Genomic DNA, 71846 nt, shown 5'->3' with positions numbered 1-71846 from the left:
GTGGACTCATCTCTGTGCTTGTCCTGCTAGACCTCAGTGCAGCGTTCGATACTGTCGACCATAATATTCTATTACAGCGATTAGAGCACGCTGTAGGTATTACACGTACTATGCTGCAGTGGTTTGTATCATATATTTCTAATAGACTCCAATTTGTTCATGTAAATGAAGAGTCCTCTTCACACACTAAGGTTAATTATGGAGTTCCACAGGGTTTCATGCTAAGATTAATTCCTTTTACATTATACATGCTTCCTTTAGGCAGTATCATCAGAAGGCATAGCGTACATTTTCTCTGCAATCCAGATTACACCCAACATGACATAGAATCTATGCTAAATAATATTTACACAGTATGGAACATGCACAAGCAAGTTAGCAATTGAACAACAGTACATCAATATAGGGTTTGACAAAGGCAGTCTTACCTTTACCTTTACCGGGTATCCTAGTTTCATAAGGATTGGAGTTATCTGGAGGCCTGGGACGAGATGGTCGGTGCTGTTATCATCAGAGGAGACAGTGTTAAAGAACATTCATTATGAGAATGCATGAAGTATAGCTAAATAGCACTTACTGCTGAAAGTAACCTGCAATAAGTGAACACATGATTTCAAAGAAGGGGTTTAAGACAAGTTTACAGTCAGGGGGTATTTTGACTCTCAAACATCTCAAGCATAAAATCTCAGAAAAAATTAGGAAGAAGACTGTACAAGATAAAACTGCAGGATTCAAAAAGGGAAGAAAAAAAGACATCTGATCCAAAACTTAACTGTAACAAAGCCAGGCAAAAACAAGAATAAAAAAGAAAACAAAACAAAAGAAAAAATGGCAGAGGGATTTTAAAGGATGGAACATGTGGACAATATTATCACAAGCACATATAGAAAGCTACCAAATGGCTGCTTGTGGTTCTATAATGTAATTGCACTGGGTAACCTCTGGATGGTGTTAAAACATAATTACAAATACACCAACTAAGATGTCACACCAATTCAATAAGCTTGTGTGCACTGACATCCATTATTTACTTGGATGTGAGATCTATCAGAGGGATTAGAAAGGACATAATTCAAAGGACTAATATTGCAAGAAAGAGTTAGTAAATAGAAATCCACATTCCATTAGTGAAGAAGTGCAGAGGTAGAAGGAAGGTGGAGGTTACACACTGCTGTGAGCAACTATGACTGAGGAAACAGGATGTGTGTAATGCACCTTTTTTATGCCGGGAACTTTACTGATGATGGTGAAAAATCCATCTGTCGCACTTTGCTAAAAATCAAAATGTCAGAGAGGTTATCATTAATGGTAATATTAAAATCATGCATGAAATTATTACAATAGGAAAAAGATTAATGGGAAAAATAGCTCCAAACGAGGATGTGTGAAGTCGTCTGACACACACATTCATCTACACATTACAAGAAACATTTCTATGTTTGTTTTACCATACAGGGCTTCCTGAAGAAGCCATATCATTCTAATAATAAAAAACAACCCTTGTCGTAATGGTTAATGGTAACCCATACAGGCTGACTGCTGAGGCCAATTTAACCAGCATTTCTGTTTCAGTTGAATGTATTAATGCACATAGATGGAACTTACAATGGCAGAACCAAGTCTAGGATGGCCCGGTGGAAGAAAAGGCCGTCCTATCAGCCCTGTGAACATGGAATAAGACAAATGTTAATCAGCTGTGTATACAGTGTTATAATTTAGATTATTAGATATTAGTTAACATGCAGTGAAATTTGCTTTCAATGAAAGTCTTCCTGTAAACACATTTCGATTAGTTGTGTTTGTGTTTCTCACCAATATCTCCATCAGGCCTTGGACAGGGCTCTGTTAGTACTCGCAAAAGACCATCTGGTTTGTATGAGTAGTGCTCCACCAGCTGTGTTTAAACAGAGGTGTAGGCAGAGTACACACATAAGTTTTACCACCTCACCTTGTAATACATTATACAATTTCAAACAGATTAAGATTGTTGAAATGTTCTAAGTAGCCCATAAATATAAAGCACACTGGGATTACCTGCCACAAGGTGTCAAATTTCTTGCCCTCTGGAATGGAGAGCTTGCCAGCCGAGTCCTTGTCAATACGATAATGCATGACTTGTCCTTCATGCAGTAAACACAGAGCATAAGATCCATTCGCATCTCTCTGCCGAATCCTTCACATAGAAAAAAAAGGGAGAATCGTTTGAAACAGTTTTTGTTTCTGTAGTTCATTATAAGTGGCGGAGGGCTTTCACTTTGGTGGCCTCAGAATCTCATCTCTGATTTTTGCAGATGATGTGGTTCTGTTGGCTTCATCGGGTGAGGGCCTCCAGCTCGCACTGGAACGGTTCTCAGCCGAGTGTGAAGCAGCGGGAATGAGGATCAGCACCTCCAAATCTGAGGCCATGGTTCTCAGCCGGAAAAGGGTGGAGTGCCCACTCCGGGTCGGGGATGAGTTCCTGCCCCAAGTGGAGGAGTTCAAGTATCTCGGGGTCTTGTTCGCGAGTGATGGGAGAAGGGAGCCGGAGATCGACAGACGGATTGGGGCTGCAGCTGCAGTAATGCGGACGCTGCACCGGTCCGTCGTGGTGAAGAGGGAGCTGAGTGTAAAAGCGAAGCTCTCAATTTACCGGTCGATCTACGTCCCTACCCTCACCTATGGCCACGAGCTGTGGGTAGTGACCGAAAGAACGAGATCGCGGATACAAGCGGCAGAAATGAGCTTCCTCCGAAGGGTGGCTGGCCTCTCCCTTAGAGATAGGGTGAGAAGTTCGGCCATCCGGGAGGGGCTCAGAGTAGAGCAGCTGCTGCTCCACATCGAAAGGAGCCAGCTGAGGTGGTTCGGGCATCTGACAAGGATGCCCCCTGGGCGCCTCCTGGGTGAGGTGTTCCAGGCATGTCCCACCGGGAGGAGGCCCCGGGGCAGACCCAGGACACGCTGGAGAGATTATATCTCTCAGCTGGCCTGGGAACGCCTTGGTATTCCCCCGGATAAGCTGGAGGAGGTGGCTGGGGAGAGGGAGGTCTGGGCCTCTTTGCTTAGGCTGCTGCCCCCGCGACCCGGCCCCGGACAAAGCGGATGAAGATGGATGGATGGATGGATGGATAGTTCATTATATACATATATACCATTAAATAACTACAAAAATGTTCACATCTGACTGCAAACTGTGAATCAGTGATTAGGTGGTTTTTCAACTCATCTGATAGCTATTATGGAACGCAAAAGCAATGAATATCTTTTTTTACAGTTTCAAGATGTATTAACATTATTCATGCACAATACTTCAAGGTCACAAGAAAAAATGTCTATAAATGTAAAAAAAAATCCTACTTATTGTAGAGTCTTTACCTTATGCACCTTGAGGCAACTGTTGCGATTTGAAGCTATACCAATAATACTAAACTGAATTGGCCTAAAATCCTAGTGCTCATGAATGAACTCATGAATTTGTACATTTTTCTGTTTGTTTTCATTTATTTATTTTGCAAATTTACAACTTTAATTCAGAAAATTATGAATATTTTCCACTGCTGCGTCTGTATTGCTTTTTATTTATCTACGATGGCTCACTAAGCACAATGAAACCAAATATTAGTCTGAATTTTCAATTGAGAAATCATGTTACCCCGCCTATTACCACATACTGTGTCAGATGTGATAAGTTGTGGCTAAGTGCAACTTTTTTCATAGACTTGCATTTTAAAAAAAACCTCATCACATGGAGACATTACAGTAAATAAGAAGTAAGGAGAACTAAACAGAAAGTAAAACTAATAGCCTGTGTGCTATTATCAATAACTGTGCTCCAGAATGCTATGTGTGCAGTATGTGATTCACTCTTAACAAAATTTCAATAAAATTTAGAGACATAAGCATAACATGATGATGTGTTTCAGTGGAAAGTAAGTTTCCTGCTAGATGTTACATGAGAGAAGGGACAGAACAGTTACATTTTGCCCTGCTGTTAGTCTCCCTCTTGTTTGGCTACTTCAGGAAGTCCTTTGCAAACTGCCAGAGCGGAAACCACAGTGTGTTTGTGTGTTTGTGTCTCTCTGTGTCTGTATGTGTGTGTATGTGTGTGTGCATGTGTATGTTCCTCTCTTTCTTCAAGCGAGACCACAGCCGCTCAACTGAAGCTTGAGGTTCTATAAATACTTTACAAACTTTATTCAGTGGTTTCAAAGCAAAAAGACATTTTATGCATTTGACAAATGAAATGTAATAAGATGGAATGGAAGCAATACAGTGCTAACATAGCTGTGTTTGTTTAGACTGCTTGCATTTGTAGAATTTGATGTATTTCACTTACATTACAAAACCATATTAGAAAATCATATTTAAAAAATACTTTAACAACGAACAAATTGACATAATATGTATCTTTCAGTCTTCATCTATTCTCCACCTTTTTGAGAATAAAAGTTACATAAGAGAACTACTCAATAGGAAATACTCAAGAGTTCTGCCCCAGAGGAAAGGAAATTTCTAAATATTTTCATTGCCCAACCTATTTCTCAGACACATAACTGAACTGAGTTTCGTGTCATTGTGAGAGTTTAGTCATTTGCTATCTCTGAAAGGCAGAAGCTCCTGGAGGGAAAAAAGCTACCCTCAACTTTAATAATTTCTTTGCTTTTTCTTTTCTCACTTCACTGATCTTGAGTTCACAGCTCTTGAGATAACACTCAGAAAATGCAACAAAAAAGGATGACACTGCACAATCTTAGGAGTTCTAGTTTCAGTCCTGTACTTGCCCTGCTTGTTATTGTGTTTCTTCAGTATTTGGATGTTGTAAGTTGTCTGAGACTGTATTCTTTTGCTCACTAATTTTGTAAAGCTGCAGATAATATTACTATTTTACTTTACTTTTGCTGCTCACCATAGTCTTTCATTTGTCTCCTCTGAAATAAACATATAGTTAAGTTAGGTAAAGTAAAGGCAAACCAAATGGAAACCTCATGAGGTTATTAAAATGTCAAGTTCTGAGAGGATTTGGGTTACAGAATATTGTATGGCTTTCTTGAAAATAAATGAAAAGACTCTGTTGATGTTGTCTTTAAAACAGTGAAATAAATAACTGACTCAGTCCAATTCCAGGTGATGTTGCAGTGTTGTGTGTATAATGAATTAATTTACTGTTTTGGCCAGACCTCAGCAATATGAAGTAAGACAATGAATCTGAATAAGACTTCTACTGTCATTGAAACAGCTGAACGTTTGAGTCTGATTTCACTGTTTTACAGGGTTAAAACAAACAAACAAACAAACAAACAAACAAACAAACAAACAAACAAAAAACCCAAAAGCATCCTTTTCTGAGTGAATTAATACATTAATATTAAATAACAAAACAATTTACTGTGCATGAACCACTTGTAGGTTTTGTCACATTTCTACCAATGTGGTAATGTTTTTTTACTCTAGTTTATCCTATTTAGCAGTTAGGAATGCTATGAACACAATGAACATAGTGAACGTTAAACTAAAATATTTTTAAAATGCAAATGTAGTTGAATAATATTTTTTTACCAGCTAACTTCTTACAAAGTGAAGCTAAGAGGAACTGAAATATTAAAACCACATTAAACCAATGTCATTTGTTTGTAAAACAACACCTCGTTACATTTTTCAAGGTCTTTTCTAGTGCCATGAGGGCCATTTTGTCACGGGCAAGAATGTAGAAGTTCAGCACGAGAATCACTGTATGAAAAATACAAAAAAAAGCCATTTTAAAAGCAATTAGTCCAGAGTCAGACAGATGTTTTAATATTTTGTCTTCCATCATGGGGGCTGTGGTTAAGGTCTCTTCAGCTGTGTCAATTCAATGCACACTATTTGCACACACTATCAGTGGCAGGTTTCCCAGCTAAACTTGTACAAGTGATTCATTTTATTGAATAGAAAAATTATGAATATAAATATGGAATCGTAAAGTCCATAAAGAGGTTTTCTTCCAAGCCATAACTCTAAATGCTCTTCAGTTAGATTTTTCTACCCTGTCAGATAGAACTCAAATTCAATCCATGTAGTAACCGCAAGCAGTTCTTTAAAACTATGTTTTAACTGGTTTTCTAAAATTTATTGATCAGGACTAACAAAACATGAACATGAAACATGAAAAGACAATTATTTTTCAGACCAGAACCAAAAGACGCAGTGTAAAATTTTACCATGAGAGGAATGATATTATTCTTCTGGCTTTTTATAGGATTTTCTACTACTGCCTGCAAACACAGCAAATAATTTAATAAAAAGAGAATTAATATAATACTTACAGAAACTTTCCATTTGCACGCGGGCCACATTGAAGCCTGGGCTCAGAGTCTTCTCGTGTTATTGTTCCATGAAACCAGGGCATTCTTTCATGAGCAGTGGTAGCGATGAGCTTCTCCAGCTGAGGTCGCTGGCTGATGATGGCCTGCTCCAAAGCTGCACCCTGCAAACAGGCAACACACTTAGCTGCACTTGTAATATAAAGCTAGATTAATGCTGCCTACGTCCACCCAGAGCACACTCATAAAACTCACTTTAACTCTAGATTTATCCAGGTATAATGGCTGACTTACATATTGCGCCTGTCTAAGAAGTGGTTTTGTACATACATCCATGTGCAATTGAGAACAAGAGGTGACGCACAAGCAGCAGAGTCTGAGGAATAGTTGAGATAACCATTTATCTGGGCGACCATGGCTCAGGGGGTTGGGAAGCGTATCTGTAACCGGAAGGTCGCCGGTTTGATTCCTGGGCTCTCTGTCCTGGTCGTTGTGTCCTTGGGCAAGACACTTTACCTACCGCCTACTGGTGTTGGCCAGAGGGGCCGATGGCGCGATATGGCAGCCTTGCTTCTGTCAGTCTGCCCCAGGGCAGCTGTGGCTACAACCGTAGCTTGCCTCCACCAGTGTGTGAATGCGAGAGTGAATGAATAGTGGCATTGTAAAGCGCTTTGGGTGCCTTGAAAAGCGCTATATAAATCCAATCCATCATTATTGAATTTTCAGTATGGAAGAGACAGATTGGATACCACTATTGTTGTGGTGGAGATACTAGAACATCAACACAACCTGAGCTATCAGTTGCTATTTGGGCCTCCTGAAGTGAGCAATGGAAATTTTGTTGATTCCCTTCAACATTACTGGGAGTCCATGATGGTCTTATCTGGTCTGGTCTACTAATGAGGACAATTTTTAAAGGTAGCCTTTTGATCAAGATATGGTAACACAGTAGCATTATTTAAAAGAAGTCAAAGTAACATTATTACCAAAATTGGAGACAGACCAAAGTGACTTACCTCTGACTTTCTTTACTTCCTGCAATTATATGCTTTTTCTAGGCCTAGGGTTTATTAACAAAATTTAATGTGTGTAAAATGTAAAATACACTTTTAACATCTCAACAATTATGTTGGTGACTTTTATCATGAATGTAAATAAAGCCCAAACTGCAAAAAACCATCATTTAGTTTGCTATGGTATTCCATAAAGTTCTGACTTCTCATTTCAAATATGGTTTTCTTATATTATATAATAGAGCTGAAACTTACCTGCAGGTTCCAGGTCTGCTTTACATACTCCCGTATGAGTTTTTCCTTCAGGTCCTCAAACGGCCCAACTTTCGGCTGCATGTTCTTGGGCCTGTTACAAGGCTTCTTCAGCAGACACACAAGACCGTCTGGTTCTTGGGAATGGTAGTCGATCACATCAACGGGACTTCTGTAGCTCTTACCACCAGCAATAGCATACATGTCATTGGGCTGTCTTTCAATTGTGTAGTGGTAACAACGGCCTGCATTTGACACGGACAGTGCAAAGCCTCCAAGATAGTTTCGGCTTTGGCGTAGGAGGTACAGGCCATTGCTTAGGCCTGTCTGCCGCAGGTAGTCCTCTGCCTCTTCCCTGGTAATATTGCCATAAAAGAATGGCAATGAATTTACATTGTCAGCCATACTGGCTTTTGGTGAGTGGCTCCCTTTAAGGAAGTCCCTTCACAAACTTCTTCCACTAGGATGAAATTCACCTAAAAACAAAAATTGGAAACAAATAGGAAATGAGACAGATTTCAAGTAGAATTGCATGACATGATAAATCATTTAGCACTGAATCCCACAATCGAATCACAAACAATAAACAATCCCAGCATATGGTGACTGAAAAGTCAACATGTGTGATGATTTTCTTAGTTTGCAAATGTGTATTCCATTTTGTGTTTTGAGTCTTTCATAATGCAAAAATGGTTTCTGCCTGTTTAAACACAGCAGTATTTTTGTTTCCGGGGAATTTTTTGTTTTGTGTTATTTTTAACTCTGTCTAAATTTGCACAGCACAGCTGCTCTTTTGCATGAAAACTAAAATCTGAAAAAACAATAACTTTAACCATTTGAAGCACAATATTTAAATGGCTCAAGCTCACTTTAAGTTCCCAGAAGACATGACGTGATAGTGTTTATAAAATTTGGATACTTTTTTTTTTCGTGTAGAGCTGCCTACCTGCTTTGCAATGTAAACTAAAGCACATAAAGCAAGTTATCATTGGGTTTCAGCAGCATTGCTTTTTGAACTCACAAAGGTCAGAAATAAGTCTGAGCTGTCAAAGGTTTTGGCCATGTTTTAGCCATAAAGACACCACATAGACAGGTTCCTGACTTTTTCACCTATTATTGTCTTTACTGTGTTTTTAGGTTCTTATGTGGAACTAACCTGACCAAGTCACCAAAATATAAGGATTCATTTGCCTTTACTAACATTTTAAAGATACCAAAGTATATCCTGGACACCAACAAGTGATAGATCAACTTTGGGAAGAAAATAACTTTGACAAACCACTTCCTTCTTTGAGAGAAATATGAATCTATTTTAATGCTGAATGCAGACTGCAACTGAAAGTATGACATTTTTTTGCTGGTTAGACAGAACCATTTCAAATTCAACAACCATTAATGTACACATAATGAAAACTAAAACTCAGCTGAAAAGTTGCAAGGATGGTGACCTTAAAAACCTGACCATCATTGGTAGGCCTTTTTTTCAGATCACTGTGCGCATGATTAGTTTCAGCAAGACAATTCTAGCTTTTCTTAAAGTAAAGTGACCACAGTGATTATAAAATGAAACCTTAGATTAACCGATTAAATAAAAGAATAAATAAATAAATACAAGGTTTAGACATTTTTTTAACTGTTGCAGATATTAAGACAGTGCACTGACCTTGTTTTTATGACCCCATTGTTCCATTTAACAGTTAACAAAATCTTTCCTGTTTGTAATGCACAACAGTCTAACATTGAAAATAAAAATTTAAAAGGGAATAAGCTGCACATTTGTGACCTAAAATAAGCAGCTTCTGGTATTTCCTGACAATGTCATCACACTACAGACCTCTTGAACTCTGCTCTCCTTGAGAATCTACCTTCCTTTCAGACTGTTTGATGTTATTTTTGATTGAGTTGTACTTTGTATTTTTTGTTTTCAATGAAATGCTAGTCACTAGCAGTTAATCCTTTTTAATCATTTTACTTGCTAAGCAGGAATGTACAAATAGCTTTCAATGTGCAGAAAAAACAATTAAATCTAGCATCCATAACTTCACACGTAGAGATAGATATATGGTAGAACAGCTACTAAATGGAGTAGGGTTTTCCTTTTCTTTAACGAAACACGAGGACTACAAATAAATTTCCCTCAAAAATAGAATTAATGTTAGAGTACTTTTGTATAAAAGCTGTCCCGGATCTCATGTCATAAATATGTCACACTAAAATGCTGTCACTGTCTCTGAAGACAGTTCAGATAGTTAACTGTAACACTTTTGTTTACAGATAAATTTGATGATATTTTTTTTTAAATCCAAATTTCAGTACTGGGCATCCTTTAATGTGTCACACCCAAACTCTGTGGTGTCATTCAATGGCTTATGCAGTTGGAAAGAACCCAAAGACACGTGCCAGAAAAAAAAATGCTATGCTAGACACAATTATTTTTATTTCTTGATCAGTTTTTAGCTGAGGCAGTTGTTTCAGTGAAATCATGCTGAGTATTTGAAATGTCTGGTGTTTTTTTTAGGCTCAGAAGTGGAATTAAGCACTTTGGTCAAATGTATTTTATTATTTTCCACAGCTGAAAAAAGATGCTAAAAGTGCCTCCTGATAATCTGACACTGTAGATAACACGAGATCCAGAACATTCTTTTCTCTTTTCTTTAAAAACCCTATTAGAATGGTAAAATAAGAAAACAATGGCCAAATCACTTAAATGATTTTAAATGTGTTATTCATTGAACATAATTATTACTTCCCAAAACAAGCACAGCAGCAAGTGACAAATGAACAAATGAAAATGATCTCACACTGTAGGGCAGATTTTTTTTTCTGATCAAAAACAGGTCAGCAGTTAGTGAGAAATGGTAAGCCTCGATAAGACAGTAAAAAAAAGAGGAAGTATAATTATTGTCGTTAACGAGACAGTCAAATGTAGCTTACTGGTAAATTTTAAATAGTCGTTTTTGAAAGAAGACACAAAGACTACACTTACTGTAGATATTGTTGTGAACTAGTTCCACTGTTCAACTTCAGAGCCCAGTTGAGTTTTTCAGCCCTTCAGTATATCAACTTCCAACAGTCTGAGCAATACATGAACAGGTCATCTTAAATTCAGTCAGCTCCTGACAAAAAAAAAAAAAAAGTGCTGTCAATATCTCATAAAACCAGGGAGCTTACACTCACGGGTATCCTGGTTGTGTTTTCCAGCTGAAGCAGGTTAACCTTTACTTTAAGTACTGACACACAGTAAAGCGGTGGAGCTCTGAAGCTTCCTCATTTCAACGACTTCCTTGACAATTTAACTCTTATACTTCCCTTTTTTAATCTGCACACTGACCAACAAGACAACAGGAAATGATGTGGCAACACCAAAAACGCAAATAAAATGTGTAATTCAAATTCATCGTTAACTCGGGTGGAACATTATTTTTTGGGGGAAATTACTGTTTGATATTTTCTTTCTGGCCTGTAAAAAATGTGAGATTATCTAAGAGAATGTACTTGTTAAATATAGTTCTTTTTCATCTATTTCTTGTATTTAAAAAAATGTTAACATTTGGCTTTTTTTGGTATGTGCTATGATGTATTTCACATGTTTTATCATATCTCGAAAATTCTAATCTTATAATGAATTTTAGAGCTGTTTTTTCCGAGCTTGGTGGGTCTTCAACATGTTTATGTCAGTCATGTTGTTCCATGTTATCTTCAATCTCATCATCTTTAGTTTTAAAAATTATTCTGGATAATATTATATAAATATTTCTTCATAAGTGAGCTTGGCTGTTACCTGCATGTATTTACTGTTACCTGTGTTCCCAATTGAGAGTTTTATGTATTTTTTAAAAACAGGTAATAAACGTGATACTTCGAGTTTTCTGACATCAACACTTTGAAACTCTCGATGTGTGTGTGTCAGTATAAAATAGCACAGGGTGGTGGAAAGCAGACAGGGACAGTCAGTCACTCGTGTTTACCACTCAGGAAGCGCCAGCTAGCTTTGGTGTGTGTAAAACTCGTCACATACTAAAACAAAGACACACATGCATGCATATGTACATCCTCGATCGTCCTTGAAGCTGCAAGCTCTGGCTGATGTGGTCATGGCCAAAATGTTTCCAATCAGTTGCAAGTAAGCTGAAAATTGCACAAAAATGTAAAATGCATGAACTACAACTGTAAGGAGGTGGTGTGTTTCTGTAACTTTGTCAAGACCGTTTAAAACATTTCCTTTCAGAAGTATAGTGTGATCATACCAAGTTTCTCACCTACTACTTATACTTACGTTTCTCTTCATCTCTAAAATGGGCTGGTTTAACTATCCTGTTTGACCTGTGGATTTTAATTGGAACAGAATGAAATATCCGTCTATAGTTTAAAACATTATTAAACAAGGATGTAAATTTATGAGGTTATGTGGTTATAAAACTCTTTGGTGTGTAGAGTTATATCTCAGACTCTTAGTGGGTTATGGTTTACACACATAATGAAAACTTTACAGTACATTACAGTAAATCGTTTGCAAACATGACTAAATTCTGAATACATTTAATGCTCTACTAGACTGTAACTGGGTGGTTACCAAAATAATTTGAAAACACAGTTATGCATGAAAATCAAAACACAGAGCTAACTACTGTTTTAGTACTTAGTACCTTTATTTATCATAATGATCTTTATCTCTGCTTTTTTTTTTCTTTCTTTACAATTTGATAGCACATATCAGAATGTATCTAAGTGAGTACAAAGGAAATTCAAGAGTGTTTTTGAAGTTATTGAAAAAATACCAGTCATGATTAAAATGAACAGACATTATTTTTTTCATCAAGAAAAGGCTCGTTTTTGTTTTGGGTTGCTTTTACAATTTCAGATAGTTATAGCCAAATAAAGAAGGATTTTATTTAAAAATAAAACTGTGATGTTACAAGTATAGAAAAAAACTCTGAATCACTTGATCCTACTGCAGTAATCTCTGTGACTGGGTCTGAGTAAAAGTAAAAGAGAGAAGGGCATGAAAGAGATTGTGTAACACTGACATTTCAAGCTAAAGTTGTTTTATGCAGATTTAACTTTAACTTCAGGGCTAAGGAGGCTAAGGTTTCTTTGGAGTTGATGCTCAGGGGAATGGAAAAAATCTCAACCTATGATGTCAATTGTACATTTAGTGGTCTTTGTACTGTAACCTTATTGCAACTATGTCAAACTTATGTGTCTTACCACTGTGGAGGAAGTGAACTGACTTCACTTTCTCAGCTGTTTTTACACAACTTTTAATTGTTACCTTCTGGGTGTAAATTAAATATTAAGAGTAACATTTAAGTGCTTGCATGTATCCAAAACGGTCAGGTAATACAAACGTGACTTCACCGGTACCTTCTGAAATGCAGTGACATACACATACACAGCTTTAGTATGCATTCTGACCACTTTTAATTTTAGTGACAGTTGGGAGAATTTTTTTAAAGGTTTTATTTTGAAAGTTTGATTATCAAAATTCTGTTAACATAAGCATCACTACTGGAAGATTTCATTTACCTACCGGTATATACCATATGGCTCCACCTTGTGGAGAGCCATACCATCTCAACATTGCACAAACCTCATATATGCTACAATAATGATGTATACTCTTTAGATTAAAAACCATCATACACGTTAGCACTACACTGAAAAAATAATAGTGCACACTCGGTTAGCTTAACATGCTATGGTTATATGATCTATAAATACCACAAACAAAGCTCAGATTAAACCTTTAAATGTTTAATATCTGTCTAAAATACTAATGTTTTAACCAGTACATCTGAACAGTGACATACTCATATTCTTCAGGTTGGTCAGATAAAAATAAAAAGAAATTTAAAATGAACTGGCAGCAGGTCTCTACTTTAAATATAAATAGTGTCTACCACTTGCTTCTTCTGATGGTTTCCTAGTGTACTATCAAGTATCTTGTGTACTTTTCTGTACATTATTTTAAACTGTACTTTCATGGACGAGTGCTAGTGTGGGTGTGCTTAACTTGTATATGGCATAAATGCTTATTGAGTTCTTCTGCCTATGTTCACACTGCAGTAGAGCTGCCGTATTCATGTTGTAATTATGTTCTCCTTTTTGTTTCCATCAAGTTCGTGTTTTCTATAATTAAACATTCTCAAATGGTGTGTTGCACCATGTCTTAAATACATTTCTTTCCTTTTCTGTTCAGGCATCTGTATGCTGCATATTTAAATGATCATTATTCACCATATTATTTTTTTCTTATAGTCATTTTACTTTCAGAAACAGATCAAAGAACAGTGTTTCTTAAGAGCAGTGTTGATCATTTATTCCCAACCTTTTTTTTACTGTCTCACAACTTGATTTTAAATGTTTAAAAAAAATTATAGGTGTTTACTGATTTACCTAATCTAACTCCACCTCATCCAAAACTGATCCACACCTTCCTTTCCATAGAATAAAAATAAATTGCAAAGACCAGAACACGCAATCGTAAAAGTGAAAGAAAGAATCTTAATTTGTTACATCTGTAAGACAAAAACAACTTGTAACTAAGGCAAAAACAGGAGAAACATGACCAAATAAAATGGAGAATGTGTAAATTGACCCACAATATGATCAATATCAACATCAATATGATTACCATACCGTGTTCTTACTATGACTCTTGTTAGTATTCTCCACAAAATTTCCCTTAATTTTGTTACTTCTGTATCTGTAACACACACACACACACACACACACACACACACACACACACACACACACACACACACACACACACACACACACACACACACACACACACCAGAACAAAAAAAAACCCAAGTGGGCCATTAAGACACAACTGTGTCATACTGTGGTATAAACGGATTATACGGAGAAGCAGCAAATCATGCGCAGTGGAGGAGCCCACAGTTCACTTCTGTGTTACTGCTGAACACAAGCTCCATTTTTGCATTTGTAACGTGTGTTCTGCTAAAGCTAAACTGTGATCCGTGCCTTTTAATCATAAAAATATCCTTACATGTGCGACAGAGCATAGCGAATAATATGCTTGCCCCTGCAACAGAAGGGTTCACGCCAGTGATCTTTTGGGACACGCCTCTGTGTCACATTTTATCCGCATCATTTGCAAGGTTTAATTCCTGTCCTGGAACATTATCATCGGATCAACTCATGTTTTTTCTGTCATATAAATTCTATCTAAATGAAGCTGTTACAAAGATGCGGCGAAATGAATCGATATTTGCGGTCATATACTCACCCTCTGGAGCACAGTCCGTTTATCTTATCCATCAGTCACCCCATTGCTTTTATTCTGTTTGGTCGCCTATAACTTTAACATCACTATGCTGGATAAATTTGATGGCGATCTGTGGACACAAATGTGGTATCCTCGGAGCTCATCAGTAGCATCCTTACTGCTTTGAAATATTTACAGATGCAGAATATGAGCTTCCGGAGCTTCGCCATCCCTGGATCACCTCCTATTGGTCCATACCCACAAACACATGCAGTGATTCTGCCGACCTAATGCCCCCTTATTCCCTGAAGCAGATCATCTTGTTGTCAGAGTTAACAGGCATATCTGTCATATTTCTATCAGTGTATGCACTATCGACCAATTCATATCTGTTTAATGTCAAATTTGTTACAGAAGTAAAATGAGGTCCATTCAGCATGCAGTAGACAATGTCGCCAGCAGGTGGTGATGTTGCTACATAAGGGTTTAATTTTCTGCTGCTTGCGGATAGTTTTTCAGATAGCGCGCGTGCGGCTGTCACTGCCTCTAAAACAGGCATGCTTATTTAAAATAATCTCTATTCTAAATAGCTATTTTGTTTCTGAAAGCCCAGGTGACTGTACGTGTGAGTTTGTATTGGATTCACGTACTTGTTTTTCAAAATGCATTTTTTTATATATAAGGAACACTCGCCAAGAGCAGAGAAAGCACGTTAAGTGGATCAAACACACACACGGTCTGGAGAAGGGTTGTACGTTTCAAACTACAAAAACTATGGTTGACGGCTATCGTAATTCCTTAAACAAGACGGACTTTTATGTACGACCTTGTATATGTATAACCTTGTTGTTGTGATGACCTAAATTATCAGACTAGCTTTATTTCCATTTGTTCCAATAAAGATAAAGACGACTTATGAGAAACCGACGTTTCCTGCTGCTACAGTGGAGGAGTAAGGAGCAGAGTCGTTACGTCACTGTCCGGGGTTTCCTGGAGAAGTGAACCCTACGGCGTCATGGCGGAGGCCGGTTGTGGAAAGACACTGGATTGAAATGCTAGCTTTCTACAGTCGCTGCTTATCAACGGGCACTGTATTTTGTAACTTCTAAAACGGCAAACGGGACTTTGGTTAAGAAGAGGAAAACCAACATTCTACCAGTTCTATCGACCGGAGTCTTTCGGGCTGCGCTCCCTAACCGGGAGATAGCTAGCAAGTTTACGGTAGCATTAGCTACCAGCAGCTGCTAGCTCGCCAGTTAAATAAAAGAAGAAAGGACCCCTGGACTGGAAAGGCTGGTTTAGACAAATATTTTATCGGAGTTTCACGAGTAACCTAAACTAAAGACAGGTAACACACATCATTTAGTTACTTAGTCCTTACGCTAGCGAAAAGTAAGCTAACGTTGCATGTTGATGTTGTAAAAGCCGCGAGAAGTGAACAGCGAATGAAAACAAGATGGGAGAGGGTGAAGTTGGTTAGCTAATTTGGTTTTGTGGGTTTAATGATGAATACTAAATTTGTTTAACTGTTCATCCCAATCCACTGATTGCGCATATATTTACATAGTTAAATATTATTGATGATTAACTTTGAGTATCATCTGTAACTCTAAAGTTATCATTCTATTGGTTTCCTATTAGAGCAAAGTTTTCTCATTTTGTTAGCTTCTGTGCTAGCCTCGTGCTTCATAGCGTTAGCTAATGCTGTTTGCCTTGACAGCCCTTGTGATGGCCTGTGAGCCAGTTCTCCTCATGTTTATTTCACCCACATTGACACAAAATGAAACAAAGTACCAAAGGTACGTACAGTTTGAGCTACTTGGTTGCGGTGCATACCGTAAAGGTATAAAGTTCACAGTTGTCACGTGTAGGATTTTAAATCCAGAAAACAATAGCACAGCATAAAGCGGCTAGCAAACTGTAGCTAGATAAACATAGCAAAGTGGTTACAGGTAATCAGGTGGTTGCAGGTTTTGTGCTGAATCTTATTTTGTATATTTGTTCTTTATAGCTGGCTATGTCTGCATACGCTACTACTACCCGCCAATCGCTAATACTGCCATCGTTAGCCGGTAATAGCTAGTTAGCTTGAGCTACTTGCTAAACTGTAACCATAGTGATAGTGTACCCAAGTGATGACTTGAGGGTGTCCTGAAACTATTTATTCTGATTTTATTTTTATTTTTTTATTTAGTTTTTCATCTTCTTCGGGTACACACGGAGCTTCATGTGTACATGAAAACACGCTGGTATAGTGCAGGCCTGATAGGCCTCTGCGGTGTGGGATAAATGACGTTCAGCTAAGTAGCATGTAGTGACAGCCATCCACACAGATCACACTTTTCTAGTTTTAACTTGAAATAGTCATATCTCAACACGTTTATCTGTGTTTCAGACGCGGTTCACTTCTCTCAGGATGAAACCACAGACCTGATAGATGTCTTGAAATGGTTTCAATTGAAACTAATTTAGCGAAAGTATATTTGCGTCCCTGCTTGCATGGTTCACAGGACAAGCTTTGATGCATTGGTTGTAGTCAGTCACGGGTGGTACACTAAGCTTGTACTTTGCCATATGGATCTGAGTTTTATCAAGCTCCACCTAATCAGATATTTTAATGCATGTTGTTGTGAAATTCTATTCCTGATATTATTCTTGTTTCAACGAGTAATAATATAACCCCAAGTATTTGTAGCATTTGTAGCATACAGTTCTTTTTAAACTTGTGTGTATTTTTGCTCACAGGTTAAACACGTGGACCGTACTACTACAGGTTGCCAGGTTGAAGTCTATATATTTTTGACTTCAGCATGGCTGGACGCAGTGAGGATGAAAGTGTAAGCAACAGCAGTGGAGAATCCAGGTATTGATTATTTATTTTTTTATCACAAATAGAAATAACAGTTTGTTGTTTACTTATTTAGAACATCATCTCATACCTTACATACTAGATTGTCACCATACACCTGACCGATAGTAACAACCGTCAAAAGGTGTCTGTGATGGAGAGATCTAATTTTGGTTGTTCCCTTGTGACAAGGGGTTGCCACAGAAGGTGGCAGCACATGCTTGATTTGGCACAGTTTTTTCTGGATGCAACCCCAATCAAATCAAAAGCAATTTTTTGCTTGCCAGGCAAATGTGTCAAATGTTACACCATCGGAGGCCCTTTGTCAGTAGCCAATACAAATGTTTATGTCATTTGTTATGCATTTTATATTTTTTACTTAACTGAAAAATATGTACACAATTACACATTTATTATAATTCAGTTTTATAAAATCCTGTATATGTGAGTGTAGAAAGTAGTAGAGAAATGAATACCTGAAACCTAGCTAGCTTTAGCTGCAGTGAAGCACTTAAAGCTACATAGAGACAGTATAGCATTTCCCTAATACTAATCTATAACTGTTGGTTATAAATTGTTGTTAAAGGTACCACACGTTATAGTCATCCCTCAGCATCCAAATTCAGAAACCTTGGTGTTATTTTTATTTTTTTTATTTAGCCATGTCTTTGGAGAGCCATTCTCGTGGATCAATTTGAAACTGTTTTGTTTTTTCAAATGAGAAATATTTCTAAGCTTTGAATTCTTCTGTCAAAAGCTGAATTAAGGATGATTACCCATGCCTTTATTTCAGCTCGTCTTGGTTAGTGTGACAGTCTGTTTACGTGTTTACGTGACCGTCCCCAGTCGGTACAGAATGCTGCTGCTAGGCTTTAAACCAACACATGAAAGAGACTGCACATTACTCTAGTTTTAATCTCTTTACATTGGCTACTGGTTCGTTTTAGAATTAATTTAAACATTTTAGTCCTTACTCTTCTTGCAGTCTGAGATCTTCCAGTCAAAGATTGTTAATGAGCCCACAAACTCACTTTAAGAACAGAGGGGATAAATCCTCTAGAGCTGTGGCCCCTGGATTGTGGAATGCCTTACCTCTGTGTTTGCACTGTTTTGTTGATTCTTTTAAGAAGCAGCTGAAGACTGATTTAATTAGACTGGCTTTTAACTAGTTTCAGGTTGTATACTGTTTTATGTTTTAATCTTCTGTGTTTTTGTTCATGCCTGTTTTTATTGTAAAGCATTTTGTGGTTTTTCACCTGTGAAAGGTGCTGTATAAAAAAGGTTTTCTTACTTGCATTGGGACTAATAAAGGTATATCAAATCAAATTACAAATTCCCCACAGCTCTCGTCTATGGGTATAGGATTGACTGAGTTCCAGTTCCTAACGGTAAAAAAAAACAAAAACAACTTGTGTCAATTTATATTGTTTATTCTGAACAAAAAAAAAAGTTTTTGTCTAAGTCTGTTGGTTTTGACAAGTCCATGAGAATCCATCAGGGCTGTCTCATAGCAGTTCATTTTTGTGTTCTTGGTCATTGTCCTGTCCCCATTCACATCATTACATTCAGTGTCCATGTTAGCAGCATGCTATGATACTTTTGCCCTGGAAATGGAATCGTGTGCTTTCCTGGGTATTGGTATCAAACTTTAAATTCTAATAATGTGACAACCCTGATAAATAGAATTGATAATGATAAAATCCCGATGCCCATCCCTGTCACAGGCAGGATTTCTTGTACTGCTCCACTATTGTCACTAATGGCTCTCTAAAGCTGGAGATATGAGTGATGCAGGTGGTTTCATATTGTGACATGATATATTTACTGGAGAAACAGTTGATTATTGCTGTTTATGACAAAATAGTCTTATTTATATTTGCATAGAAAATCATTCATGGTATAGCAAGAATTTTTAAATATAGAATTCTTTGGAAGGCATTGCTGCACCTCTTTTTGATTCCATACACCTATGTGTCATGTGTCAATCTCCACCTTCAGGCTGAACAGGAGAGGGGTTGGAGAGTGAGCAGTTGAGACTCCAAGGGGTTAAATGATTTCTGTTTCTGATATGGGAAACCCAACTTTTGTTATGTTATTTCTGCTCAAGTATGTAAAACCTGTTGTAATGTTTTGCTTTGAGAACTTGATTCATCTAGTAATTACTAATGTCTTTATATGTAACAGTAATTCTGATGATGAATCCGGTTCTGGATCGGGTTCAGCTTCAGGATCCGGCTCAGGCTCGAGTTCCAGCTCTTCCAGCAGCAGCAGCCAATCAGGGAGCAGTGACTCAGGAAGTGGCTCAGACTCTGGCAGCCAATCCGATTCTGACATAGAAAAGTCAAAGGAGAAGATCGAACCACCAAATAAGTCAAACATTGATGGAGCTGAGGTAAAAATAAAGTTTTAAATTCCCAAAAGGTGGGCTGCTATTTTCTATTGCATATGTACAAACATGATATTATTTAGAAAAGCACTTGTAAAAATGTTGCCTAAGCTTTTTGGTTCCCACTGTCAAGTTTACTTAAAAGTGAAGTTGATCGCTATTTATTGAGTTTTAAGAATTATCAGTTTAATAGATGGTTGCAATTAAAGCATTGATTGAAAAGACAAATCATCCAGCTGTCTTTGTTAATTAAAAATCATTTTAATAGCACATAAACAGTACTAGTGAAGGTCTTACTGCCATACTATCATACAGTGCTAGTATGATCTTTTTATGACCGTTGACAGTGGACTTGTCTCTGTGCTTGTCCTACTAGAGGTTAGTACAGCATTGGGCTAGGCGATAAAATGATAAAGATAATTATCACTAAATAACTTTTCCTTCATATAAATCTGAGACATGATCAATATAATCTGGACAGAACTCAATCTATTCATGTTTTGACAGACGACATGACAGGCCAATAAAATAGTGATGAAAATAGTGCTGCAGGCACTTGATGACATGTAATTTTCTACTTTTAAAATTTGAAAAAAAACTGAGGTTGTTATATTTGGCCCTAGCATTACCTTGGCCTGTACTACTACAGGGAGGAACCTTGAAGTCATTTTTGGCTAAGATATCTCCTTTAACCCGCACATAAAACAGACTAGCACTGTCTTCTTATTGTTAAAAGCATCCGGTCTCAAAACTATTTAAAAATGGTGTGTTAATAACAAAGTTACTAACACACTGTTCTAAAAACTCCCTGAAAAGCATTCAGTGGGTTTAAAAGGCCTGTGCTAGGGTGCTATCAGTTTTTTTCCATATTCTTTTCATTTTCTCCATGTTAAACCCAAAATCAATATCACAAACAAAGTCTTGTTAATAAGGTTTTATCATATCTTAAGGATCTCATACAACTTGCCTTGTTGATGTGGTTTATAGATGTACTCTTTTCCATTACCGTAGTACCTATTCGGCTCGACTCCATTAGGTGATGGTATCTGGTACCAGTTTTGTCGTCTTTTTTTGTTTGTTTGTTTTTTGTTTTGTTTTGTTTGTTTGCTTGTTTGTTTGTTTTTAAACACCTACCCGGTCGGGGTTCTGAAGAGTCTGAGGAAATCTGAAAATTTGACATCAACAGACACTTTGCTATAGATTGGCCAGTCAATGGCGTAACTTGATGCGTCATTAAAGTGACTCCTTCACTAAAATTAAACCTGCAATTCTTAAAACCCAACAATGAGGACAAAACACACCCCTGTGGTCCTTGGGTCTGACAATAAGCCGTACGCCAAGTAGTGTATACTATTGCTTTGACATGCATGTGTTTGTGTACCGTATAAATGATACCCTGAGACTTTTGGCCACATTGCTATATTGACCGTGCTCACATTAGCTGATAATGAAAAACGAGTCGCGTTGAGTCAATCCGAGTAGGTACTCATGGAAAAGGGCTATGGCTGTATATCACCACACTCTGACCCTTGCATTACACATTAGCTTAGAACAGCAGGGTTGGGCAAAACCCTGGACCATTCAATAAAACGTAGATTTTATTTAACCGGTCTGGCACATTTGCAGTGTACTGTTCCTGTTTTTGCTAATCTTTGAGTGCATTCATTGGTTGCAGTTCTGGAAGTCGAACCCAAGTATCCTAGCAGTGCAAAGATCTGCTATGCTCAGGAGACAGCAGCTTCAGCAGCAGCAGCAACAACAGAGACAAAGCTCATCAAATAGTGGATCGGATGAGGTTTGTTTTATACTCTTATAGACCCTAACCCTTCCCCAAAAACATTTTTCTTGCTATTTGAATGGAAGCTAGTCAACAATTAGATATTGCATAAGTGTACCTAAGTCAAATGATTATAATCTGACTTTTCATGCATTTTGTTTTGTTTTTTTAATATTTTGTGGTATGTTTTTCCAGGACTCTTCAAGTAGTGATGAATCGGACTCCTCCAGTGGATCCAAAATGAGAAGAAAATCTGGTTCTTCTGACTCTGGATCAGGTTCAGAATCTGGTAGTGGTTCTGGGTCAGACTCATCAGCAGAAGAGTCTGAAACAGCATCAGACTATGAGCCAAGTCACAAAATCAAAAGCAGGAAGCCTCCAACCAAGTGAGTTGATAGATGGTCTTTAATTATTGCTTAGATACGCTATTTTATACTATTCTTTTAACTATTTCGTCACAGTAACTCACTTCAGCTGTTTAGCTCTGGATCTGATGTTTTGTGAAGGAATGTAAAGAGTTAAACTTCACTGCCTCTTTATCTATTATTCATGTCTCAGGATGAACTTTCGAAATGGAAAAAAAAGCAACACCCAGAGAAAAAAAGCCCAGAAAAGTTCATCATCTGACGATGAGGATGATAACTTTAAGAAAATTACATCTGGAGGGCCACGGCGGCAAGCCACGGTCAACATTAGCTATAAGGAGGACGAGGAGCTGAAGACTGACTCAGATGATCTGGTTGAAGTTATGGGTGAAGATGTTCCACAGCCTGAAGAAGATGAGTTTGAAACACTGGAAAGAGTAATGGACAGCAGGATAGGGAGGAAAAAAGGTAAGAAACACAGTCAAGATCAAATATGTCATACATTCTGGTTAAATTGACGCTGAAATAGGAATCGCCCAGAATTATCACAGTGGTTTTAGGTGCAAAGTCAATGAGGTAAATTTTATTATTTTGATCTTTGTGTGACACAAACAGCTCAACATTCCTTATGGTCTATTCAAGTCTTTAAGTAAATACATTTTAAGCACTGTTTCTTTATTTTTCCTAACAGCAACGGGCAGTTCAACAACTGTATACGCTATCGAGGCAGATGGAGATCCAAATGCAAATTTTGATCCCAACAAAGAAGCTGGTGATATCCAGTATTTGATAAAGTGGAAGAACTGGGCCCATATCCATAACACCTGGGAGACTGAGGAGACACTCAAGTTACAGAATGTCAAGGGCATGAAGAAATTGGACAATTTTAAGAAGAAGGACCAGGAGAAGAAAAAATGGTAAGCGTTTTAACTTGGCACTGCTGATTTAAGAAAGCTTTTAAAGAGCTCTTTGCATGCTAAAGTGTTTTAAACATTGAGCAGCAGGAAATGTCATAATCATATTATTGAATAAAAGACAATAATGTAAGTGAAAGAAACTGTTATTGGACTGAAAATTCAAAATAAACCTGTCAGAAAGATGGCAAAAACCCCCAAAAGAAAGGAATACAAACACTTTAGCACTAACTAGGATGAGAAGAAAAAGAAAATTAGTTGCTGTCTTGTTCTGGAAACTATTAGAAATAACAGTAATCCACCAGCTCTGCAGATTGTGGGGGTTGCCACAGCACTATATCAACTTTCTAAAGTTTCTTATTTTTTCTATGGGGATTAACACTGCTCGCAGAAATTTGCGGTCTTTTATTTTGCTTTATGCTTTATATTGTAAGGTAGACCCTACAATAATACATAAAACAATACATACATTGTTAAATTTCAATTTTATTTTTTTCCATGTCACCAGGTTGAAGGCAGCATCTCCAGAGGATATTGAATATTTCAATTGTCAGGAAGAATTAATGGATGACCTGCGTTCTCAGTACCAGCTTGTAGAGCGAATAATAGGTATTTTTGCATATATAAAGCACTCTGCTCTCAATATAATCTGCAACACTGGATGTGTATAGCTTAATAAGTCTGATTTTTTTTTTTTTTGACCAGGACATTCAAACCAGAAGTCAGCAGCTGGTTATCCAGACTACCTGTGCAAATGGCAGGGCTTACCATACTCTGAGTGTAGTTGGGAAGATGGTTGTCTGATTGCTAAAAAATTCCAGAAATGCATCGATGATTACATGAGCAGAAACCAATCTAAGACCATTCCATTCAGAGACTGCAAGGTAACTTACTCCAAACTTTATTCTCTTACATTTTCTGATTTGAAATATACTGAGCTTTGAGTTTTGGTTCAGAAAGGAATTCTCCAACTTCTGTTCTGTCACTTAGGTGCTGAAACAGAGACCTAGATTTGTGCCCATGAAGAAGCAACCAGCTTACATAGGAGGTGATGGTTTGGAGCTCAGAGACTACCAGTTAGACAGCTTGAACTGGATGGCCCACTCCTGGTGCAAGTAGGACAAATATCCAAGAAAACATTGTCATTATTTGGATTTTGGGGTTTCTCCTAGATCCCCACCAAATTTTATTGGGTTATGTTCTGTTCTTACATGCTGAATGTTCTATTGGTCTGCTCTGTCTTAATTCATAGAAGCAACAGTTGCATCCTTGCTGATGAGATGGGGTTAGGGAAGACGATCCAGACCATCTGCTTCCTGAACTACCAGTTTAATGAGCACCAACTGTATGGGCCCTTCCTGCTGGTTGTGCCTCTTTCAACACTAACATCTTGGCAGAGAGAAATCCAGCTGTGGGCCCCTCAAATGAATGTTGTGGTCTACCTGGGAGACATCAGCAGCAGGAATATGGTATTGTGGTTTTAAACACCTGTTAAACGGGGCTTATCAGAGAAAAGCAATTGTTTGTTTGTCTTAATTCTACAATTTAATGTTGTCTTCCTTTTCTTTTGTGAATAGATCAGAACACATGAGTGGATGCATTCTCACAGCAAGAGACTGAAATTTAACATCCTCCTTACAACATATGAGATTCTCCTCAAAGACAAGGTCAGCTGGCTTACTTCATTATAGATCCTAGGTTGTGTATTTTGCCCATTTTTATAGTTATAACACATGAAATGATAGAGCTCGACTCAGAAGATGTTAAAATTACTTACTTTTTTTTTTTTTAAACAACTTTTGTCTCCAGTCATTTTTGGGCAGTGTTAATTGGGCCTTCATTGGTGTGGATGAGGCGCACAGACTGAAAAATGATGACTCCCTCCTCTACAAGACAATGATCGACTTCAAGTCCAATCACAGGCTTCTGATAACGGGAACACCACTGCAAAATTCCCTGAAAGAGCTCTGGTCCCTGCTGCACTTCATTATGCCTGAAAAGTAGGCCATGGCTAATGTTACTTTCAAGCAATAACTCTTAGTATGTTAAGTATGAATTTGAATTGAATTAGTATGTCAGTACCAGTAAATTTGTTCATTTACATTAACTGCATAGGCAAAGGTGTGAGTTATATGTGCAGATAATGTTTATGCACTTTTTTCTTTGTTTACATTAAAGCAAAATAGTGGATAATGGTGACAGACAGGGCAAAATAGTTTTGACAGTGGTATAATAATATAACAAAAACACAATAGATAAAAATTTAAAGGCATTTAGAAATGAAGAATAATCACACCTAACCAGTTTGTTCCTGTTTTTCTTTTCTATATCACTATAAGTCAGTTGATTTGTGTAAAATTTGTCATTTCAAAAGGTTTCATTCGTGGGAGCTGTTTGAGGATGAACATGGCAAAGGTAGAGACTCTGGCTACACCAGTCTTCACAAAGAGCTGGAACCTTTTCTACTGCGCCGTGTCAAGAAGGATGTGGAGAAATCTCTTCCAGCTAAAGTGGAGCAGATTCTCAGAGTGGAAATGAGTGCCATTCAGAAACAGTATTACAAGTAAGAGCTGGATGGTGCCTGCATTTCAAGAAACATGGGCAGGGATGTGTAGCTTGGGCTCAAAGTTTAAGCATCACTAAAAATATTATAGCATTAGTAATATATGCATGTGTCCTGTTTGCCTGTTTGTGTTCAGGTGGATCCTAACAAGGAACTACAAGGCTCTGAGTAAAGGTACCAAAGGCAGCACGTCAGGTTTCCTCAACATCATGATGGAGTTGAAGAAGTGCTGTAATCACTGTTACCTTATTAAACCTCCAGAGGACAATGAGTTCCTTAACAGAGCTGAAGCTTTACAGGTATGTTTTATGTAGTAACAATATTAATATTGATGCTGAGGTTTTACTCATTTAAAATAAATACATTTACAATATTTAAATGTATTTAATTTTCCTAAATGTGTTACCACATTTAATCATTCAATTCTTGGTTTTTGAAACCCAAATAAGAATCATGCTTACTGCAATAAATGTTAGCTGTCCATTTCATATGATAAATTCTATTCAAAACCAGATTTAGATTGTGTGTCTAAATGTCTGCAAAAGTGAAGAAGAAATGGACACGCTGCTCTAATTTAACACTATATGCTTTGTCAGCGGTGCAAAAAACCATTTTTGCCATTTGAGGGTTGACTGGTTCTCTCTATAAACAAATTCTCTAACATTTATATTATATGTTAGATATATAAATTATATCTAATTATATTTGCATGTGAATAATTGGAAAATATCATGCTACACATTTTCTTTTGCTTTCTTAAAAACTGAGGTCAAAATTCTGCAACTTAACATACGTAATACCTTTTTTTTAAGTTATTATTGTATGGAACAGGATGCATTTTAAATTATTTTTAAGGTGATCATGTTAGAATAAAAATAACAACTATTTTGTGTTGTGTGCTCCAGAAGTGTATCAGGTAAACCATTACCTACTATATATTCAGTTTATGTCATGACTGTTGAGCGCTGTTGTCCTCCTACAGCATCTGATCCGCAGCAGTGGAAAGCTGGTTCTCTTGGACAAACTGTTGGTGCGTTTGAAAGAACGGGGACACAGAGTTCTCATCTTCTCCCAGATGGTACGAATGCTTGATATCCTGGCTGAATATCTGAGGAGCAGACAGTTCCTGTTTCAGGTAAATCTATGCTGTTTTTCCAATACCATAATACATATTGTAGATACAGTTGTGGTCAGAACTTTACATCAGTGACATATCATGTCATTAATCGTGCCATGGTAATTTGGTAATTTGCTTTTAATGCTTTATTTAAACAGTTCTCTTTCCAAGATGAAATGATTGCACAGCATGCATCTTTAAAGACTTTTTTTTTTTTTTTTTTAAAACATGATTTACGTGGACAAGTTTCAATATTTTTGGCTTTTCTCTAACCCACACAAAGTCAAAAGTATGCATGCATGCTCAAATATATACATACATTCACTTAAATCTTTCAATAAGTGGTGCTGAATGTTCCACAGTGTCATTTTTTTTCCTTCTCGACAGAGCTATGGTGGGTTAACGTAATTAGTAATCATGATTGACTGCAACTGGTAGTCTCTTTGCCAGCATAAGCATGATTTTATTAAAAGCACTCAATTGATTGACCAGCAGTCAGAATAATGGGAAAGATCAAGGAGAACTGTAGATTCACACAAGTTTGGAAGGTCTTTTGGTGCCATTTCCAAACAACTGCAGATTCCAAGATCATCAGCTCATACAGTTGTAGCAAAGCCTAAAAATTTTCCAGACTTTGCCATGGTCTGGAAAAAGACCTAAACTGTCAACCTCAGATGAGAGGACGGTTCATGGTCAGATAAGACTTAGACTAGTGGAGTAAAGGTGAGGCTTTTAAACCTAAGAAGTAAGAACACTGTACTGTCAAACACGGTAGCAATATCCTGCTTTGAGGATGTTTTGCTGCCGCTGGTTCTAGTACATTGCACAAAGATACTGAATGATGGAGCACTATGCCAAAATTCTTCAACATCACTTCAAATCAACATCTAGATTTTTAAAACATAAACACAGCTTGGTGTTCAGCAGGACAAGGACCCCAAGCACATATCAAAACTGGTTTTGCAATGGCTTAAACATACCAGTATTATGCTTCTGGAATGCCTAAAGCCCTGAGCTTAACTGTGAACTCGGCACCACTGCTGCCAAGAAGACTGATCAAATATTCAGTCATAATTATGCCAGAATATTGTTGAAGACTACCAAAAGTGTCTGGTCAAGGTGCAATATGTAACCAGTAGTAATAGAGGTATATATTTGAACCTGCATGTATACTTTTTACCCTGTGTGGATTAGAAATGAGTTTATTTTATGTGTAAATTCATTTTTGAATTATGCACCCATGTATATTGTGCAAAAATTAGTCTACGGTCGAATTCGGTTCAACTTCAATTCAATTTTTTTTATATGGCACCAGGTCACAACAACAGTTGCCTTAAGGCAATTGAGGCCATGGCTTGACCTCCATTCCCATGATTAATGTATAGAAACTTCTGACCACAACACTACATACACATAAAAATTGTGAATAAAATTTGTATATCCATTCTAAATATATTAATAATTTTGAATGTTGTAAATTTGTCTAGCGATTAGATGGCTCCATCAAAGGGGAGATGAGGAAGCAAGCATTGGACCACTTTAATGCAGAGGGTTCAGAGGTACAGTAACTCTTAATTATTTTAGATGCTGTTTAGGAAGGCCTGTACCTAATATCAGTTTCTATGCACAGGATTTCTGCTTCTTGTTATCTACACGTGCTGGAGGTCTGGGCATCAATCTGGCTTCAGCTGACACAGTGGTCATCTTTGACTCAGACTGGAACCCCCAAAATGACCTGCAGGCGCAAGCCAGAGCCCACAGGATTGGACAGAAAAGACAGGTAAGAAGAAACTTAAATCATTCAAATTCATTATATTTTTTAAACTGTATTTGCATTTGTAGAGTTTCGTACACTCTCACTAGTATTAATCAGTATTAATAGACCTAAGTCTACACCAAGCTGCAACTGCTGAAAATTTACCAGTGAATTAAAAACAGTGTTCATTGATTCGTGCAGTATATGAATCAGTGAACTCGGGAGGTACAGTAGGTCATCTGCTAATCAGAAGGTTGTTGGTTTGATGTCTAGCTGCTCCAGTCCGTTTGCCAAATACCCTTTGGCAAGATTGTGACCCCAAGTTACTCTCTGTGTCCAGAATGTGAATGTGTGTGAATGTTTGATGGCTACTTAAGCATAGGAAAAAAGTGTTTGTGGGGCATGTTATATAGAGCGTAAGGGAGCACAATACAAAACCAGTCCAATTATTCTTTATCATTATCTTGCCTATCTTACCAATTGTTATGGACCGGCAGGTGAATATCTACCGACTGGTAACAAAGGGTTCAGTGGAGGAGGACATCATTGAGAGGGCAAAGAAGAAAATGGTACTAGACCATCTTGTTATTCAGAGGATGGATACGACTGGGAAAACTGTACTCCACACAGGATCTGCTCCGTCCAGGTAAGTAACTTTATGTGCTTGTTCCCATATTGTTTCTGGCAGCGCTGCCAAGTCCATTTCACCCCAAAATTTGAGTGACTTAATCTCGTGTGTGTGTGTGTGCGTGTGTGTGTGCATGTGTGTGTGTGTGTGCGTGTGTGTGTGTGTGTGTGTGCGTGTGTGTGTGTGTGTGTGTGCGTGTGTGCGTGTCTGTGTGTGCGTGTGTGTGTGCGCGTGTGTGTGCGTGTGTGCATTACTGCATACAGTTCAGCACCATTCAACAAGGAGGAGCTCTCTGCAATCCTGAAGTTTGGGGCTGAGGAGCTTTTCAAAGAACAAGAGGGGGAGGAGCAAGAGCCTCAGGTTTGTACCACAGTGCAAATGTCTAAATGTATTTAAAAAGCATTGCATGAAACAAACGTTTCATCAAAAAGAGAAAAAATATTTCAAAAGTATGTTAACACTCTTTGCCTTTAAAATAACATTTAATTAAATAAAACAAATTTCCCATCTGTGGGACTAATAAAGGTTATTTATCTTATCTTTATTGCCCCAGTACACTTGTACATTGACCTACTCCAACTATCAACTGGCCAGAGACCAGAATTAGTCGATTAGTTTGTTTTTTTTACGATTTACATTAATTTACGATTCCAAACTGGTCCATTATACACATGCACAGCACTTTATGATCCATTCTTGATCATGCTGCAGCAAGAGTACCTGACATGGACTAGAAAGAGAGAGCATATTTCTCCTATATTGGCTTCCCTTCATTGGCTCCCTGTTAAATCCAGAATTGAATTCAAAATCCTGCTCCTCACATACAAGGTCTTAAATAATCAGGCCCCATCTTATCTTAATGACCCTATAGTACCATATCACCACATTAGAGCACTTCGGTCTTGCACTACAGGCTTACTTGTTGTTCCTGGAGTATTTAAAAGTAGAATGGGAGGGAGAGCCTTCAGTTTCCAGGCCCCTCTTCTGTGGAACCAGCTTCCAGTTTGGATTCAGGAGACAGACGCTATCTCTACTTTTAAGATTAGGCTTAAAACTTTCCTTTTTGCTAAAGCATATAGTTGGGGTTGGATCAGGTCACCCTGAATCCTCTCTTAGTTATGCTGCAATAGGTGTCGGCTGCTGGGGGATTCCCATGATGCATTGAGTATTTCTTCTTCAGTCACCTTTCTCACTCACTGTGGTTTTATATATCACTCTGCATTCAGACAGTGTATTATTAATATCTGTCTCCCTTCCAAAATGTGTCATTACCTTACAATATAATGCACCTTGAGGCAACTGTTGTTGTGATTTGGTACTATATAAATTCATTTGAATTGAAGTCTCTTGTAATCAACTCTCTAGGAAATGGACATTGATGAGATCCTCAAAAGAGCTGAGACCAGGGAAAATGACCCCGGACCTTCAACAGTTGGAGAAGAACTGTTGTCTCAGTTTAAGGTTGGGGGGAGGTTGTCTTTCTCCTTTCAGAAACTTGATAACCAGTGTTCAATATGTTACATTATTAAAGTGGTCCGTGTATTTAGTTTGTGCAAATCTGTGCAGGTGGCCAACTTCTCCATGATGGAGGATGAGGAAATAGACATCGACTCTGAGCGAAGTCAGCGGAGTTGGGATGATATCATTCCAGAGGAGCAAAGGAGGAGAATGGAAGAGGAGGAAAGACAGAAAGAGCTGGAAGAAATCTATATGCTACCACGCATGAGGAATTGTGCCAAACAGGTACCCAAGGAGTCACAACAAATACACTATATACTGCTGGAGAGAGAAAAAATGAAGGGATCACATAAGATACTCAATGTTTTATCTTGATCAGAAGTTAGAATGCGTTTACGCTGAAATCTTTCAGACATGCTCGTATCGAATCTGATCAAACTGTTAAGAACTGTTATGCTTGCAATATGAGACTGTAAATTAAATTCAGGTGATTTTTAATGGTTTGTTTGAACAGATTTATCAGAATGCAAATGAGGGCCGGCAAAGTAGAAACAGGAGATACTCTGGTTCCGACAGTGACTCCACATCTGATCGAAAGAGGCCAAAGAAACGAGGGCGGCCCAGAACCATTCCAAGGGAAAATATCAAAGGTTTTAGTGATGCTGAGATCCGGAGGTAACTATGTTAACTATGTTTTGTGTGTGTGTGTGTGTGTGTGTGTGTGTGTGTGTGTGTGTGTGTGTGTGTACATCTAATCAGCCTGACACATTCCTTTTTTTAACATATCTGTACACTATTGACAGGTTTGTCAAGAGTTACAAAAAATTTGGAGGACCACTGGAAAGGTAGAGTGCGCTACACTTTCATCTTGTTGTTTACATAAATGGCAGTCTGCTCAACATGTGCTGTCTTTAGGTTGGACGCGATTGCTCGTGATGCTGAACTCGTGGATAAGTCTGAGCATGACCTAAAACGCTTGGCAGAGACTGTTCACAATGGATGTTTGAGAACACTACGAGAAAACCCCTCTGGGCCAGAGAAAAATTCAGGTAACTAAAAAAAAAACTTTTCGTCCTTCTTATCATAATGTCTATTCCTCTGGTGGACATGTGGCATCTGTATTCTTTTAAAACAAGACCTTTATATGAAAAAGGTATATTAGAATACAAATTAAAATACTTACATTCACCAAAAAAAGGAGTAATTTCAAAGACTAAACAAATCAGTATTGTGTGGTTTACAAACAAGACAATTATTCCAAATAATTTCAAGTTCTAAAACAGTTTACTTCTCTCTACAGGAAGATTTAAATCTGAAAACTAACATTTGTTGTGTGTGTTTTCCTAGATACGAACTAAATAAGTAGCTTTGGTTTGAGTGAATTTCATTTAAAATATCTGTGCTGGGGATGTTACTGCCAACAAATTTCTTGTTTAACTAATTGGGGTTGAAAAATGAGACTGACTAGTCTAAAAATAACACTCAAGTTGCATTTGGGGCCCCTTTAATGGACAATCTCCAAAGCTGCATGAACAACAGCATGATGTGGTCATTTTGAGCCCTGGAATCGTGTATTCAGGCTCAATATATATATTTCTGCCTTGAGCAAAACTGAAATATCTTCTGCATTGCTGTCATGAGCTGTTTGTTTTTTTTTTGTTTGTTGTTGTTGTTTGTTTGTTTGTTCTAAACTGAGCGGGATCATAGCACCTTTGGGTAAATGATGTCATACTGGTTTTCTGAGGTGGCTAACATTAGCATCAGAAGTCTTCTTTCCATGCAAATTAACATCCACATGTCTGTTGAGTGGTTATATGCCAGTTTATTCTGCTGTTTCCTGGACTGCCACTCCATCTAGTAGTAGATGGCTGCATGACATTTAGAACGCAATACTTCACTCTCAACAACTACATTCATTGACTAGTGCGGGTTGTGCCAACTAGCAACATCAGCATCATTTAGTTGATTAATCGCGCACATCCCTAATCTGTGCATTTAATGCATATATGTGTGGTATATTTTTATTGTAATGATAACATGGCCGCGTTTCTATTAATTTCCAGTCATTTGTTGAAATTTCAGTTTGTTCCAAGCAATAAGGTTATAATTTGAAGTTTGTGTCAAGTGTCAGTACTAATCTTGGGAGTTGTGTTGTGGTTTTAAATTACAGATGTGCTCTAATAATTTAAGAAAATATTTGCATTCAGATTAAATTTGCACAATATTCGTTGCTGGGCTATGCGGGATCTTTCAGATATTTTTGTATTTGACAAGTTATTTTGAAATTGCTATGCTAGGATTTCAGTACAAGTTATTATTTTGTTTAGCCACAGTTTAACTTCTTGTCATTGAAATTACATGGCATCACACAGGATTAGATGAAGAAATCATGAAATAGTTTCTGTTCCACTTCTTTGATTATCAGGGGGCAGAAGAGGGAAGGTGAAAGGCCCTACGTTCAGGATCTCTGGAGTCCAGGTGAATGCAAAGCTTGTGATCTCGCATGAGGAAGAGCTGGCTCCACTGCACAAGGCTATTCCTGCTGACCCAGAGGAGAGAAAGAAGTAAGACTGATTATTTATTTAATTTTATTTAGTAATTTTTTGCTCACTGTATCTTTTAACCATTTTCTGTCACGCTCACTCCTGATCCAAACATCAGGGTTCAGAACCTTGGGGCTCAGTATCTTTCCCAAAAACATTTCATATATGGACTGGAGGACCAGGGCTTCAGTCATTACCCGTCCAATTAGCTGATCAAGTCTGCAAGGCTTCGTCCACTAGAAAAGTCATAATCAAGATGACTGGAGGAGCAGGCAACTAAGCTTAGAAAAAATCATTTGCTGCAAAGTGTGTACGTATGTGTCACATATCAGTATGTATTATTGTCCAGTGTGGAGTCAGTGCAGTATGCAGTCAGTCTTCAACTGAAAATGTTAAAGGTATTAACCTCCAGAGCATCAGCATTAAGATGTGATTAATACATAATTGAAATCAACTATGATCAGCAGGATTGATCATAACTGATTTTAGTTTTCAGAGCATTCTTCTCTCCATCACCTTGATAATTCTGCCTTCTTCATAAGTTCGTCCACGCTGTTCTTGTCTTTTGTGTAGACACCTTCTCCTCAACAGGCCACAGCAAAAAACAGAGCCCTAGCCACTAGAGGTGGGAATCACCATACATCCCACGATACGATATTATCACAATACTTAACGCACAATACGATATTATTGCAATTTTTTAAAATATTTTGCGATATTCAGATTCTGTACATAAAGGTAAACTTTATCAATATTCATTTTATCTAATATCAAAGTCTGCACTGAATCTTTCTCTCATTTCAGTCAGTTTTACTGTTGACAAACTGAACGGTTTGTATTACAGTCTAGTCCAACTTAATTGAATGCAACCATCTGGTACAATTATAGCTATTTATGAAAACTATGCAGCCCCTTCAGCAACTGAAGAATTTGAAAGTAAATTAAAACAAAATATAATTTTACATTAAATAAAAAAAGTTTTAAACTTAATTAAAATAAAACATGTCTTAAATTAAAATAAGTAAACTGTCATGTTTATTGCTGCCAAAAAACAGTTAAACACATTTGGACAGTGAAGGAATGTCAGGATTCTTGCTCAGAAAAAGGATCAACATGCTCTGAAGTCAGAGCACAAAAACCTTTTTTTGTAACAAAATATCGATTTCTGCTGTCCCTGTATCGACACATTATTAGCAAGCAAAATATCACGATACTACACAGTATCGATTTTTTTCCCCCACCCCTACTAGCCACCACTCTATGGGTGAATGACCCATAAAGAAATGGATTTATTACAACAATAGTGCTGCCAAAATCACGTTGTTTTTCTAAAAATAAAAACAGGTTTAAATCTTTCAGATCTCTAATGTCACATTACAGTTCACTTAACCAATCCAACTAGATACAAACTGGCTGTATCTTTCTTTTTATAAAAGGTTCCATTTAAAAGATCTACATACTTATGGATTTCAAAAAATAAGTTAAATATTTCTATTTTCTTTATTTAATAACTGTATTAATAGTAATAACTGTATGTTTGCATACGTAAAGCACTTTATAAAAGAGAACAATGACCAACGAGTCTTACACTCCGGATTTTCCTCATCTGGCTGATTGTACCGAGCCACGCAATCAGCTGGCAGAGCCGATGCTTGCAAAATGCAATCAGTGCCATTTCAATAAAACAGTCTCTTGTTTCCTAAGCACAACCAAACAGTTTACAACATCACAGTACTACATGCACATCACACCACAAACATAACTGTTTCTTACTGAAACAGTTAAGTTTCTGTTTCTTACTGAAACATTTAAATGCGAAAATTCTGACATCCATCTGCATGTCCACAGGGGGGGAAAAATCTCCACGTTGCACATTTAGGCAGTTTTACTGTCAAACCAGAAGTATGACTCAGTCTGATTTGCTGTCTAAGCTGTTGGTCTTTTAAACATCAAAAATAAATCAGTAACACACAAATTCTCTAACAGGTTTTTCTGCATACACCAACCGTGCCCCTAGAGGTGACTAACTGTATATTTGTATGAATTTGTATATTTCTGTTTCTGTGATATTAATTTTATATTTTTGAATAGGTATGTCATTCCATGTCACTCAAAGGCAGCACATTTTGACATTGAGTGGGGGAAGGAAGACGACTCCAGCCTCCTCATAGGAATCTACGAGTATGGTTATGGCAGCTGGGAGATGATTAAGATGGACCCAGACCTTAATCTCACACACAAGGTCAGTCCATGCACAATAAATGTCTAATCTCATGTATATAATTATTTATGAATACATAGATGCTCAGGAATACGTGTATTTGGGTATTAAGACCGCAATGATTCAAGTAATTAAAATTATTCAATTATAAAAAAAAAAATTTGCTTCGATGCTTCATTTAATACACAGCTTTGCAATGTGCAAAGTGTTTCACCCACATTTGCTTCTAAAAACAGACCTGCAATACAAACATATTTAGAAGGAGCATGTGTTTAAAAAGTGACAACATGAACAGTGTGCAGTTTTCACTGGGGATATTTCACTGTGTCCATTGTTGAACAGCTCCTTCCAGATGACCCTGACAAGAAACCACAAGCCAAACAGTTACAGACCAGAGCAGACTACCTCATCAAGTTACTGAGCAAGGACTTGGCCAAAAAAGAAGCACAGAAACAAGCAGGAAATGTAAGTCTTCATATAACTTTACATGTCATCTGTGTATCTTGATATTTATTTATTTTTTTGTAATTGTTTTATAGATTAATTATATCTATCTCTAAGTAGTCTGACTTTCTCACACAGTCCAAAGACATGTTAACTTGGATCAGGGCAGTTGGTGATTCTAAATTAGTGCACCTGTCCAGAGTGTACCTTGCCCTATGGCAGCTGGGATGGGCTCAAGGCCCCCCAACCCCTCAGGATGGATGGAAGGACAATTAAGTTTTCCAGAATCTATAATGCTTCTTTGTATTTAGGCCAGCTCACGAAAGAGGAAACCCAGAAGTAAAAAGAGCAAAACTCAAAAGTCAACAAAGACAGATGAGATGGTTAAGAGCCCATCCTCAGATCTCCCATCAGACAAGAGGTCAGATGATGAGGATGAAATGGAGACAGACAAGGTACATTTATTAATTTATCTATTTTGCTTTTTTTTGTGCGCTGTGCCTAAGATGAATATATTGAATTTTCAGTTTGAAAGTAAGTTGCTAACATGCTCTAATGATCAGGATCTGGCACCTATGAAGCTACCAAACCGACGAAGCCGAGCAGACAGGTTGGTGGTTAAAGAGGAGGATGACGAGGAAGACGACGAGGAAGAGAACTATGATGAGGAATGCGAGCAGGAAGCTTCCTCATCAGGGGAGCAGGAAGTCAAAGAGAGAGAGATAAAAAAAGAAATCAAAAAGGAGAAGAAGGAGGAAAGCTTTGAGATTAAGGACACAAAGGAGCTAAAAGAGAAAAAAGAAACAAAACCTCTTGAGGTTGTACATAAACAAGAGGAAAGCAAAGAAAAGGTGATTTATATTTTATTGATTGATAATTATACTAAGAATAGAATTGTAATTTAGTCAAGAATTAACTCTCAGAACCTTTTTACATCAGAATGAAGCCAAAAATGAGGTACGAGAACGGACAAAGAAAACTTATGACACGCCGGTCCACATAACGGCTAGTGGAGAGAATGTGCAAGCAGCTGAAGATTCTGAGGAACTGGATCAGAGGACCTTTAGTGTGGTATGTTGGGCTAATAATCAAATCTCTAAATAGAAAATAGTTTCATGATTAATGTCATGGATTAACAGATGAGCATAATTCAATTCCAGCAACAACATGGATTTCACTTCCTGAGGTGCATATTTGCTTTTGTGTTGCAGTGTAAAGAGAGGATGCGCCCAGTAAAAGCAGCTCTGAAGCAGCTGGACAGACCGGAGAAAGGGCTGTCGGAGCGCGAGCAGCTCGAACACACACGGCAGTGCCTCATAAAGATAGGAGACCACATAACCGAGTGTTTGAAGGAGTATTCAAATCCGGACCTGATCAAACAGTGGAGAAAGTTAGTTTACGTGGCCTCTTCTAGTTAAAGTCTTGATTAACATGTCAAGTTAAGCAGCTGACTAATGCCATTTGAACCTTGGACACTTTGTCATGAATGTACCATGTGGGTCTGTTCACTAAGTAACATGCCCGCATGGTAGATTTGTAGCTTTGAATAGATGTGGACGTGTTTCTTCTTTTTTAAATAAATGAGGCATCTTTGTACATTTTAAGACTGTCATAAACACTGTTACACTCAATGTCTCACACAAGTGTTATTTGAGTAATTTATATTTGCTAAGCAGATGGAAATGTTTTTTGTTTTTATTCCAGAAACTTGTGGATATTTGTTTCCAAATTCACTGAGTTTGATGCAAGAAAACTACACAAACTTTATAAGCATGCAGTAAAGAAAAGGCAAGAGAATGCCCAGGTATGTAAAAGCACTGTCATTTCTTATAATTATAATCTCTACTGACGTTAGAGATCCACAGTGATGATGGTGATGATTTTTCTTAGGCATTGGAGCAGAACACTAGAAGTATAAACACCCATGGCTACAGACATGCAGGTATAGTCTATTGTCTCACACACACACACACACACAGAATAGGATGAAAAGGTTGACACTGCTGTCACTTTTTCCCTTCTTTGTCTTCAGATATTGAAAGGCTGAAGGACAGCTCTCACCAGGACGAGAGCAGCAGGGACAGCTACAGCTCTGACAGGCATCAGCCTTCAGGAAGACACTTTGAGAGCAGCACCAGTAAGGAGAGACACAGCTCTGACTCCCACAGGAAATCCACAGCTGGAGAGTCCCGAAAAAGACCGTATTCCTCTTTCAGCAATGGAAAAGACCACAGAGACCACTACAGACCAGACAGCAGGGATAGAGACAAACAGGACAGGTGAGGGATGAGAACTGCTCAAAGTTCTTCTTCCAGAGATAGAAATGTCCTCAGTTGATTTTTACAGGCTACACAAGTTCTTTAAGGCCCAAACATGAAATGCTCCACAAGTAGGTTTTAAAGAATTCAGAATTGCTTTTGCAAGACCTTCATATTCAGGGAGGAAGAGAGCCAGGTGGAAAACACCACTAAAATGCTTTGATTTGTATTGGAATTAGACTGAAGTTAAGGTCATAGTGAAAGAAGTGGCCGTTTGTGTTGTTTAGCCATACTGACACTAATGTGTATGTATGCGCAGATACTATGACGACAGCAAGCACAGGAAGTTAGAGGAATTCCGCAGTAGCCGAGACCACCGGCTGGACATGAAGGATCATCACTCAGACCACCGCTCTTCCTACCGCTACCACTCAGAATGGCAGACAGAGCAGCGAGGCTCAGCCAGTGGGCAGCGCTCACCCTACGACTCCCGGTCACCACTGGGGCACCGCTCACCTTTTGACTACTCATCAGACCACAAGAGCACACCAGAGCAGATTTGGAGCAGCCGCAAAACATAACAGGAGTTGCCCAGGTCTGCAAGTAGCAGCCATAAACTCGGAAACACAGCAAATGCCTTACACAGACTGTGGACTCCAACCTGAAGCTGTTTGAAGCACTGCGTATCAGTCAGTTCAGCATGACTGTCATCTCCTCGCTTCAGCAGCAGCTCATCTCGGGAACCCGGCAGGGAGCGGCTCAAAGCAGGCAACAGATTAGAAAAATAAATAAATCAAAGCTTATTTTTGTATTTAAGAGTTTAAAGCTGTAGTGTCGTGTATGCTCAACAGCATGCGCCACAATTTTTGTTATTTTTATAAAACGTTTTTTTACACAAATGGACACAATTGACCCTGAGTGCTGCCTCATATGTCACCAACCTATGACACTGGATCCTGTATTTGACTGTTAGTTGTCTCTGTGTCTCAATCATTCTTAATGTGATTATCTACCTTATTTAAGTGTTAACTGAACAAGAAGTTGGTTGTCACATGAATAATGTTATAAGGTGATTTTTAAGGTGTCTGGACTCAGGCTCACCACCTGAAGTACCTCATTTACAGCATTTGTCATTTCCTCAGCAGTTTTCTTTTTGTGTGTGTGTTTTTGTAATTCCCCCACATAAGGCATGCATTATTTAATAACACATCTTAGCTGTAAAAAAACAAACAAACAAAAAACACATGGATGCTTTTTTCCCCTTTTTTTTTTTTTAGCTATCATGTTTGTTTTCCTTAAATACTACTATTGTAAATTTTTTGTAAAATAGTAAATCGATGGTCTTTTTCCTCAGGCTCTTTGAATTTATTATGACTTGGCTTACCCCATCAACTCAGGCTTTTTGTCATTCTATAAATAAGTTTCTGTATATTTCTTTAAGAATGTAACTTTTGGTAAAGGGAAAGGTCTTTTAAGCATACCCAGTGTTCATTCACTAGTGCTTAGTTCTTTGATCTCTGTCGTGAAATGAGTGAGTTGGCAGGAACTGACTTGTCACAGTCTGGAAAATAGAAGCATCTGTTAGATGTTAAATAAAATATGCTTTTTACATGACTTTTTTTTTTCTTTACCTTTAATAGTTTATTTGTAGGCAATAATAATCTTTCTATGCAGCCAAGTATATTTGTGGTGAACCACCCAACTGAATGAAGTCACTGTTACAGTTCGCTCTGTTGTAGATAAATTTTCTCTATATTTCCAAAAGAATTTACACTGAAAATGCATGAATTTTTATGGACTGTTTTATATAGTTGTTTATGAAGCCATTAAAATCAATCACTGTACTCCCTCCTACCACCTCAACAGTGTGTTACATTTTTGGTTTTGCCACAAGTTAACCTTTTTTGGAACACACTATTACAAGACGTTGCTCAAAAAAATAAATGAACACTTTGAAAATATCAAATCTCAATAGGGGGGAAAATTGCTTAATATCTATGTTGCTATGGACTGAATACTGCTTTAGGAATGGATGCCTGTCATGGTGACTGATGGAAATTTAAATTACCAAACTACACATAGCTGAATTTAAATACAACCTGAAACCCAAAGAATGAAAAAAATTATGCGGCAGACTAGTCCATTTTGCTGGAATTTCGTTGTATAAACTTAAACTGGTACTCAGTATGGACCCCATATACTTTTATGTAAGCCTAACAACACTGGAGCACGCTCCTAACGACATATCAGATGGTTTCCTGGGGGATCACCTCCCAGACCTGGATCAGAGCATCTCTGAGCTTGGTGGCGTCAGATGGACCAAGACGTGATATATCCCAGATGTGTTCTGTTGGACTTAAGTCAGGTGTGGGGGAAGTCAATGGTGTCAATTCTGGTGCACCAGGAGGAAGTCAGGTACCACTGCACCAGTGTTGGTCTAGCACTGGATCCAAGGACTTCATCCTGATATCCAGTTAGTGTCCCATTGCCTGGCCTGTAGAAGTCTGTTCATTTCTCCCCCAGAACATTACTAACCCACCACCAGTGGGTCAGTCATGTAATATGAGTGATGTTACGCAGCATAATGTTCTCCACAGCTTCTCGCATCCATCACTGCTGTAGGACTTGCCAGTTCTAGTATTCTATACAAGGACCTTCTATAGCCCAGTCCACTACTCTTAGGCAAGGCAAGGCAAGGCAAGTTTATTTGTATAGCACAATTCAACAACAAGGTGATTCAAAGTGCTTTACAGAGACATTAGAAACAAGAACAAATAAAAAGCATGATTTAAAATTGATTAAAACAAGCAAATTAACTAACTAATTAACAAACAAACAAACAAACAAACAAAACAGTATATAAAATCAAAACAGATAAAATCAGAACAGTAGATAAAATCAGTAGTTAAATGTAAGTTTTGAAATTTAAGCTTAAAAGTGTGGATTTGGTGCTTTATTCAAATGCAGCTGAGAACAGGTGAGTCTTCAACCTGGATTTAAATAAACTGAGTGTTTCAGCTGATCTGAGGCTTTCTGGGAGTTTGTTCCAGATATAAGGAGCATAAAAGCTGAATGCAGCTTCTCCGTGTCTGGTTCTGACTCTGGGAACTGATAAAAGACCGGATCCAGATGACCTGAGGGATCTGGAAGGTTCATACTGGGTCAGGAGGTCATTGATGTATTTTGGTCCTAAACCATTCAGAGCTTTATAGGCCAGCATCAGAACTTTAAAGTCTATCCTCTGACGGACAGGCAGCCAGTGTAAGGACCTCAGAGCTGGACTGATGTGGTCCACTTTTTTGGTCTTAGTGAGGACTCGAGCAACAGAGTTCTGAATGAGCTGTAGTTGTCTGACTGATTTTTTAGGTAGACCTGTAAAGATGCTGTTACAGTAATCAAGCCTACTAAAGATGAATGCATGGACTAGTTTTTCCAGGTCCTGTTGAGACATCAGATCTTTTATCCTTGATATATTCTTGAGGTGATAGTAAGCTGACTTTGTTATTGTCTTAATGTGTTTTTCTAAGTTTAGGTCTGCATCCATCACTACACCCAAATTTCTCGCCTGGTTTGTGGTTTTTAGATGTATAGATTGAAGTTCTCTGGTGACCTGTAATCGTTTTTCTTTGGCGCCAAAGACTATTACCTCAGTTTTGTTTTTGTTTAGCTGGAGAAAATTGTGGCACAACCAGTCATTGATTTCCTCAATGCATTTACCAAGAGCCTGTACAGGGCCTCGGTCTCCTGGTGACATTGTGATATATATTTGTGTGTCATCTGCATAGCTGTGATAGTTTATTTTGTTGTTGTTTATAATCTGTGCCAGTGGGAGCATGTAGATGTTAAACAGAAGGGGTCCCAAGATGGAACCTTGGGGAACTCCACATGTGATACTTGTCTGCTCAGATGTGAAGTTACCTATTGATACAAAGTATTTCCTGTTTTCTACGTATGTTTTGAACCAGTTTAGTACAGTTCCTGAAAGACCTGTCCAGTTCTCCAGTCGTTTGAGTAATATGTTGTGGTCAACTGTATCAAATGCTGCACTGAGATCCAGTAAAACTAGGACTGACATTTTTCCACTGTCTGTATTCAGACATATGTCATTAAACACTTTGGTCAGAGCGGTTTCAGTGCTGTGGTTCTGTCTAAAACCTGACTGGAAGGCATCGTAGCAATTATTCTGTTTTAAGAAGTAACTGAGCTGTTGAGAAACTGCTTTTTCAATGATCTTACTTAAAAACGGGAGATTTGAGATCGGCCTGTAGTTGTTCATTTGTGTCTTGTCAAGATTGTCCTTTTTCAGTATAGGTTTGATTACAGCAGTTTTTAGTGATTCTGGAAACACACCTGATAATAAAGAAAAGTTGACGATCTGTAACAGGTCTGACTCTAAAGTCTTTGAGACCTTTTTGAAAAAACTTGTTGGCAGGACATCTAAACAGCAGGAGGAGGAGTTCAGTTTACCTAAGATGTCCTCCAGGTCTTTGCTGTTAATAGGTTGAAACTGTTTCATGGTGTTTAAACAGTTTTTTGGTGGACACAGTACATATCCTGGATCTGCTGTTGATGTACCAATTGCTTGTCTAATTTTTTGGATTTTTTCAGTGAAGAATTTGGCAAAGTCATTGCAGGCCATGGTCGAATGAAGTTCAGCTGCCACTGACACAGGAGGGTTTGTTAGCCTGTCAACTGTAGAAAATAAGACCCGAGCATTATGGCTGTTTTTAGTGATGATGTCAGAGAAGTAGGACCTCCTTGCATTCCTCAGTTGTAAATTATAATTGTGAAGTTTCTCTTTATAAATGTCATAATGAACCTGGAGGTTTGTTTTTCTCCATCTGCGCTCAGCTTTCCTACACTCTCTTTTTTCATTTTTCACCAGTGTGGAGTTTCTCCATGGAGACTTTTTCCTTCCAGAGATAACCTTCACCTTAATGGGAGCAATAGTGTCCATTACATTTAACATGTTAGCATTGAAGCTATTGACGAGCTCATTGACTGACCCTCTGGGCAGGTCAGGTGTTAATGGGAAGACCTGGTTAAAAATTGCACTACTGTGTTCAGTTATACACCGTTTTGTGATCACTGTTGTTGATATATTTGTGTGGGCTGAGATTTTACTTTCAAAGAAAACACAGTAATGATCAGACAGGCCCACATCAGACACAGTAACCTTTGAAATGCTCAGGCTTGGAGATCAGTAGGTCAAGAGTGTGTCCTCTATTATGTGTGGCCTCTGTTACATGCTGAGTCAGCCCAAAGTTGCCCAGAGTGTTACTCAGGTCTTTAGTCCCTTTGTCCTGAGGGTTGTCCACATGGATGTTAAAATCCCCAACAATAATTACACAGTCAAAATCAACACAGATCACAGACAGCAGTTCACTGAGGTCATTAAAAAAGTCTGTGCAGTATTTGGGAGGCCTGTAAACATTAAGAAACACAACTTTGGATGGGGCCTTCAGCTGTAAAGCCACATATTCAAAAGACTGAAAACTTCCAGGAGATAGCTGCTTACATTGAAATGATTCATTAAATAAGACAGCAACCCCTCCTCCTCTCCTGCTCGCCCTGACCTCACTGATAAAACTGTAGTTAGGAGGGGTCGTCTCGATAAGAACAGCTCCACTGTTACTTTGGTCCAACCAAGTTTCAGTTAAAAACATAAAATCAAGGCTGTGCTCAGTGATTAAATCATTAATTAAAAATGTTTTCCCAGCTAGAGATCTAATGTTTAATAAAGCCAACTTAAGTGTTTTAGAGGTATTACTTGTCCCCTCGTGTTTGGGAGCAGTCTGTGGCACACAAGGTATGTTTACTATGTTTAAAGATCTTTTAGAGTGCAGCTCTCTGTGTTTTGACCAGGCCACATGTCTCCTGTCACCTAAAAGTACAGAAATTTTAAAACCTTCTAGTAAACAGGGTCCCAGGGTAACTAATCTCAGCAAACCTTATTGCAGTGGCACATGTTGCTATGGTAAATGGACTGATTCCTATATAGCGCTTTTCTACTCTCCTGGAGCACTCAAAGCACTTTATACAACATGCCACACTCACCCATTCAGCACTTTCTTCTATGCTTTTCAGTGCTTCCTAGCTAATATTTGCTTCGATGGATGCATCAGAAAGCACACTGGTATCTTATTGAAGCATCAAACCACTAACCTTCGATCAGTAGATGACCTGCTCTACCTCCTGAGCTACAGCCAGGAGAGGAGTCAAACTTAGAGGAATCTTAGAGGAGTTGAACTACCTTTGCAACCTGTAGGGTCCAAGTCTCGCCTCATGCTACAAGTAGTGACCCGGACTCTGGACTTCTACACAAAAGCAAAACTAGTGAAAAACAGAAAAGAGGTAAAAAGTCAGTGGCCTGTAACACCATTCCTGTTTTGGGGGTTGTTTCATTGTTCTACCTGTAGTGCACCTATTGTTAATTTCATTAACATCAAAACAGCTGAAACTGAATAACAACCCCTTCTGCACCTTAACTGACCAGCTAAATAACCAAGAAGTTTAATTGACTTGAAGCTACACTCTGATTAATTCAATTCAGTTTTATTTATACAGCGCCAAATCACAAAAGCAGTCACCTTGAGGTGCTTTATATTGTAAGGTAGACCTTACAATAATACATACAGAGAGAAAAAACAACAATCATAAGACCCCTCTATGAGCAAGCACTTCAGCGACAGTGGGAAGGAAAAACTCCCTTTTAACAGGAAGAAACTTCCAGCAGAACCCGGCTCAGGGAGGGGCGGAGCCATCTGCTGCAACCAGTTGGGGTGAGAGAAGGAAGATGGGATAAAAGACAAGACATGCTTTGCAAGAGAGCCAGAGATTAATAACAAGCATGATTCAATGCAGAGGAGTCTATCAACACATTTTGAGTGAGAAGGGTGAATGATGAAGAAATACTAAATGTATCCTCCAGCAGAGCAAAAAACCCATTGCAGCATAACTAAGGGAGGATTCAGGGTGACCTGATCCAGCTCCAACTATATGCTTTAGCAAAAAGGAAAGTTTTAAGCCTAATCTTAAAAGTAAAGATGGTGTCTGTCTCCCGAATCCAAACTGGAAGCTGGTTCCACAGAAGAGGGGCCTGAAAACTGAAGGCTCTGCCTCCCATTCTACTTTTAAATACTCCAGGAACAACAAGTAAGCCTGCAGTGTGAGAGTGAAGTGCTCTAATGTGGTGATATGGTACTACAAGGTCATTAAGATACAATGGGAACTAGTTTCTCAGTGTGGATATGGAACAAATGGAAGAAGTAGTCGTAAATCTTTGTTTAATATGTGCACTGGACATATCCTGGTCAGAAATGACTCCAAGCATTACTGGAGGCCAAGGTAATGCCATCCAGAGTAAAAATCCAGTTAGATACCATATTTCTAAGATTTTCAGGGCCGAGTACAATAACCTCTGTTTTATCTAAATTTAGAAGCAGAACATTTAGAGGCCATCCAGGTCTTTATGTCTTTAAGACATTCCTGCAGTTTAACTAATTGGTGTGTGTTATCTGGCTTCATGGATAGATAAAGCTGTGTGTCATCTGCATAGGAGTGAAAATGTACACAATGCCTTCTGTTGATACTGCCTAAGGCAAGCATGTATAATGTAAACAGAATTGGTCCTAGCACTGAACCACGTGGAACTCCATAATTAACCTCAGTGTGTGAAGAGGACTCTCCATTTACATGCACAAACTGGAGTCTATTACTCACTCTAATAGGATATTTTGGTCAACAGTATTGTTGTATTTTTACATCCCTGTACAGTGACAGCTAAAAACACACTAGTAAATGAACTGGTTCTTATATAGCAGTTTTCTAGTCTAACTGAGACCTTAATAAAGCATTTACAGAACCTGTCCTCATTCACCCCCATTTATACAAGCACTTTTTTCCCTCTATGCGTTTCCTACATAAGTGCTCTTTATCAGAGTATAAAGCAACCTAGGGTTACTGTCTTGCCCAAGGATATTTGGCATACAGGCTGGAGCAGACAGGGATCAAACCAACAACCTTCCAATTATTAGGTGACCTGTTCAACCTCCTCACATCCCAGCTGGATTTACACTATATATAAGGCCAGACCGAAAGTGAATAGTTTTAACCTTCTTTTTTTTTCAAAACATTTCATTAAGGGGATATAAAACACACAATTTGTTCCATTTGAAGTCTCTTACTAGTTAACTTAACATCTTTTCAATGAGCTGATCAAACTGGCACCAAATATTACTTAGGCAGCGATAAAGGAAAAACAAAAGAACAGCAAAGTACATGAGTTGTCAGTAAGACCTGAGTCATATCAACTCCTCAACAGCAAACTGAATAATCTCCATCAAATCTGTTGTACGATCATTAACATTAGGAAATGGTTTTAGTAAAGTAGTTTTTATTTGGTTCAAGAAGCATACCAGGACTACCATACAGTTAAACTGAGAGCCTTCCAGAAAAACCAAACAAAACATGGAGCGGCTTTGACTGCTACAGTTTTACATTTAATATCACAGGCATGAAGCTTACAGATGTGTTCTGAATAGGTGCTGTAAAAACTGACATTTTCAAGGCAAAATTTCTTCAATGAGTCAGCTACAGAGCTGGCACTGTGGACAGACTTCATTCTTAGGAGCTCTTCTTCTCCTCAAATATGAGGTTTGCTGTGGCTTTCTTAGCTGTGGACAAATCACAAACAAATACAAAGATACTGTCAGTGAAACGTAGTACATCAGCACTGCAGATGTTTGACTTTAGAAACCTGCAAAATGGAATCCAAGATCAACTTAATTTTAATTTACAACTACAAAATATAAACATGTCTACTATGAAACTATTTTAAATTATGGCCCACCCCTAGTTTTGGGGATTTGGACCTTGTTGTGCTGTTGTTGTGTACGTTTGGTACAGTGGATGATATGTGAAAATCTCCTGTATTTTTTACTGAAAATGTTTCAATCCTTTTTTTCTGTTTTTGGTTGACTTTATTATTGCCATTTTTTTTAAATAACTGAAATGTATACAAATTCACAAAATTACTCCCAAGCTAGAGAAAGAACTCAAGTTGGAGTATTGTCTGAGGTTTGCTGTTCTTACATTTAGCACACAACATGTTTCACTTCAGGGATGCTTAGTAGCTGCCTATCCAGGCAATGTGGGAAGCAGGACACGTGTTTCTTCCCTCTCGTAAGAGGGAGACCATTATCTGCATTACACTCACATGAATACAAAGTGGTCTCTGCTAGGAGGTTTAAGTCTGTTTAATATCTAAGGAGCTTGAAAAGAAAGGCCAGTAGACTTTTTGAGTTTCTTGAAGACGTTTCACCTCTTATCCGAGCTTAGCTAGCTGAATGTGAGCAGCTACAGTTAAATCTCTTGAAGGCAATTTTTCATTGCATCTTAAATAGGATCTGATATATCATTTAGGCTCTTTTAGCAAACACTACACAATTATGATGATTTAGTCACCCTCATCCTTGAACTTGTCTGCAGCTTCTGACGCCTTGTCCTTGATGTTATTCACTACATCATCAATCTTGGCCTCGTTCTTGAGGAAGAATGGTCGAATGATGCGGTTATATATCTGCACCGATCCATTAGAAGGAGTTGGAGCCATACACCACACCAAGAAGGCACACTGGGGAAAAAAAACAAAATTTCTCTCAAAAAATTAAAACAGGTATAGAATTTGGCACTAAACAGAATAATAATAATATAACTTTCAGGCATTATGACCACCTGCCTAAATTGCTGGTCCCCCTTTTGCTGCCAAACCGGCCCTGAGTCATTGAGGCATGGACTCCACTAGACCCCTGTAATGATTTTGTTGTATCTGGCAGTATGATATTAGTAACAGAACTTTTAAGTCGTGTAGGTTGGGAGGTGGGGCCTACATGGATCGGGCTCGTTTACACATTACATTCTACAGATGCCCGACAGGATGAGGGGAATTTTGAATCCAGGTCAGCACCTCAAAGTCATTGTTGTGCTCCCAACCATTTCTGCTTTGTTGCAGTGTACATTATCCTGCTGAAAGAGGCCCACCCATCAGGGACTACCGTTTCAATTAAAGGATGCACACGGTCTCGTACAATGCTTAGGTAGGTGATATGTGTCATGGTAACATTCACATGGATTTCGGGACTCAAGGATTCCCAGCAGGGAATTGCCCAAAGGATCATACCGTCTCTGTCAACTTGACTTCTTCCCTTAGTGCATACTGGTGCCAGGTGTTCCCCAGGTAAGCAACACACACACACACACACACACACACACACACACACACACACACACACACACACACACACACACACACACACACACACACACACACACTAGGCCATCCACGTGATGTAAAAGAAAATACGATTTTTCAGGCCAAATCACCTTCTTACATTGCCTAGCGGAAAACATTCAACATGACCCTGACTGGTCTGTGGCTTTGCAGCCCGATGCACAACAAACTGCGATGCACAGTATCCTGACAGCTTTCTATCATAACCAGCATTTTTTCCCTCTCCTATCATGACCAGCATTAATAGCAATTTCAGGTACAGAAACTCATCTGTTGAATTGGACCACATGGGCCAGCCTTTACACGTGCATGAATGAGCCTTGGATGCTCGTGACCAATGTTCCCTCTAAGCTGCGCGCGTGTGCAATTGCGCACTGCTGGCACGGTCGCTGCGCACAGAAAATCTGCGTTGGGCACAAAAAAAAATCTAACCTGAATTGAAATTAAAATTAATACTTTAAAAATTCTTTTTTGCAGTGTTAGTCAATAAGCTACTGGCTGCTCCCGTATGGAATTAGCACGATGCCACCTTATCCCATAGTCCAGCCAATAATGCGATTCACATTCGTATATACGCAGCTAATCAACGTCATTGACAGTCTATGACAGCGTCCTTATGTGCCGACACCGGTGTTTTAGCTAGCAAAGCAGCGTGGCTGATGTGGAGTGAAGCCACTTAATGACAACGTGTACAACCACTGGAGATGTGAGCAGGACAGACGGAACAATTGACGGAAAAAGTGTGGACTTTATACCAGTTTTTAAATTGTGTTGATAAAACCAGAGTTATAATAAAAATGTATCTGCAATGTTTGGTTTTCTTCCTGAATACTATCGTTGTTTATATTTACTGCGGGAAGAAACGGTAAAAACTGCATTTTATAAGGAAAACACTCAAAAGCATTCTCCGCCTGTGAGCAAAGACAAAACCAGAAAACCCCACCCTTTCTTATTGGTCGAAAAATGTACCATATCTACCAATCAAAAAATGATATGGCAACAAGGCATTTAATTGTTTAGGAAGGGGGGAAGTTTTAGGAGTAGAGCGGTGTTTTGAGATGTGAGAGATTTGCGACGTTTAGCGAAAATCTTGTGTAGTTAGTGTGTAGTGTAGTCGATAGTTTTGTTGTGTGTGTCAGAACAATGAGGCGACTGCTGAATGTTACAGGTGTTACAGCAGTGATACATCTCCTGTTGTCAGGCCTGCAGATATCAGGCTGTTGTTCTCCTTCATCTCATAGTGGACAGAAATTATTTTTTTGGACTGACACAAATAATTTGTGTGGCATCAGATTTGATGCAGAACAGCTGATTGTTCTGTAAATAGTTTGAAATGTTTGTTTAAAAAAACGCCTTGGCTGCATTTTAAGGTAAACAGCTGCAAAAAAACTTTGTTGTTTGCATAACTCAGTTACTTTTTTGAAGAAGTAACTATATCATTAACTGCCCAACATTGGTCATTATATACTGTATTTTGCTGACAGAGAGTTACAGGACTGTCTCCCAGACCACAGACTCAGACTCATAATACAAGTCAGAGCTTTATAAAAATAATATTAAAAAAAAAAAAGAAAGTTGTGTTTTCAAAAAATACTACACAGGTCACGAACAAGATTTATTTAAATTTTCATTGTAAGTGGGCTAAAGCAGTTAATTAAAAGTAGTCTAGCATAAATGTAAATGCTGTAATTTGATTATTTTAATAAACCATGTAACTTGGATGGATTTGATGCTGGCGTGACCACAGTGCACACGTCTGCTGTTGCTCACAGTGGTCCAAGGGACCGCTCAGGGAGTTTGTGTGTTCGCTCAGACACATGAAAAATTAGAGGGAACATTGCTCATGACCCTGTTGCTGGTTCACTACTGTTCTGTCCTTGAACCATTTCTGATTGACACTGACAACTGCAGACTGGGAACATCCTACAAGAGCTGCAGTTTTGTAGATACACAGACATCACAATTTGGCCTTTGTCAAACTCGCTCAAATCCTTGTAACAGATCAACTTCAAGGGCAAAATTTTTATTTGCTCCCAAGAGATTCTCCGTGTTATTTACTTCACCTGTCAGTGGTCAAAATGTAATGCCTTATCAATGTAAGTGCCAGGAGGACAGGCACAGAGACCAACTGGATTACCTTTCCAATATAGTAGAATGGGAACCAGGAAAGGAAGATGTCAGCAAAAAACTCTGCCACACTGAAGACTCCATACACCACCCAGTAGGTCAGCCACTTAGTATCATCATCTTTGGTGGCACTTTCAATGGCCTTAATCCTGGGAAGAACAAAGACATGTTTGGTACTTCTTTTACACATACCTGTAAGCACTGTTCTGTAAGGACCATGAATGTGCACATGGATCAAGCTCATATCTCGCTTTCAATATGCAGCATGTATTGATGTATTCAAGCATCAATAATAAATTGAACAGACAATACCACCTTGTGAATGCATAGGATGAATACACAGAAATCGGCCTGTTAATCAATGGGTCATGAATTTTCATTTTCCTCCAGTAGTACCAACACATCCATTATATGTCATTAATACTTAAACTCACTTAGTCTATATGGCCATTTGGTGAAAACGTGCATGTTGAGGTGTTCACAGAATACATCACAACAACATTTATACACACCATTAAGAATTTATCACACAAATGAGGGGTTTATAAATCTTACAGCAGTGGTTTGATTTATTTGTGTGACTACAAGGCACACAGACCATGCCATGCCTTCCAATATTACAGCCATACTCGTCATTTTCATGGGAGACTAATGTTACAATCAGTTTAACTCATATGTGAAAAGGGTCAACTCTGAAACAAGTTGTTTTTTTTTATTCTATTATTGAAAAGCACCAGAACTCTACAGTGATGAAACAGAAGCTACAACATTTTGATCATGCTGTTGATACAGATTTTGTCTAATTTAGACATTTCGTTGCCATTTAAAATTATTAAAATGAAGCACAGCTACCATGCTCCACTTGCAAGGTGTCGCCTGGGATTCACAGTATTCACAGTAGTGGACAGCCTGAACTACAGCCTTTTCCAATTCTCATCCTAGCTAATCAAGCAACCAACCAAACTTTTTTAACTCTGCTGCTCAACCCACAAATGCATTTTCCTTACAAATGTAGTACTATTTAAGGGGGGAATAGACAGGATTTCCAACACCACAAGATTTATTGCAACAAACAGAAACACTGTTACACAACTAAGAAATAATCACGCAAACACCCAGGCAACCATGTTGCAAGTAATGGCTTAACTTTTAAAGAGCTGCTAGCTCTAGAGATTTCAGTTTAGTTTCGAAAGGATGAGTCATTTCAAATAAGATTTACAAAATCAGGATAAAATAACCTGTTATAAACAGAGTTACAGTGAAGATAACATATGTTTGTACAAATAAACCTATGCAGATTATTAGCTCCACTCTGAGCTTATTGTTTAACATTATTACTCTTTTCTTCTCTTGTACCAAATAATGTAACACCCATACTTTTGACTTGAGAAAATACTGATATCTTAAGATTAATAAAATGTATCAAATGTTGAGGACAATTCTGGTTACTTTCTATCAAGCTGTTTCTCAAAAAACTTGAGACAAGGAAAACATTCATAGTGACGGCAGCAGGCCAACATGTGACACTATGCTGACTGCATGTAGTATTAGCCCTGAGATTTTACTAGATAATATCACAATGATAAGAACTGTTTTAAAACTTTTGATGACAAAATTTTTTAAATGCTTTCTTTGTAAGTCACAGGGGAAATCCACTAACTTTATAGATGAAGTTCAGTTTACAATTAATAGATGATAAATCTGTGTAGGTTCTCAGTCATCCAGATCATGGTAATCTTTCAGTTCCCAGAACTGATGAAGCTTCAGAACTGAAGAGTCTTGGATGAGAGCTGAAGCTTCTTCAAGAATCTCAAAGTAGTCCAGTCGCTTTTCTTTCCAACTGCCTTAGATTAGTAGCCCGTTAAACATTTTTGTAACTCTGTGCAAGAATTGCTATAAAAAAGGCAAAACCTTACATCGCTGATACCCCGTTATGATGAATTATTTCCATGGGTCAAATGAAAATAGATCATCTATATCTATCTAGCAATGTTCCCCTGTGTTAGCAGATGTTAAACCAAAAAGCTAGAAGCCAGGGGCTAATTAAGGGCTAACTACGGCAATAATTGATAAAAAGTCACCTCACATTAAAGAAAGTTCCTGGTTCAAAACTGGGCCTGTCTCAGTGTTGGGCCTGTGATGGACTGGTACCTTGCCTCTTATCCCATAACAGCTAAGACAGACTGCAGCTCCCTGTGACCCCAAATTGGATAAATGTTGGGACGTTGACAATGCAGGAAGACTCAAATCAGCAGTAGGGCTGGGTATCGTCACTGATTTCAATAACTGATTTGGTTCCGATTCACAAGGTCCCCATTCGATTCAATTCAATTTAATTTTGACTCAGACAGTCAGAAATATTATATTCTAATCATTTATCAGAACATATCCATATTTTTATATCTATGTGGGCTATAAAAACAAAGCTGACACTTGTGAGACTTAATCAGAAGTCTAAGCATCACAGCAGATGTACTTGTGATCGTGGAATTTCTTTATTAGGGGAGCTACAATATCTAGAGTCGTAACCAGTGAAGATGTAAAATTATTAGCAAGAAAATCGACCTCTGTGGGAGTAGAGTTCAGGTAGCTGCTCTGCACTATGCTGGCACATGGCATTGAAGAAGAGAAGAGTGGATAATTTAAATCCTTAAACTTCATTACAACACTTTTAGAGAAACACCTACTGTGATGAAATCCACTCCCCACTGCTGTGTAATGACTTATTGTAAATTGAAATGTTGTTAGGAAATGATAAGACAAAACTGGTTCTTTTACATTTTGAGATAAGCCAGTTGAGTATAAATAAATTAAATACCATCAATGAATCATTTGTTTACTAATAGGGACTTAGAAGACAAAGACCTATACAGTTTAATAATCCACAGTTCACTGTTTTACTCTTTGGTGCAGTTGTGGATATTATATTGTTCTCCCTTTGTGATTTTTTTAATGCTTAAATTGTTCTTTTTCTTAAAACTAACATTTTTGTAGGTGCTTATGTATTTTATTGTCATTGTTTGTTTGCGGGAAATGATAATTAAAGACTGGTGGAGGGCAAACGCACTCAAAAATTAAAAACTTTGCACAAAAAAGAAGCTTAAATATTAAGTAAGCCTACAGATCTATATCCTTTTGGAGCTTAAGCGCTACAATACCCTAAATAAATCTCACAGGTGTGGTCATCTCGATTAAAGGAGGTTGTCCTTAGCGCTGACATGAACGCAGGCCTTTTTATAGATTCAGTGACTTGAAAGCACAACGACAGGAGCAAATAACAGGCGATTAAGGCCATTTCCAAGTGTTCTGAGAATAACATATACTTACGATATGTAGGCTGGATACAGAAACCCGATGAGGTTACATAGCAGGGAGGCTCCGTATCCAAAGACCAAGTAAACTGCGATTACACCGATGACAGCTGAAACACATCACACCACACAATTGTCAAGATTTTCTTCCCACGAATACATTAACCGGATCATACCTATATACCTATGTTACAACCAGTAACTACATTATGGAGACTACTTTTATAGTATCGAGCTGGTGATGTAAAATAAACACAATTTCTTTTGTTAGCTTATGGCTAAAGGAAACTGCAGCTAAATGTGAGTCTGTCCATCGGGCTTTTATTTCCTTTATCTATGCGTCCCTCAGTGATGCGGACAGCCTCTGCCTCTCTTTCCACCCGTCAACACTCACCGAGAGCAATGTAGGTCCTGCTTACTCCGACTTTTGCTTCCACCTTTGCCAGGGCATCTGTCAGCAGATTCTTTTCATGGAGAAAATTTTCAAACCTTTCTCTGAGCCCCTGCGCCATGGCTGCACTTCCTGCTTAGCGATGATGAATTACGAAACGATCAGAATCAAACTGCGCCACGCCTGTAACCTGACACGCCACTGTTCTCAGACCCACGGGCGTCAAAGTCAGAAGAAGGGATGTGTGGCACATGCATCAGATCATATCCTTCAAAATAAAAGCAATGGCGCTGTAACGCAAACAACCACTTAGTACAAAAAAACAATAATACAGACAACTGCTAGTAGGTCGATGTTTTGTGTGTGTGTGTGCTGCGCGTTTAAAATAAAAACAACTGGCACTGTTCACATGCTCTGTTAATTATATGCGGTATAATAATTAATCAAGGATAAAATGTGTATTTCCCACTATTGCATTAGATTTTTTTCTGACAATTGTAGGGAGCATGCAAATTTACTTGAACAGTAAAAGCGGAAGTAAATGTGGTTACATGTACTAACTGCAGTGAACTTGATGCAGCTGGTAGCAACCAAAAAAAGGATGCGGGTTGATTCCACCAGTCTGTAGTCTTACAGGCATTGCAATAGTGTTATATACTCGGTAGAATGCTCAGAAACCTTTAGTTTATGGATTACAGACTTAGATATACGTCAGATATAGGTTAAGTCAGAAACTGCTGTTGCTACTGAAGAACTACTTAAATTAGAGAAATAGTGCCTAAAACGCTAAAGTCAGGGCGCAAATACAATGGTAACTGCAGCCACACCCTTCCCTGCTTTGATGACATTGCAAAATACAAATAGGGACCTATTCCAAGAAGCATGTTCAACAAATTCTGAATTTTAAAAAATAAACTCAGAGTTGATTAAATCTGAGTTTGGCCAGTCTAGAAAGCTGATCAGTGTTATGTCAGTGAGCTCTCCTTGAGGTTGTATGGTCTCCTTGAGGTTAGCGATTGTGTGACTAGAGAAAGACATCCATCATCAACAGAACTCCATTGTCCGATTCACCAAGGCAAGGGGTGAATAAAGACTAGTGCATCCATTTTAATCCAATAGACACATGAATATTAAAATCTGCTAATGTGGGCCTTTTGATAACAGCAACTTTTAAAAAGTTATTTAGTATACTTCATAGTAAAATTAATAAATAAAATGTCCAAAATTATACCAAAAGGTTGAAGTCACAGAATGATACTCAAATAAACCATCAGTGCAATTTGAGTTATTGTGTGCTGCTGTTTTTTATATTAAGCAGAATGAGTAACATCAAGAAAAAGAAATTGAAATCCTGAGGACATATTTATTTAGAAGAGAGTATGGAGACGGTCCCAAATTTTGCCAGCCCTTGCTTTTAGTTTCTGCTTTTATTGTTCCATAATGGCTCCTTTTAAATTGGGTGCCCTCTTACTAGTCTTTTTGATGCTCACCACTTCTTCACCTTTTCTGCTCTTTTGGAAGGCTGGACAGGTAACTGTGGGTGCCCTGTATACATGCGTCGCACTTTTCTCCTCTCCTCCTCACCCTTATCTTCCCTGCTTAGCCTCTATGTCCTTGTCTTGTCTCGTGTGCATTACTTTCCCTGGAACAGCCTCCCACTGTCGTTCTTTAAAACCTAAAAGAGAATTATGGATTTGATCAACTGGTCTCTGAATGCTATTGACACCCTTTTCTCAACGAGAAGTCTGGGCTCGGGAGAGCCTGAGTGCCCTGGAGGGACTTTCCCTGCCGGATACACGATGGACGGGTGGCAGAACTGGAGGATCATGTGCCTGGCGGGACTGTCGATCGAGGACGCTGAAGATATCTATCTATTCGGAACCGTGATGACAGGGTTCTTGCTGATCGGAGTTGGCTTAGCCCTGGTTTATCGGAGAAATAAGAGAGCGGAACCGGCTGTTCAAACCCCCCCAAGGCTGCCAGCTGGAATCGAAGCGATGGGACGAGGCGCGACCTCTCACAACGAACGTAATATGGTCAACGCCTTGGAGACGCTTACAGCTGCTGTGAAGGCTCAAAGCAACAACATTGAGCGTATGGGGGGATACATCAGACAGAGGCCTGCTCAAAATGAGACCCTTGAGCGACAGTTGGAAGACATCGCGGAACGGATCACTGCAGTTGTGAGGTCTCAGAATCAAAAGAATGACAACACCATGGAACAGAAGTTTGATACCATCATGGGGAGGCTCGCGGCTCTCCAACGGAGATTGAGAGACCAGTGTCAGAGTGTTAAAGAGCAGCCTGAAAATTCTCCTGGGCTGCTCGCATGGAAATTTACAAAATCAACATGAACATTGCGGATCCCCATCACGGCGCCAGCTGCAGGCCCAAGGCTGGAGCCGAACAATCACTCCCTGATAACGACTGTGTTACGGCTATTCTTCCCATCCCATGCAAGGACACCTGGATTGGCTGGAGGACTGTTTACTTAGCCTGATAGGCCGAAGGACACTGTCTCAGCTGAACTATGGACACGCACACACATACACTTACACTGATAAGCACTCACTCATCCCCCCTCCCTTTCCAACGCCTTCGATGCTTGTTTCCCCCTGGGAACACGAGGTGGGTCCGGGCACGCGCTGTCGAAGAGCGGGGCGATGTCTTACGTCGCCCCCGGCTTAAAGACGGCGCCGTTGCAGGATGGCTGCTGTGTTGCCTGGGGTTACTCCTCATCCCCTACCCATCCCTGTGGTTTGTCATGTCTTCCACAATGTTGTGCTGTGGACATTTATGTGCTTTTTTGTGCAGAGGAGTTTTTTTGTTTCCTGTTCTCGTGCTGTCCTACCATGGAAGCACAGCATGAGTGGAGGTCTCTTTTTTTCCTCTTGTACCTTCCCGTTGTTGTGTACATTTCAGTGTTTTTTTCTGTAACGCTACCGATCTCCGACTTGTAACCCCATGTGATGTCTGTGTTATGTGTGTAAGGTGGGGGGGGGGGGGGTTCCCATCTCGCTGCATGGGCAACCTGCTTGTGACAAATAAAGCTTTCATTCATTCTTTTGGTGTCTCATCAACCTGCTGCACTCTTCATCTCCTCTTCTCTCATCTTTCCTGGTTATAATAAGAATGCAATCAGAATTTGCCATTCAAACTCCATCCAAACCTGTGAGTAATTAAATAATGTAAGAAAAATGTTCTGTGTAATATGCATAATACATGATTTTTATTTTTATTTTTTATTTTTGGAAGGACTCCAAAACTTGTCACAACAAAGATGGGAAACAACTCCAACATGCACAAATATTTGATCACACAGCATGCAATTAATTTGCACAAAATGTAATGTCCATTGTAATATCTGCTACTCAGAGATGGTAATGACTCTCAAAGTGGTGCCAATGAGAATGGATAAGAGAACTGATAAGGAATTAAATCAATAAGCAATAGTGATAGTGGAATTGGAATTGCTAAGTGCTTATCAATTCTTATCTCATAGTACTATATCACCCCAATAGATACCTCACTTTCAGACTGATGGCTTACTTGTTGTTCCTAGGATAATTAAAAGCGGAATGGGAGACAGATCTTCAGCTTTGGGGCCTCTCTTCTTTGTAGCTGATTGTTTTTCCCCTGCAGAGAGAAATTACAAAGTTGGAGGGAGCTGCATGCATAAAGCTGACACTAAAAAATTAACAAGCTCTGATAGTAAGCTACAAAGTACAGCAAGCTGCCTATACCTGAGGCCCTGGAAACTGCCAAAAAAGACTCATAGCCTTGGCCATCTGCTTGAAGAGGTATACCAGGGAGCTGGAAGGCAGGAGAAACCAGCTGTGCTCCACAGAACCATCTGAGGTATACTACCATTGTCAGGGGAATGAGAACAGCCCCACCAAAGCTGGAGACGAAACACTACTGGAAGAGTATATGGGAGAAGGACGCAACCCATAACAGTAATGCACACTGACCGAAGAAGCTGACTGTACTCCAAGAGTTCAAATGAACTGAAGCATATATTTTGTAAATTCAGTCAAACAGAATAAAGAACAAACAACAAAAATAGTTATCAAGGACTCAGCAGCCAATTTTTATTGAAAAAAAAAGCCCTTCAAAACAAAGTTCCAAACTAGATTTTTACTTAGATTATCAATCAAATACCTCACTAAATTAAAGCCTTCAGTTAATCCAAAATGCTGTAGCAGGAGTACTGACATGGACTAGAAAGAGAAAGCATATTTCCTTATATTGGCTTCCCTTCATTGGCTCTGTGTTAAATCCAGAATTGAATTCAAAATCCTGCTTTCACTCATGTGTTTAGGCACCTCTCTACATTTAACTGTTAGTTGGTAGTTATTATCTCTGGCTCTCTTCCACAGTGTGTCTTTGTCCTGTCTTCCTTCCCTCAACCCCAACAGTTGTTGTGATTTGCCATTATATAAATAAAATTGAATTGAATTGAATGGCTTGCTAGAGTACTCCCACTCAAATTCAAATTTAATTAGTAGGCATCTATTGGCTGATCACGTAGGTCAATCACACCCCAGGGATCATTACAAAAGGGCAGCTTGACCAGCTGTGGCTGCGTCTTACTCTCTTTTGTTTCGCACTTTCTGTATGTGAATAGAGTGTTTGTAGTGAAAGGCTGGACAGGTAACTGTGGGTACCCTGTATACATGCGACAATATAGTTTCTAGCGACAACTGCTAGAAACTAGTGATAGCCAAATGAAGTTTTCTGAAGCATTGTATCGAGAAAAAAAAGGGTTCATTACTTGAAGCTTTTTAAGAAAATCCTCTTTGGTGACATCTGGTGGCCAAAAATATGAAGTGCACTGCTTCAGTATGATTGGCCACTCTACAGAGCTGGGTGTTCAGCTTCTGTTTAATATCATGTGAGAGTTCAATGAAATATCAGGGTACTTCTGTGTTGCTTTGAACTTCTTTTTGTTTGTGTGGAAAAAATACACATATCAATTTGATTAATAAATAATTTTGACGATTAACATGTTTAATCACGTGCCTTTCTGTGTTTGCGTATGATTTTGTTTTGTTTTTTTTGTCAATAGATAAAATAAAGAAGGCATTATATAGACAACACAATCTTCTGATAGGTTGGGACCAAGTATTTGTGATCACTACAAACTTTAAATACCAAAATATGGTGCAAAAAAACAAACAAAAAACATAGTAAGCAGGTGTTGCTGGAAAGACTAATCGAGTTAGATGTCTTTATTGACCCTACTGTGACTGTGATTGATGTCTCCTTTCAGGAAGCTTCAGCTCCTCCTGGAAGCAGTGCTTATCTTGTTTCACTTGATAGAACTGAGCACCATGCTGTACTTGCTACACCTCCAGGTGCCCAAATCAAGCCCAATGCAGCTCCAGCAACCCTGCCTCGCTTTAAGCTTTTCTTTCAAGAATCCCATGGACCTAGCAGTGATGCAAAACTTGAAGTTTCATGGTTGGGTCTTAACAAGGTTCCAAGTAGAGCTTCAGCATGCAACAAGAAGAAATGGGAGTGAGACAAAACATTTTATTGAGCTTGCAATTTATTGAAAACAGGCTGTTTTACAGCTGATCAAAAGTTTAGGACCACACCTCCAGTGCCAGGATGATTGCCATGATATATGCACCAGGGACACCAAACAACCTCTGAAGAAGTGGATGGCACAACACAGAAGAGCTAACTTGTCCGGCCAGGACTCCACAGTCTATTTACACCTACAGGCCATTGGACACTCTTTCAATGTTGAGGATGTACACATCCTGGACAGGGAGGAACGCTGGTTTGAGCGCGGAGTCAAGGAGGCCATTTATGTGAAAAGGGAAAGACCATCTCTGAATTGAGGAGGCGTTCATCTTTCACCATCTTACAATGCTGTGATTGCAGCCATTCCCCAATTTTCTGTGAACAGTACTCATGGCCATTGATCAGTGGTCATTGATCATTGGCTGTGTCATAGTCTGCGGTGGCAGGCCGTGGGGGTGTGGGGAAGAAGGACCCAAATGCAGAACTCTTGTGATGAAAGCAGTGCGTTTATTTACAGTGCTGTAAATATTACACAATAAATCCCCATGCACTCCCGTGTTGTGTGTTCTGCTCCCGAAGTCAGTGCTTCATGTTCTCCACTTCTGTGTCCGCACACCCCGTGCTCGCTGCCTCCTGGGGGGTGAGGGGATAACATAGGCAGCTGTCAGGACACTCAACTACAGCAGGCATACACTCACTAAACTTGGCTCACTAGGAAAACTCACATGGAGTTTCACACAACGAGTTTCTCCCCCAACGAGGCTGAGCAGCTGCAGGTGCGTGGCATGAACTTCAGGTTTGGCCAGCCACCTGGCAGGGCCACACCCACCAGGCCTGAAGGTGCCTGTCACCCAGCCTGTCAGCCTTACAAACATGGGAACACATGAACAGCAGCACAGTGCAGCAAAAACACATGTAATATAATATGAGTCCACACTGCTCATGGACCCTGGGTCCCTGGAACTGACCTCACAGCCCATTGTTCATTCCATGGGCTGGTTTCAGTCATTATGCAAATATACTGTTTATAAGATTGGGGAAACCTGCAGTCAGCTGAGACAGAATAAGTCACTTGGATGAATGACAAAACGTTTTTACCACTGAAAATGCTACGTCCAGATGAACAGTATCAACCTTTTGGGATTCACTTACCTGGATGATTCAGCATGCATCAAGACATTTTACCTTTGTAATAAAATGTTATACTGGAGTTTTGATCTCCTGACATTTTACTGTGATTTAGGGTGTGTATGTGTGTGTGTGTGTGTGTGTGTGTGTTCTTCTTTGCTGGGATTTTTTTGTACCAAAGGAGAATGCACACATGGCACACAGCCCAGATCTTGTGTGGGGGAGAAAAGCCTTCAGTGTTTGGTCTGGATGACTAAGCAAAGTCATCCTTAGTCATCCTGCAGTGTGGCTTGTAGCTGCAAGGGAAGGGTGGAGCAGTGGGTTCAAGGAACAGTATCAGGGGAGGCTTGCTGGCATCCATCACGCTAACCATCAGTGTTAACTGACTTTAACATGCATGATTTAAAAAGAAGTTATATTGAGTATATTGTGATTGACAAGGACAGAGTCATGACGAGAAAAAGTTTCTATGGACTGAGTTAAAAGGAGATCATGCTGAAATAAATATTCAGGAATATGTGAAATGGCAGAGGCCAGAGGTAATGGCGGGACTTGAGACCACTGGCTTAAGCTGTGAAACATGGAAAGTCAGATAGATTTGTAGTGAGGCAGTCAACTTCAATCGGACTGCCGAGGGGCTATTTAATAGCCCCTCAACCTGGACACCATATATGTATATATATATATATATATATATATATATATATATATATATATATATATATATATATATATATATATGTATATTAGGGGTGCAACGATACACAAAATTCACGGTTCGGTTCGATACTTTGGTGTCACGGTTCGATATTTTTTCGATACAAAAAAAATGTTCATGCCTTTTTAATTTGTCATTTATTAAAATTATAAATATATATTTTAACTCAAAAGTACAGTTTTTAAATTTAACCCTAACCCTTGTGCGTGTTTTTTATTTTGACAGCGAATGCGCACCTGCGGACCACTTATGTGCAGCCCTGGTTATTTAGCTCGTCATATTGCAGCCACAGAAATTCTTTTGTCCATGAAACCATAAAGCTGCACTTTCTTTTTGCCTTATAGTCTGATTTGTCATAACTTCTCAGTTTTGTGGTAAGCTTTTCTTTGGCTGTCACTTCTTCACCCTGACCTGTCTTATTTGGCTCAGCAGAACTAAAATATATATCTGTCTGTGAAGGTCATCGTAGTCAAATATAAATCCTGCTGCTTTTACACACGCACTCACATAAGCTCAGCGATTCTCTGCGCGATCAACCTCTCACATGTTTAAGCTGCGGGAGATTTCACTTGTCATGTTTGCATAGTAAGCTAACAATTAATAAGACTATGTCAGAGGAATTGGTGCACAAATTATCATCACTCACAGATCAGTGCTGTCATTGCAAAGTGAAAGCAAAAAAACAAGCGCAAATTCAAACGCGATTTCAATATGTCACATATTGACAGTGGCTCACCGATGCCAATGACATAATTACCCAGCTACATTTCTGAAAGAATGCAAAAGCATTGACATATATTTTTCCTTCCTACAATAGCCCGACGGGCAGGGCAGAGATAGATTTTGGTAGCCCGACTGAAAAGATCGCTAGCCCCGGGACGTCGGGCTAGCGATATTGCGAGCCCTGTATCTGATTGAGGAATCACTCATCTTTGGAAAAAGAGAGTTTATTACAGAGAAATGTCTCTTTCCAAAATAAAAGCTATACTATCCGCTTCTTCTGGGCTATATTCTCAGCAGCATATTAAACATATAAGGAGAATCATGTGCTAACAGCTGTCTAAATGACTCGGCTAAAGTTAGCAGCATGCTTGCTTGTTTTTTTTCTGCTTCCACTTGTCTTTGCACTAGGATGATGTCGGCGTAAATGTGCAGTCATATTCGTTGTGTTCCCACTAGTGCTTTCAGGTTAATCTCGTTGAAATTACCTTAACGCCACAACACGGCAAATCTCCGTTAACGAGCTACCGCCGATCGCCCCGTGCATGGGGCTAGACGGCCAACACGTTAACGAGCTAACTGCGCTAACACACTAGCTCCCACCCATGTAATTGAGCATTGCATGGCACATCCAACATACTGTTTTACTTTAGTGCATGACTCGCTTACCTTCAGGGTCATACGTCACATGAAAACCAAAATAATTCCAAACGCCAGATCTGAATGAAGGTGCGGGAGGTCCATGTTGTAAGGAGAGCTTAACTTCTGTCTCGCTAGCTTGCCCTGCGCTCTTCCTTCTGATGATGCTGTCTGTGTTGAGCGCTCAGTGAATCTGCGTTTGACTACTCCGCCTAGGCTGCACTGTCGAGCCTAGGCGGAGTAGTCGAACGCAGATTCACTGAGCGCTCAACACAGACAGCATCGTCAGAAGGAAAGTTGATAAAATAAATTAAAAATTTTGTAAGAATGGTCCCCGATGCAATGATCGGGGACCATTCTTAATTTAGTTGTTCTCATGACAATGACAATAAAGTTTCTGATGATCTGATGTATTGTTCGATACATATGCGTACCGAACCAAAAGCACTGTATCGAACGGTTCAATATCGATACGAATATCGTTGCACCCCTAATATATATATATATATATATATATATATATATATATATATATATATGAGTAAATATTTCTAAGCATAATGACAATCAACAATATAAACCTGACAGCTTGTGTGGGTCATCAGAAGTGGCCAAGGGCAAAAAGCCTGCTTTTGGTTTATTCGCTCTCTCTGGGCGCCATCTACCGCTCCACCATTGTGCTGGTTTGTTAGGCTATCTTTTGGTTCTTGCATCCTTATTCAACACCTTGCATGTACTTACCCTCGTCCATGCACTACTGATACCTAACACTTTAACAATTTATTGCCTGTTCAATTAAATAAACTGGAAAAAGTGTGTGTGTGGACTCTCCTTTGTTTTTTGCCAACTTGAGCAAACTGGTAACAGTAGGAAACAAACATAGTGACTCCTTTTGTATGCCAATTATTCACACTCACATTCACACCTTTGGACACTTAGAATAACCAATTAACCTAACCCCATTAATTCCATGTCTGTGTAAGGAAGCCAGATTTACCTTTTGGAATGTTTTATAAAGTAAAAAGCAAAGGTTGCATGCTTGTATTGTCTGGTCTCCTTACCCGAAGTGGAAACTGCTCTGACCTGGTTCCTTTCTCATCCTGCATTGAATCATATCTGTTATTAACCTCTGTCTCTCTTCCTCAGCATGTCTTTTATCCTGTCTTCCTTCTCTCACCCCAACCGGTCACAGCAGATGGCCCCGCCCCTTCCTGAGCCTGGTTTCTTCCTGTTAAAAGGGAGTTTTTCCTTCCCACTGTCGCCAAAGTGCTTGCTCATAGGGGGTCATATGATTGTTGGGTTTTTCTCTGTACCTATGAAGCGCCTTGAGGCGACTTTTGTTGTGATTTGACGCTATATAAATAAAATTGAATTGAATTGAATTGAATTTCTCTCCAACTGATCTAAAATCTGTAGCTTATCTTCAGTTTGTTTAGAATGCAGCAACTAAGGTCTATTGTCACCATTCTTGTTGACCTTTGTTGAAATTCAGAATTGAATTTAAAATTCTTTTAATTACAACTAATGTCCTGCTAATATAACTGTTCTGTTATGATCCTATTTCTCTTTAGAGGCATCCATACTTTAGCACCTTCATCAAAAAGGCAATAGTCTTTTTAGTGAAACTCAACACTTTGCTTTGGCTCTGCAAAGTGTAATATAAACATTTAAAAAAAGTAAATAATTGCAGGAATCGTTGAGCAAAAGGGAGGTAGTTATTCACAGTTGGTATTGTGAAAAAAGGACATAGAGAGATAGGGGTGAATGCTTTTTAAACATGTAGGAAAAAATGTGCATCATGTGCTTTCTGCTTTCAATTGACCAGTGAAAAAGTATAGCTGAATAAGCAGGCTTAGTACTGCATCATCAGTGGCTGACAAGATTAAGCGTAATAAGCTGCTTAGTATCAAGAATAGAAACAATAAGAACTGGAACAGTCTGAGAGACACAGGCAATGTAGACAGTGGAAAAGAAGCAGCTGTTCGCCGGCAGTCTGTCTATCTTTTCATGTCTGCTACATAAAGGTTTGATAGCAGTCATCAGGATATCACATCAATAGGTAAGTCAGATGTTTTTCTATTTTTAAAATAAGTTTACTTGGTCAACATGATCCCTATAGAGCAAAGCTTTCTAACATTAAACATAGTAACCTAACAGCTAGGGGTGCAACGATACACAAAATTCACGGTTCGGTTCGATACTTTAGTGTCACGGTTCGATATTTTTTCGATACAAAAAAAATGTTCATGCCTTTTTAATTTGTCATTTATTAAAATTATAAATATATATTTTAACTCAAAAGTACAGTTTTTAAATTTAACCCTAACCCTTGTGCGTGTTTTTTATTTTGACAGCGAATGCGCACCTGCGGACCACTTATGTGCAGCCCTGGTTATTTAGCTCGTCATATTGCAGCCACAGAAATTATTTTGTCCATGAAACCATAAAGCTGCACTTTCTTTTTGCCTTATAGTCTGATTTGTCATAACTTCTCCGTTTTGTGGTAAGCTTTTCTTTGGCTGTCACTTCTTCACCCTGACCTGTCTTATTTGGCTCAGCAGAACTAAAATATATATCTGTCTGTGAAGGTTCTCAGTCATCCAGGTCATCGTAGTCAAATATAAATCCTGCTGCTTTTACACACGGACTCACATAAGCTCAGCGATTCTCTGCGCGATCAACCTCTCACATGTTTAAGCTGCGGGAGATTTCACTTGTCATGTTTGCATAGTAAGCTAACGATTAATAAGACGATGTCAGAGGAATTGGTGCACAAATTATCATCACTCACAGATCAGTGCTGTCGCTCTCTATACACAGTTCGCGCGATTGCAAAGTGAAAGCAAAAAAACAAGCGCAAATTCAAACGCGATTTCAATATGTCACATATTGACAGTGGCTCACCGATGCCAATGACATAATTACCCAGCTACATTTCTGAAAGAATGCAAAAGCATTGACATATATTTTTCCTTCTTACAATAGCCCGACGGGCAGGGAAGAGATAGATTTTGGTAGCCCGACTGAAAAAATCGCTAGCCCCAGGACGTCAGGCTAGCGATATTGCAAGCCCTGTATCTGATTGAGGAATCACTCATCTTTGGAAAAAGAGAGTTTATTACAGAGAAATGTCTCTTTCCAAAATAAAAGCTATACTATCCGCTTCTTCTGGGTTATATTCTCAGCAGCATAAGGAGAATCATGTGCTAACAGCTGTCTAAATGACTCGGCTAAAGTTAGTAGCATGCTTGTTGTTTTTGTCTTTGCACTAGGATGATGTCAGCGTAAATGTGCAGTCATATTCCCACTAGTGCTTTCAGGTTAATCTCGTTGAAATGACCTTAATACCACAACATGGCAAATCTCCGTTAACGAGCTACCGCCGATCGCCCGTGCATGGGGCTAGACGGCCAACACGTTAACGAGCTAACTGCGCTAACACACTAGTTCCCACCCATGTAATTGAGCATTGCATGGCACATCCAACATACTGTTTTACTTTAGTCCATGACGCGCTTACCTTCAGGGTCATACGTCACATGAAAACCAAAATAGTTCCAAACGCCAGATCTGAATGAGGGTGGGGGAGGTGCCCTGCGCTCTTCCTTCTGACTATGCTGTCTGTGTTGAGCGCTCAGTGGATCTACGCTCGACAGTGCAGCCTAGGCGGAGTAGTCGAACGCAGATTCACTGAGCGCTCCACACAGACAGCATCGTCAGAAGGAAAGTTGATAAAATAAATTACAAATGTTGTATTGTTCGATATATACGCGTACCGAACCGAAAGCACTGTATCGAACGGTTCAATATCGATACGAATATCGCTGCACCCCTACTAACAGCTCTAATTTTCACATTTGAATAAGTCACATGTCTGACTTTACTGACATTATTGTCGTTTATTGAAAATCATCTCTTGTCTTTCTCAGAAAAACAAAACAAAAAACAAAAAAACAAAACAAAACCAGGTGTCAGCTCTAACTTGTTAACACACTTTGATGTTTTATCTGTTTATAGATGGTGCTCATTCAGACAAAAGGAGGTTTTTTTGTTTGTTTGTTTTTTGCTTCTTAAGCAGGAAACTGTTTGATGCACATGTTAACTGAGTTGCACAGGATTATATACCAGTGCATAAACTTTCTGTACATAACTGGATATTGCCAGGTTATAATTTTTCCTTTTGTATCAGTTTGTTCAACAGTAATTAGACATTTCAATAATTACTAGTGTTTGTATTTTTAAAAAAAATGGTGATAAATACTGAGAATTAAGCATCTTAATGATTTACATTTTCTGTTTCTTTAATAATTGCTTTCATGTCAGTGTACAAAATGCCAAGCAAAACATTCATTAAAACAGTCAGAGCAAACTGACATATGATCTGCTTAGTCTGGAATCTGAAAATGTATTGAGCCAAAATGTGTACATATACCCATAAAAAATACAACACTTGTTTGTCTTCGTTCAGTGTTTTGTTTCCCAGCGGATGTGAGACTGTGGTGGATTTCAGAATGAGCAAGAGGGGGAGAAGGAGAAATAGCAAGAGGAGGAAGAGCTCCAGCAGCAACAAACGTGAGTTGGAGCTTGGGAGGACGCAGTGAGGTTAATCTTGTGCTTAGCTGATTCACATTTTTCTCCACACGTGCATACAACGTGCAAGTACTTCTTGAGACCGGTAGAGGACTAATAGCAGCTTCATAATAGTGGGTTTTATGGCATAACTAGTATAATGTTGAATCCTAATGGGCTTTTAACTTTATGGAGAAAAAGCTAAAATAAACAAGCAAAAGTATTGATCAGTACTTAAACCTCAATGCATGAGGTATCCAACAATCAAGCAACCCCAGAATGAAATTCACCAGTTCCAAAGTAATTTTGTAGTGTTGGGAAAATTGTGTTATATCATTTTATTTATGTAGCACTAACTCACAACAGCATTTGAGCTTTATATTGTTACAGTAAAGGGCCTACAATATTAGAAAGAAACCAGAACAAACTATGAGTAAGCACTATAATACTTGTACTGTCAAACATCCTCTAATATAATTATTTCACTATTTTGCTTTTTCTTTCAGAGAGTATCTCACCATACATCTTTAAAAAGCAGAACAAAAGCACTGTCTGCACCAAAGATGACATTGTTGAAAAGGGAGAAACAGACTCTTTTCGAAAGGAAAATGTACTGTCAAGATCTGAAGATGAGGAAAAATACAACAATCCTGAACCCAAGGAGAAAAGATTTAAGCAAGATTATCACTTGAATTCATTTGCACACCAAAAGAGTATTTATACCAAAACAACAAAGGACGAGAAGAACGGAGTGAAAATAGTAACCTCAGTTTCTGTAACAGGAGATTCATCACCAAATATTATGTTTCAGCAGTCACAAGAACCCTTATCTGAAAATCAAATCCACTCACCAATTCCAGTTACTAACATCCTGAATATTAACTGCACTGGATCACATTTAAAACTTCAGCTTAATACATCTGGCAACAAGACCACACTTGTTTTCATGAATAAAAGCTGGTCCAGTACTGAGGTTTTTAAGAGCAAATTTGAGGAGACATGGATGCCAGACAATGAGTCTTCTGAACAACCATTGGATAATGTCACTGATGAGGAAAAAAATCACAACAATAATGACAAAGATCACACTGGAACCACAAGTAAACAAACTGAGCCTTATTGCGATTCAAAATGTGCCAGATCTGCAAATATATGGGACAATCCAGACTGCAGTCAATGCTGTAGTGATGACAAACAACAAGGATCGGGAGACTTTAAACTGGCAGATCATCTATCAAGCCCACCGCTGCTGTTAAATATTAAACCCCAAGGAAAGAGGCAAAGTTTCCATACAAGTCTCAGTTCTGGTGATGGGTTCTGGCACATCCCCCCACCCCAAGAGTTTGCAGATATTAAAAACAATAGTTTAGAAGGTCTGACACAAGACTTAGCTTCTTGTAGAATCAACACTTCTAGTCCAGCTGTTGATAAACGAGGAGACTTGACCTCCACTGAGGAACTTCAATGTCTATTTTGTGCACAAGAAGAAGAAAGAGGGGGTCTGCCACCTTCTTTTGATGAGTTATCACAATCTGACAATTATGACCCAGTGTTCATGAGACCCTTGATGTCTACCAACAGGTCTAGCTTCATGAAAGACTTCATCAATAGTCAGAAAAGAAAATCCTGGATTAGAAATAATAGTATTGCCACCGTCGAACACAAAGAATGTTCATTACCCAAGAAAAGACGTCAAACATTTCCTGGGATGTCACAGGGTCTAGGACTGATGCAGGAAGATCTCCAGCTACCTTACAGAGAATCTTTTTCCTCTTTGGTCATGTGCTCACTTCCCCTCCAGACAGAGAAGCTAGAAAGGACTGAAAAGGGCGATGACAGGTTATCTGCATTTGGATTAGAAAATGATACATTTTCACAAACCAAAGGGAGTTTAAAACAAGTTCCGGAAATTCTAGACAGCCATGCCAGAGCACAGCCATTGCTCAGTCCATTCTATGTGACTGGTTCTGAGATTAATCCTGAAATCATCATGAACACTGAACACTGTGAAAGACATGACTTCAACAGTCAACATGATACTAACTTGAGCATTTATAAGGATATGGAAAGTCTAGACACTGATGATTGTGAATATACTGTTGATCAATGTGAAGTAGCAGACAGTGGATTTGACCAAGAATTTGGAGAAGGAGAATATCACAGTCCAGAGCCCCTTACAGAAGAGCTAACTCGAAGAGCTTTTTCTATACAAGTCATCCCTCCATCCTGCAGTGGCTCAGAGGAACATATGCTACAGAGTCACCCAGAAATACTACCTGCAAACAATGAGGTTAAAAATGCAAACCAGAAGGATTCAGTCTCTTTTTTACCCGGATATAGCAAGTTCTCAGTTCAGACAATAACAGATGGTGCATTTGAGCCAAGTCTCTTGCAGAGGGACTCACAATTATCCCTGGATAGTTGTCTAAAGAGGGATTTTAGAAATGCTGTGGACGACCCATGCATGTCCCTCTTGCAGGACTTAGATGTAGAATCATTAAACTTAAATGAGGTTACAGAGGACATTAAACCTAAACCAACTAGTGAAAACATGGAAGATACCGACCCTATTCTCCCACTGATAAATGAGAGGACAGATTATCTGGAAATCGACACAGAAAATTCAAGACAACCTGCAAGCATATCATCAGGTCCAGCAAAAGATTTTAAAGACACAGAGGTCCTTGCAAAAGAGACGCTTAGTAAAACTAACAGGACTGAAAAACAGTTTGTATCTAAATGTAAGTTATTTCCATTCATATTCATTTAAATTCGTTTCAGCCAATTAGTTATGTAAAACTCACCTATTTGTGATTCTTCATGACCATTCCCAGCTTCTTTAGAGATCAAGGAGCATCTGAAGCCCGTGGTTCATAAAGATTCGGAAACAAGTGGCTCTGAACACTTGGCTAAAAGGCGAAAGCTCTTCAAAGAGAGCAAGCAGTGGAGCTCTGTTGGAGGAAGCTCAATCACCAGTGACATCACAGAGGAATCAGGTGACTTTGATGGAAAGCTTGAACAAATGTCAGGGAAAAATGTCATAAAGAGTAAGTTTAGTGATTAAATTTGATCTGCCAGTCCTGTAAGTGGTGCAAGCAGAATGCTGTATTATCTGTTTATTATCCATAAAAAGTGACTGGACTTCTTTAAGTTTTGTGAAGATGTTTCACATCTCATCTGCGAAGTTTCTTCAGTTTTATACAACCAGGTGGACAGGTATTCAAAACTTAAGTCGCTTTCTTTCCAAGCTCCTTACACTTCTTTGCTGATTTGACAACTGCAGATATAGAAATGCATCTATATGTAATGAATTGTGCTGTTTAGTGTTCGTTTGTTTGATTTGTGTCTTTCTTTGTTTTGCTAGTATCAGAGGACACGCCTTCTATGGACATAGCATTTCAAGAAAATGAAGACAGGGGCTTTTATACAGAAACATTCCACTCATCAGCATGGATTTTTCAAGGAGATAATGTAGGCTCTGGGGGAATTCATACCAGCCTAACCACCAGAACTCGTGCCGTCTCAAGTAAGCTGTAGCTTTTGTGTTTTTACAAAAAAGTTAACTTTATTTAATTTAATGACAGTAACAGGTCATTTAGTACTGAATCCTAGTTGTTACTGAGAATTACTGAGAAACTCTTGAGTACTGCAGAGATATTACTGTGAATTTAACTTAGCACTACCAGTCAAACGTTTTAGAACACCCCGATTTTTCCAGTTATTTATTGCAGTTCAAGTAGTTCTACTCCAATGAATAGCTTGAAATGGTACAAAGGTACGTGGTGAACTGCCAGAGGTTAAAAAAAAAGGTAAGGTTACCCAAAACTGAAAAAAGTGCAGCTGTTCGGCAGCAATGGAGGTTGATCAAGCCTTGAAAGCTAGTCCAACTAATTCCTACAGGTGTTCCAACTTTTCTGGATTACTTACAACCCCCTCTGTCTGCATAACAGCAGTGTAGGAACACACTGTGGTACCGTACCCTCGTGAGCATCAGTTGAACAGCACTGTACTGCAGAAAGTAGTGTGTTGCTAAAAAAAAAAAAACAGTGCAAAAAACAAAATGGACAATGGAAGAGAGCCACACCAGCATAACACTTAAAAATGTACGTCTTCCTACAGATAAATTGCAAAGAAAGTCAAGGTGTCAGTGAGTACAGTGGCACTCATAAACTGGGGCAAACTCTGACAGGAAGAGGTCTGGCAGATGCAAAGCCACAACTGAATCAGAGAACAAGTTTCTGAGAGTTAACAGCTTGCGGCATACAGGACAACAGCTTCAAGCACAGCTTAATAGCAACTGTAGTAAGCAATTCTCAGTTTCAACTGTGAAGAAAACCTTCAAGCTGTAGGTTTGACAGGACAAGC

General features: G+C 38.8%; 4 protein-coding genes across 8 annotated transcripts in view; 2 read left to right on the top strand and 2 right to left on the bottom strand.

Moving 5' to 3' along the window:
- syk (spleen tyrosine kinase) overlaps nucleotides 1–15035 on the bottom strand; it is a 23957-nt gene extending 8922 nt beyond the window's left edge. The window contains exons 1-11 of one of the 5 annotated variants that reach the window (XM_085464453.1): nucleotides 14799–15035; nucleotides 14180–14246; nucleotides 11817–11863; nucleotides 10527–10656; nucleotides 7544–8016; nucleotides 6279–6439; nucleotides 2035–2173; nucleotides 1813–1894; nucleotides 1606–1661; nucleotides 1216–1272; nucleotides 429–501 (exon numbers count right to left, since the gene is read on the bottom strand). In XM_085464453.1, the coding sequence (XP_085320579.1) occupies nucleotides 429–501; nucleotides 1216–1272; nucleotides 1606–1661; nucleotides 1813–1894; nucleotides 2035–2173; nucleotides 6279–6439; nucleotides 7544–7945 (970 nt within the window). In that variant the 5' untranslated portion in view covers nucleotides 7946–8016; nucleotides 10527–10656; nucleotides 11817–11863; nucleotides 14180–14246; nucleotides 14799–15035. Of the gene's footprint in view, nucleotides 1–428; nucleotides 502–1215; nucleotides 1273–1605; nucleotides 1662–1812; nucleotides 1895–2034; nucleotides 2174–6278; nucleotides 6440–7543; nucleotides 8017–10526; nucleotides 10657–11816; nucleotides 14085–14179; nucleotides 14247–14798 lie in introns of those variants that run through there. The other 4 variants (XM_085464454.1, XM_085464452.1, XM_085464455.1 and 1 more) reach the window with 4 other exon arrangements.
- Nucleotides 15036–15705: 670 nt separating this feature from the next.
- Nucleotides 15706–39909, top strand: chd1 (chromodomain helicase DNA binding protein 1). The gene is made up of 36 exons (XM_085464451.1): nucleotides 15706–16125; nucleotides 17523–17640; nucleotides 19810–20017; nucleotides 21687–21806; nucleotides 21984–22174; nucleotides 22347–22621; nucleotides 22845–23070; nucleotides 23576–23676; nucleotides 23773–23951; nucleotides 24058–24182; nucleotides 24320–24536; nucleotides 24645–24734; nucleotides 24877–25067; nucleotides 25442–25630; nucleotides 25767–25929; nucleotides 26613–26765; nucleotides 28235–28306; nucleotides 28378–28527; nucleotides 29001–29149; nucleotides 29395–29491; nucleotides 30497–30592; nucleotides 30698–30874; nucleotides 31104–31264; nucleotides 31393–31434; nucleotides 31505–31638; nucleotides 33015–33153; nucleotides 35224–35374; nucleotides 35696–35818; nucleotides 36109–36252; nucleotides 36361–36648; nucleotides 36737–36868; nucleotides 37009–37187; nucleotides 37502–37601; nucleotides 37688–37739; nucleotides 37830–38076; nucleotides 38375–39909. The coding sequence occupies exons 2-36, from the start codon at nucleotides 17588–17590 to the stop codon at nucleotides 38634–38636; spliced, it is 5376 nt and encodes a 1791-aa protein (XP_085320577.1). The 5' UTR covers nucleotides 15706–16125; nucleotides 17523–17587; the 3' UTR covers nucleotides 38637–39909.
- A 4685-nt stretch (nucleotides 39910–44594) lies between these two features.
- On the bottom strand, nucleotides 44595–54407 carry reep5 (receptor accessory protein 5). The gene is made up of 5 exons (XM_085464450.1): nucleotides 54179–54407; nucleotides 53801–53894; nucleotides 50484–50622; nucleotides 47521–47689; nucleotides 44595–46730 (listed from the first exon to the last, which is right to left on the bottom strand). Exons 1-5 carry the CDS (start codon nucleotides 54294–54296, stop codon nucleotides 46681–46683), a joined length of 570 nt encoding a protein of 189 aa, XP_085320576.1. The 5' UTR covers nucleotides 54297–54407; the 3' UTR covers nucleotides 44595–46680.
- Nucleotides 54408–67423: 13016 nt separating this feature from the next.
- The window catches only part of pdzph1 (PDZ and pleckstrin homology domains 1), a 15689-nt gene continuing 11266 nt past the window's right edge, over nucleotides 67424–71846 (top strand). Inside the window, exons 1-4 of the mRNA XM_085464447.1 lie at nucleotides 67424–67484; nucleotides 67988–70222; nucleotides 70316–70477; nucleotides 70846–71007. Of these exons, the coding sequence (XP_085320573.1) occupies nucleotides 67424–67484; nucleotides 67988–70222; nucleotides 70316–70477; nucleotides 70846–71007 (2620 nt within the window). The remainder of the gene's footprint in view (nucleotides 67485–67987; nucleotides 70223–70315; nucleotides 70478–70845; nucleotides 71008–71846) is intronic.

Source organism: Copadichromis virginalis, linkage group LG7, assembly GCF_057382275.1.
Source record: "Copadichromis virginalis isolate Kocher_CV1m ecotype Utaka linkage group LG7, C_Virginalis_male_GT1.1, whole genome shotgun sequence".
Taxonomy (NCBI): domain Eukaryota; kingdom Metazoa; phylum Chordata; class Actinopteri; order Cichliformes; family Cichlidae; genus Copadichromis; species Copadichromis virginalis.
This window is presented reverse-complemented; position numbering and strand designations above follow the sequence as displayed.

What these genes read in the sequence shown, in the direction of transcription:
- chd1 (XM_085464451.1), top strand. Translation starts at nt 17,588, where the DNA reads ATGGCTGGACGCAGTGAGGATGAAAGTGTAAGCAACAGCAGTGGAGAA. An exon ending in ACAGAGCTGAAGCTTTACAG is followed by an intron (nt 25,930 to 26,612) that starts GTATGTTTTATG and finishes GTCCTCCTACAG; the next exon opens with CATCTGATCCGCAGCAGTGG. An exon ending in AAGAGGAAAGCAAAGAAAAG is followed by an intron (nt 36,649 to 36,736) that starts GTGATTTATATT and finishes TTTTTACATCAG; the next exon opens with AATGAAGCCAAAAATGAGGT.
- reep5 (XM_085464450.1), bottom strand. Translation starts at nt 54,296, where the DNA reads ATGGCGCAGGGGCTCAGAGAAAGGTTTGAAAATTTTCTCCATGAAAAG. An exon ending in CTGTATCCAGCCTACATATC is followed by an intron (nt 50,623 to 53,800) that starts GTAAGTATATGT and finishes TGTTCTTCCCAG; the next exon opens with GATTAAGGCCATTGAAAGTG. An exon ending in AGACAAGTTCAAGGATGAGG is followed by an intron (nt 46,731 to 47,520) that starts GTGACTAAATCA and finishes ATTTGTCCACAG; the next exon opens with CTAAGAAAGCCACAGCAAAC.